This window comes from Erpetoichthys calabaricus, chromosome 4, assembly GCF_900747795.2.
Source record: "Erpetoichthys calabaricus chromosome 4, fErpCal1.3, whole genome shotgun sequence".
Taxonomy (NCBI): domain Eukaryota; kingdom Metazoa; phylum Chordata; class Cladistia; order Polypteriformes; family Polypteridae; genus Erpetoichthys; species Erpetoichthys calabaricus.
The window spans coordinates 83,335,906-83,407,994 of record NC_041397.2 but is presented as its reverse complement, the minus strand read 5'-3'; the positions used below and the strand labels follow the sequence as shown (position 1 = coordinate 83,407,994).

Here is a 72,089-nt window from a genome sequence, read left to right as displayed (position 1 = left end):
CAAGAAAACCTGAACTTAGCCTATGTGACCGAATGCAGCAAAAGACCTTTTAAAATCAGCAACCAACAGGTAACTCACAAATGTGTTATCTATTCACGGCTAGTTCTGTTACCCGTTACGGATCTAAATAACAAAATTTCTTTCTGGGACTTTCATGTGGATGGTTCTTTTGGGAACCAAAAATGGTTCTCCTGTTGCAGCGTTATTTTTAACAGGGTACAATAGACCAGAAACTAGATGGGTAAATTGATTCATTTTGTCTGGATTTAGTTACACGAGTTTGAGCTTCAGGTTTTGTGGTCGCTAAGGTTATCAAAAAGGCGAGGAAGGCGGGCGAATAAATTGAAGTCTTAAACAGTAACCGGCCCCTCAAAACCTGCCTGTGTGTAGTTTTTATCTTATCCTCTTGTACGCATGACTTTTTCTCGAGACACCCTGGTACTCCTCTCATATAACCAAATACATTTTTGACATCAGCTTTACCAGGCATGTAGAAGTGTGTGTGTTAGTAAATGTGATCTGCGATTGGCTGCGTCCTGTTTGCTCTCGATAGATGACGTCGGCGCCGCAAAGCCGAACTGAATTATAATGGATGGATAAGTGAACGAGTTTATTTACATATTAATGAGGCGGCATGTCTTGAATTTACACAGACTACGGAACGTATTATGCTTATTTGTCTTTTCCCAAATTAAAGTGGGCTAATTTTGAATAGATAGATAGATAGATAGATAGATAGATAGATAGATAGATAGATAGATAGATAGATAGATAGATAGATAGATAGATAGATAGTGACCTAATACAAAGTCAGTCCAGCGTATAAATGATAATCAAATTTCAAATAATTTCAAACGGAAACGCGCATTAAGAATGTATGCGTAAGCATGGAACACCCGAGATAAAAAGGCTCTGCTGACGTCTAGCGCTAGTGGGCGGAGCTGTCCGGTGTAGTTCCGCGCTTAGGGGGCCGTCACTACCCGATCTGCCATCGTCAGCTTTGGTCTTCTTATAATCTCTTGCAGGTTCTATAATATCATTGCAAACCGTTATCTGAAGAATCAGCGTTAGCTCCTGTTTATAACAGAAAGAGTGAATGAGAGAAAGAGAGAGATAGAGAAACAAGTCAAATGTTCACCCCTATTATTTTTCAGTCGCTTTGCGATGATTTAAAATGGAAAAGTACATCGAATTTACTTATTCTTGCTAAGGTCTGCGCTGGTTATGCCGATTTATACTGTGCCTATGTTATTTCCATTATTTTACGTCTAAAGCAGGCAAGTTGCTCAGCAAGAAAGATCAAAGTATATACAATATCGGCAAATAATTAAAAGCGGTACAATTCATTTTGAAGGAAGTGTGTGGTGAATTCTACTTTAACAACGGTAAAGGCATTCTCACACTTTGTTGCTGCTCTGCCACGCTTAAGTTTCCTTCTCCCTGTCCAAAAGAAGACTGCACTTTCTCTTTAGTATATTACTGCAGACATTGACTTAAAAGAAAAAGCAATAAATCGATTAGTGAAACAAAAAATACATGCCCTCTGGCTATGTATTAAAGTGATAATGATGGACAAATGCGTTCAATAGGAGGTCAATAGTGCATGACCACTTTCTGCATTTCATATGTTCCTTAGGTACTGTCAGATAGATAGATAGATAGATAGATAGATAGATAGATAGATAGATAGATAGATAGATAGATAGATAGATAGATAGATAGATAGATAGATACCTCGCATGTCCGTTAAAATGGCAACACAAATGTATCTTTTAATTTGGATCCTAAAGAAATCATTTACACTCGATGCACATGTTTGTTGACCACGGATTCACAAATACACACACACACACGTTTCTTTACACCTTTCTAACGCTCCCAGTCGAGCATCTAGACAAATTCTCGTTGTAATCCTCATTTAGATGTCACAGTCTCTTATTAATTTGTATTTTTATGTTTTCACGAACTGATCTAAACTACTACATTATTCAGTAAAATGTTCAGAAAAAAATTGAGTAATTTTAGATAAATGTAGTTACTTAATATGAAACTTTGAGCAAATATCACCCCTTTGAGCATCCCACTACCCAGATCTCCCAACACCTCCCAGCACACACACACACACACACACACACATAGACCCTTCAAGACACACACACACAGATTAGGCTATTTCTGTATAGCAAGTAAAGTATGTCTGTAGGTCTTCAGCCAGGCCCCCTTCATTTTGCATTTGTAAACCTCTCGGAATAAATGTGACATGTGGGTAACAAGAGGTCAAATACGACTGCTCAAATATTTTTCTTACTAAATGGCGGATTTATTAGACAAATACGTAGTCCTGCCGATTCTGAACCCCTAGTGATTGAATTTTGCCGTTAAGTCAACAAAAACTCAAAGTACATCAGTGGCCCAAGATTTAGTGGTGATGGTTAAGATTACTGAACAAATACGTGTTAGAAATGAATACAGATTTCAGGGATCTGCCCCGTTAACCTCCGTCTGACATTTCTATTCAAGGGATAGCAGCCGCACTCATTGGGAAAACCAATTCTTTATCATGTGGAGTAGCCCCTTTATTAAAAAAAATATATAGCAAGCTGGCGGGTGGAGGCACACAGTCCACTGTAATTTCGCCTATCTACATGAGCATTATAGCTCAAACAGCGTTAAGAGGTAATGGCATGATAATGGGAGACTCGAAGTCACAGGGCAATACCTTCATAAGTACTGAAAGGTCATCCCTACGACCATTTAGGTCCCTGATTGTATTCTGTAAATGAAATAGCTCATAGCGCCTTTCATAAAGACATAGTGAATTTAATGAAATATTATTACCTCATCGTAAATATTAGGTTAGTTGTCTTGTAAATTAATAGTGATGGAAGATATTATAAATGACTGTAACAGAGTTTGCAAGTAAATTCCGAGCAATTGACGTTACCTGCGCAAAACGTTTGTAATTGTAATGTAGAAAAGACTAATTTTCCCTCTATGAGAAATCCGTGCTCCCTTCAATGTAAAACAAAAACATTTTCTTATTAAATGACAGTATACGTGTATAAACGCAGCCAATGATTCTTTTAAAAGATTAACTACTGGTATTCCTTTTCTTTAATTAGCTAACACACTTTACTAGTAGTGCAACTCTGAAGTACAGAGGCTGTGTATGTGCTGCCCGGTATGGGCAAGCCTCAGTATTACTTATTATAAGGGGCAATGGCTGGTGGTCCTGCTCGGGTTCATGCGAAAGAAATCATTTCTTCTTTGTGAAGTTACTGCAATAGTTTTAGCTACATTATTTTTTATAGTTATATGGTACTGCGATTTCTTTTCCTGTTGTTGAGAAGCAACTTTATAAATGGAATTTAAAAAAATGATAAAGGAGAGAAGTGTAAAATTTAGAATTAATACACATTTTAAGGGAACAAATAACAGATAAAACGATCTCTCTTGAAATGACAGGACTAAAGTTACTGGTGTTGATCAAAACTTACACAGACAGACAGACAGACAGACAGACAGACAGACAGACAGACAGACAGACAGACAGACAGACAGACAGACAGACAGACAGACAGACAGATAGATAGATAGATAGATAGATAGATAGATAGATAGATAGATAGATAGATATTTAAAAGAATACAATTAGATGCTTCCATTCTCATTTATAGCTTTTGTATAAGATGATATTAAATCTTAACATCGATCCTGAAGATAATACAAAACATCTGTTAAAATGTCACTTTTGTAGACGTCCGGAAAATACTGAGTAAAAGTCATAAAATGAAAAATTGTCCCAAAACCCCCACACATCGTGAACATCGTTGCATAATGAAATCTGTGATGAAGTTATTTCTCTCTCCCTCTCTCTCCCTGTGTTCAGCGAGGTCGTACAGCTAATAAATCCAGCTATTGCTCCTTATACAGCCCAGCGCAGAAATAATTATTGTCCTACCCTGCCCGTGCCAGAGGCCTCTTCATCTCATCTGTCATGAAACCAATTTCACTTTATTTACATCCATTTGCTAGTTTAATTACTGTCCCGATGAATAGCCTAGAGGAATTAAGTTACGAGTCCTTGGATACCAAAAGCGACAGATATATGGGTTATATTTTACTAGAAGGTAGAAAATTATATTTTGTTGGTTTGCAGATAATTTTTTTCTGTATAAAAGTGTCTTATTAAATATCGTCTTCTCTATTGTTACATATACCTGATTTTGCATATGATTTGGCATCTCTAATCAAGAAATACAGAAAAGTTCCTTTGACATGTTTATAACTGCAATACATGATTTTTTTTTTACTTATTTATAAATGCGAAGGAAAACGTAATGCATCTGTTATTATTATTATTACTATTATTATTATCACTAGCAGTAGTAGTAGTAGTACAATTAAGGATAACAGCCCTTTTACCAGGCTAATACAGAGTAATACTTGTTTACAGTGTGTAAGCTGCCTGACTCGTCAATTCGCTTTTTTTTTTTTTTTTTTTTTGCTCCTTAGTTAAAACTTGTGATATTGTTTAAAGGAAGCAAAGTTAGATGAAATATGGCTACCTTTTTATTTTTTTATGATTCTCACTTTTTTCAAACTTAAATCGCTTTGGGGTCTTTACCATCAGATTGACAATTAAGGTGCACAGCATTGAAACACTGCATTATTATTATAGTTTTAATGGTTCGTGTAAGTTTGATTTTATATAGCAATCCTGCTTTTAACTCCTCCACTAAAGATCTGCAGATCTGTTTAAGTTTAGATATAACCCGTCTTGCAATCTAAAGCAATAATCAACACATGAAGTTGACTATTTATTATTATTATTATTAATATTGTTGTTGTTGTTGTTAAGGAAATAACCTTCAACTGAAATATCGACGGCTAACTTTGAGGGTGGGATAGTGTGAAGTTCTGGTGATGATTCCTTTCTTGATTAATAGATCCATGTGGCAAACAGCCTGACATATGGTGTGCGAAGCAGCTGGAGATGCTACCTTAGGCATCCCCTACGGCCATTAACATATTAGAAGCTTTTGTGCAGTCAGACAGTCGGACTTCATCTAGAGCCCCTCTCGGAAAGACAGCACCCCAGAGCTGTTTGATATAGCCTTTCAATAATGCATTACTCTTCAATTTCCAAGGGAGCTGTTCTTGGTGCTGAAATATTACTGTAGTGTGGAGCCCCCTTGAAGTTCATAAGAAAAGGTCTTGCAGCAAGTTCGACAGGAATCTAAAGGAAATATTAAACTAAAAACCTTAATACTTTAGAATATTCAACAACTTTTTCAAACACATACACACACATACTTATATATATATATATATATATATATATATATATATATATATATATATATATATATATATATATATATATATATATATATACACAGTTTATATTTATGTATGTATGTATCTGTGTGTGTGTGTGTGTGTGTTCTAACAGTAAAAGAAAGAAATCAATTGTATATTAATGTTTTGCTACTGTATTGCAACAGCTTATTGCCGATGTCGTTTTCTTCAACTAAAAGCAAAGTGATAATAATTTGGTCTGGCTGCAGTGTATACAAGTCCGTTTACTGTAAATGATACTCTGTAAAACATCAGAGAAAGTAGAATTGTTATATAAATTCATTTAATATCAATTGAAAATTTTAATTCTGCCCCTTTCAACAGTAAATGCAATAACATACATTAAAAAACATTTAGTTATAATATAAAAATATATCGATCATGTTATAGACTATAACTTATTACGTTTCAATATATACATGCATGTGTCATTCGAGTGTTTAAGTTTGAAATTGTCGCGTATATATACACATATACTTACATATACATATATGTATATTTACATATACACATATGTATAGGTACAAATATATAAATATGTATATATAAAAAAGAAAATGGGTCATTCAGTCCTCTTTTAAAGTGTGAATTGAATCCGTTTCAAGCTTTAAAAATTACTCATTTCCGATCTTCTACGGAGCAACATTCTATTAAATTAATTCCATGAGTACCTTAAAATAAAAAATAAACTAAATAAATGAGTACAGATACTTAACTAACCAAACCTGTGTCAAATCATAACTTGAAAGAAGTTCGTGATTATATTAATAAAGACATTACCAAATTAAAGTTTAAAACTGCTGTGAAAAAGCGGTTGTTAAAAAAATGACGTATATATATATATATATATATATATATATATATATATATATATATATATATATATATATATATATATATATATATATATATATATAATTTTTCCCTCAAGTTATAGTACTGTGGTGAACAGTGATAACTTTTATTCAGCTGAGTGATAATACACTGATCAGGTGCAATAATACTGAGTGGCTAACTTTACCATTCAACAAGTTATGAATTTTCCTGCAACGTGTGTGTATACTATATATTATTATAGTAGTGTGTGTGTATATATATATATATATATATATATATATATATATATATATATATATATATATATATATATATATATATATACACACACACACACACACATATCCAAGAAATAATAATGACAATAATAATGATAATATGCAGAAATGTTCTTACCTAATTAACAATCTTCTGTTCTTTGTAGCCAAAAGCTACACAAAGCAATAAATATTTCGCTCTGTGCAGATACAGCTGTGACCAGTTTTCATCTGCTCTTCGTCTGAAAATCCCCGTTAGCTGTCTGAAAATATTGCATTTTATATCACCAAAGACCGATTAATATTGCATTACCTGTATTTAACATTTCATTTTAAGCTCTGGATGTCTGCATAGTGGAGAGTGCGCTATTAAACTCAAAGAAATCTTTTGGATTACGGGTTCATTGGTCAGTTTAAATAAAGGAATGTCTACATGGAGGTATGTATGTCCTCTTTAATGCAAAAATTGCGTTATGTTATCGTCTGAAGTTATTCGGATAATGTTTGGAGACAGGCAGGTCTCAGCCTTCATTAAATGTTTATTGTCAACGAATAAAGCATCCTGTATATGTCAAATTCCCAAACTAAACCCTTTTAACGCCAGCTTCTCCAGTAATATGGCATACATAAAAGCCATTATAAGTTATGCTTTATTATGTAAATAACACGCTCGGTAAATTCTACGTATTGTTAGGCTTCATAAGAGATTTTTTTATATATATAAAAACGGATTAAATGTTAGTTGTATAAACCAAAACGCTGATTATTGGCCATGGTGATTGAAATGTGCGTAATATACTGTACATATAGACGCGCGCGTGTGTGAAATATTAATCGCCTTTTCCAAAATTCGGTTTAATTGTACTGCCTATTCATACTCACTTTATTAAAGCTTACCTACTGTTTTGATCAAATAATTTAATATAGCAAAAAACTCCAGTAACTTGTGTTAGGTTTATTTAAATCTTTTTAAGAGCTTAAATCTGAACGCATTGAAAATAAATGTATTTCTGTTACTGTGTATGCTTTATTTGTTTGAGCTTAAATATCTTTTAAATCGCGTCAACAATTCATTCAGGATCTTTTTTACGGATTAAAACCTTTACAACTGCAAGTGGAAAACGACTTTTTATTTAAAAAAAAAAAGTAATTTAAATAAATAAATGAATAAAATGTAAAGGCAAATTTTATAATCTGATATCATGTTCGTAAAATGACTCTCTCGAATAACAACAACAATAATAACAACAACAGTAATAATAATATGTGCTTTTCAATGAATAGTTTTAGAATCACATTGCATAAGATGGCGATGACAGCGCTAATCATCACCGTAATCACATTAATAGATAATTGATTCTGTGGTGAGGTAGAAATCGCTCCCGCTTCTTCGGTGCACGTAGCGAAGCTTTTTCTTGTTCATGCACTACAGAATTAGTCTTAATATCACAGGAGAGTGAAAAATCAATACTATCATGGCAGTGGGTGTCTATTATTCATTTATGATGGTCTAATCTAAGTTGAAAGCAATTGGTGAACAAGTGTTACACCGAAATTGCATAACTTCTCAGTCGTGCGCGTTTCGGGATTTCCAGCATGGCCAACTGCAGATACGATTTCCTACTTTTTCATTCCAAATGTTGTACGCACGGGAGCAACGCGAGGTACATTGAGCCTGCGTGGTATGATAAGGTAAATTATTATCATAAATAGGATGCGCTCGGCTAGTTTAACGGAAATACACAATTCCAAAACAGCGCACTTTTTTTGCAATGTTTCCTTCAAGTTTTGGTTAGGGCTCCTCTGTCTATGTGGTGAGAAAGTTTTGCATGTTAAATACTTTTATATTTATTTCTGCTTGATTTAAACACAGAGGGATATGAAGAATGAAAAGTAGCACGTTAAGTAACACAAGCCTGCTGCCCTGTAGTGCCCACAAAGTACCCGTTTTCCGCAAGAACATAAATCACGAAATTGTACAACTTTCATTTTTTAGAAATCACGAATACGACAGATGTTTGTTGCCTGCTTATAAGAATCTATTCGTATTCATATTAGCATTAGTCTGTTTATTTTGTGCGTCGGAGTGTGTTTGTAATTCCACAAACAAAAAAGTGATAACTATAATAATTGTTATATGATAGTGAAGTTCAATGAATGAAACTGGGACTTTTGTTTCTCTCTTTTTTAAACATTTGCATCAGTAGGTGGCATCCTACCCGTTTCTAATGATTGTTATTCCGACAAAATTGCGCATGAAGCCCCCCGCTGTCGTGTTTACATCAACACCTAAAAGGACTTGTTTGTGAAAGTTGACGTTTCCATAATATTTCTTAGAGTTTGTAACATCAGGCTTCACTGGACATGTCCTGTTTTTGAGCTGCACCTTTAAAAAATCACCACTCATAGAGTACACAATTAACCACACACAGACTGTACAGAAGGTGTGACTTTAAATAAGTAAAACTCCTTCTAACAAGAAACAAAAAATCACTTTACTCCGAAACAGAATGGCTTTATGATTTTTATTTTGAGTGCTGGGACACATCTCCCTGTTGTTATATTTGGCTTACAGAAATTACTTTATATAAATAAAAAATCAAAATAAAAAAAAAAATCAATCAATAAATAAAATAACACAACAAAGGAGAAAGCTCAGCAAACGTGGACAGGTAGATGAGACAGTGACAGTCCATGATGCACGTGTGATCGCAGTTTGTAAACATACTTGTGCACAAAGGAAAGTGTTACAACCAACAACTTTAAAAAAACAATCAACACGACAAATAATGGGTCTTTCTTTTTTTTCTGTGAAAACAGGCAGTAAAGAGTGAGATTACACCATCCACAAAGGTCTACTAGTAGATACCAATTTAGTGCTTAATTAGTCATTTTAATGCATAGAACGTTTGCACCGCAAACCATTATACACAAAATACTGATTTTATTCCGTACCTTTTTCTTTTCGTTTGTTTATTTATTTATTTCGCTCAATCTGAGTTCATGGTAAATCTCCTTCCAGTCATGCGAGATTTGTAGGTAACAGCTATGCCTACTTTAAACCATCGGAACAAAAGGCAATAACTTAAAAACATGAAAGCTGGTAGAGGATGGGGGTTTCATTATTGGAGTGTACACATATGTCGAACATAATTAAAAATAAAAACGTTGTAGTGCAAAGTCTAAAAAGGAATTGAAAACAACAAACACAAACAAAATGGGTTAATTAGAAGAGTGCAGACAAATAACGTTAATAACACACCATTAAGTAATAGTTTTCTCTCTGTAGTCATGCAGACCTTTGGAACGAATGCATTCCTCGTTTAATTTTTATGATTATTTTCATTTGTTATGCTGACCCTTCAGCTCTCTCAGCTCCCCTGGAATATAAACCTCGATCATTTTGATCAACCCTCCCGTTTAATATTTTATCAGTGGCATACGACTTACAGGGAAAAAAACAGTTACTCACAATTTATGTAACACTGAAGAAGCTCGGGGTCACATTTGAGAGATCTCTAAATCTGTAGCGCAGTGTTTCCCTATAATGTTACCATTATGAAACATAATATTCGAGCCAGTCTGCGAATAGCAACAGCTAATGAGGTAACCCTTTAAATGGCTGTCTTTTTTTTATTTCTTTTTTTACTTGAAACAAATGTGACTTTTTAAATTCTAAAATGATGCAATTAAACATCAATCAACTCTCATTTTACAATGAATTCAAAAAAAGGCAATACTCAGATCGGCTGATACAGTCTGTTTGTAATATTTTTCTTTCTTTTGTTTTCGCTCTCTAACAGTCTCCATCCAAGACAGACGTCGATCTGAATTACCTGCGGTTTGCATACTTCACATTCACCAATAACGTGAAAAATAATTCAGAAATTATAAAGCCTCATAAAACAAGTGACTTAATAAATCACCACCCCCGTGTTCATGTTTTAAAGCCTCCGTTAGGAAAACAAGCAGAAGACTAAAACAGTGAAGGTTTATAGGTTCCTTGGTCCCCAGAATAATGTCTTTGGACCCCCTTGCAAGACTAGTGGGTCGCTGAAAATTTCAGTCGCTTCTGTTTCTGTCTTTGATTGCAAAACCATACTCGCACCACGTTTTTTTTAAGGTCTAGTTTTTCCGCGATTGCCGCGATCTTCTCTGATGAGGGACGGGGCTGAACTGCAAAGTACGCTTCCAGAGATCGCTTTTCTGGAGCAGCGATCGAGGTCCTCTTGCGTTTCTTTTCTCCTCCGTTAAAAATATCAGGTTTGCTCATTTTCTCCCTCTGGGCCCCCTCGGCCTCTTCCAGCCACGCTTGCAGGATTGGCTTGAGTGCTATCATATTATTGTGCGACAGAGTCAAAGACTCAAACCTGCAGATGGTACTTTGACTAAGTGACCCCACACCTGGGATTTTGAGATTTGCGAGGGCCGAGCCAACGTCCGCTTGGGTGACCCCCAGCTTAATTCTCCTCTGTTTGAAACGCTCCGCAAAAGCCTCCAACTCCCTTGGATCTGTGTCCGAATCGTTAATTGAGGGCAGTCCATTGTTGGTGAGCCCTGGCGTAGCCTGAGCTCCTCCGTGGTGACCCGGCAGAAGCCCGTGGTGACTGAGCGGAGAGTTCATATTCATAGCCGCCTGGTGGGACAGGTGGCTCAAGCCGTGCATGTGCGAGTGCGGATGGGCAGAGGTGGAAATCAAACTGCCGCCACCTCCTCCTCCGCCACCCCCGACTCCATCGTGTCCGCCGGTCATCAGGGTTAGCGAAGGTGAACTGATGTGGTCCAACAGATCTCCGGGCTCCAGGTTCTGGTGATGGTGGTGGTGGTGGTGATGGTGGTGATGGGCAAGGGGCACAGTAGAGGTAGATGTGCATGGCACGCTGTTCATGGTGTGGTACGTCGCGTCCGGTTTGAAGGGATGCGTCTTGCCCTGAGATACGGCGATATCCACGGCTGCCAGTGCTTCCGCGCGGGCCAGAAGAGTTTCATCCAAACTAGCGAAGATATTGCTCTGTAGCTGAAATACACAGAAAGAAAAGGGGAAAGGCAAAGAAAAGAGAAAAGAAAGGAATCGGTAGGTTATTATCAGCCGAGGGAATCCTGTCATCTCGTTACACCAGGAAAATCGCTTTAGAAGCTTGTCATAAAAATTAATACAAAAAATGAAGTCGGAACCTTGTATGAATATGCTTTCAAAAAAGATCACAGGCTTGCAGATGATTGCCGAGGCATACATGAAAAAAACATTAAGCACAGCTTGTCAAAATGTGCCTTGCAGCGATCTTATTATTACACACACACGCGCATATGCATGCAACCCTGACATAGAACGGGACGCCAAGATAAGTTGAGTTCATTTACCTGTGGTGTCTGTAGACAGGCTCTCCTTATTGCCTCCGAGCTGGAGTGCAGAGAGGAGTACTTATGTTCAGGTAAAGTCGGATGCATGGCAAAATGTGGTTGCTTGCTGTTCATTGACATCATTTTTGCCAAATCTCGAATAAACAAAAAACTCCACTGCTGAAGAAAACAAAAGACATAAAAAATACTAATACAAGGTCCCGATCCTCGCGGTATCTGATGATGCTGAACGCCGCTTGAAGCTGTACAATCACGCAGTGTTGCCTCCAGTCTCAGTCTCACTTATCTGTCTGCTGCATCCTTGCGCGAGGATGAGATGAGCTCCTACACCTGAGCCCTCCACATCTCGTTTGGCGAGCCCCGCTGTTCTCGCGAGACCTCGAACTGCACTCTCTCCATCCACAGTGGACTTTTCTTAAGCCAACCTGCATCTCCAACTCAGCAGCAGATCCATAGGTCGCTGCGCTGCCAGAGCAAGAGCTTCTTATAGTGGACCGAGAGAAACGACCAAGAGTAGGTTCTACACCTGTGGATTCTGGGCATGCGCGGTGGTGCTTGTGTAGCTACAAAACTTGCAGCTTTTAGGATAAGATGCCTTCGAACTCGGCTAGCATTCTTTTATGACTCTTCGACAGGTTTTAAGCTATTAAGACATGCATATTGGACTTATTTTCTCAGCTTATTTAAGTGCTGCCTCATAGGATATACGTATTCAACCCAGTTGAAACAACATAACAGTAAATTCATAACAATCACTGTAAAGCATCCAGTGCGTTTATGTGAATAAATAATATCCATTTTAATTCCTTGATGTCGCGTGATTAAACAAACACACACGCAAACATAGCTATTTCACAATTACTATACATTCGAGAATTTACAAAATAACACCAATTGAGATGCGATCGATTGTTTGAAAATTACATTCAGTAGTATCACTTTCAGAACAGAGACAAGCATTTATTTATTTATTGCAGGATCGGAGGAGACACCATTAGGCGAGGGATGGCACTCTTGTTTTGGTGTCAAATTTTTTGCAGGACAAAATCACGCAGTTGAGTTTCGCGTCTTGTTCAGCACGTAAATGACCCCTTACCTTTCTAAAATAATAAGATAAGCAAATTCACTTTTATTTGAGGTCATAATGCTGGTCATTACATCATTTGTACATCGGGACATCTAGACGATGAATTCCTGCGTGTACAGGGGTTGGCCAAAATTGTGATTTTTCTCTTATATGAGCCGGTTGGAAAATTAATGGATGGATAGAAAGATGATAGGATGAATATCAGTAACTTATTTAGAGGCAAAAAAGTCATTCTTTAGAAAAACAATAGAGATATGGCTCAAGCATCTGTCTTTAGTATACACTCATTTTGTATCCGTTTGTCTTGGATTTTGGGGTTGCTTGCTAGGAATCACCGCTGACATATTTTTTTTTTCTTCCAATGTATACTCAAATGTCCAGATAACATCTGCTGTGTCGAAATTGCAACTTTACTATTAAGTTTGTGATGGACTGACACAATGTTTCTTACTTCGAGTCCTGCGGCATAGACGATCTGTGCGTGTGACTTGGAATAACTGGGTTCGGAAAATTAAGAAATAACGAATAAATCAAAAAATGTTTAGTGTATATAAAACCAGCAAGTTCATTTATTATGTGCACCAGTTTTTAAACTTTCTTTTGGCAGTAGAATCCAAAATCAGATTAACATGAAATTAAGGGATTATCAAAAATGAACGTTAGTTGTTTAAAGTCAATGATACCCGTGCAACAATTTTTTCATCAAATGAGTTTTTGTTCAGGTGTAATTATAATCATGATAATATTAATTCATAGTATGTTTCATTGTTATAAAAAATCCGTTATTTAATTGAAACCTTTTAATATTCTTGATTGTACAAATCTGTTTATATGCCTGCTAAAGCACGGTGTCTAGAAAGTAACATTTTGAACGGGCCAGCTAGGCTATCGAATTCTCTTACGCCAAACACTCCATCAACAGCTTCTGACAAAGATGCCTTCAGATGAGAAGTGGACGGCGTCTTTCTTATGGTCATATAATCACAGCTGGGATGACAGGTAACGAAGTCGGCAGAAAGCACATCCTTGTGAAACGTTAGCAGTTTGAATTGGCTCTATTAAGGCATACTGGAGCGCCATCCAATAACGCATTGGCATGGACACATAAACAAATATTTCGAAGCGCACACTGCTTCAAAACTTCTGGTTACAGACGCAAATATATTATTCATTCATGCAGAATCTCACTGACTGTTTGTAGCTAGGGCGCGGGCGGAATACGAGCAGAGGGAACGGCTCTTCTTAAGTAAATTCACGATTTAAATGTAGTAACAATTTCTCCTGAATTTACAAACATTATATTCTGTATTTAATCAGGAAAACATTTAATCAACGTAAGCAAAGCAAATATGTCATGTTACATCTGTAGGCATTTGAATCTTTTTCATCACTGAAGAATGAATTCGAAATAAACGTTATCACTGGCCATGGCCTGACACGTACTGAAATCCGGATGCTCATATTCTCTCATTTTTTCACCTTCGATGTTTGTGTGTTTTAACCCTTCAACGCGACATGAAGCGTAACTTTTAATTTTTGAAGTCAATAAACAGAACTGCACATGATTTAAAAATCTAGTTTTTATTGCCCACTCATAATAACGCTGCATCAGCAGCAATGTTAATTATCCGTGTATAGTTGCTGTTACCGAGCACCGACCCAAAGAGTAGACTGTTGTATTATTAAATATTAAGCATTTGTGGTCCCAGGGAACAACTGTTGTAGAACTTGAGATGGTGTGTGCGCTAGCCCATTAGTATATACTGTACTCAGAAAACGGACAAAAATGTTTACAGACAATTTGCAGTTTCAAAAATAACGCGGACAAAACCTGAGAAGTAGTAGAACATTGTAAAAGTAGGATCCAACGCGTATAAATGCAAAGCAAAGGTGACGTGCACGTTACTTAGTACTAACGAAAACATTCAGGGGACAACGATTTCTGTGGGCATTTTGGGAACAAACGGCGAAAGGACATTTTATAAAAAGAAAGCAGTGACCAAAGTGAGTCACTCGGGCAGTTGTGCAAAAGCCAAGCCTTCCCAAAATCGAGGAAGCACTCTGCGGTCTCTAGAGGGGTACGGGGATCTCTGCCTTGTTGACATGTAGCACGATGCCCTGATTTATTATAAAATTTTAACGAAATCATGCATATTTTACAAGCCTTTAATCACTGCATGAAATTTTAATTCATGAACTGCGGCGCGTTTAAACAAATGAAGTGTTAATTCATTAGGATTAATTAATTTGCTAAAAGACCGCGCAAGGTTAAAGTGTAGGATGTGGCTGGCTGTTTTCACAGGTTCAGGGTGCCGATGTTATGGACTTGTTCGGAAAAGTTTGGTGGTGCACAACGAAATAAACCTAACAACAATAAGCCAGTCACACCGCACCTCAGTTTTAATATGGAACTTACAGCGATTGCTCGTGTCAAGTAATATAACACAGATATGTAATGAGTTGATTATTTTACATAAGCAACAAATATAAATTAACACTACGGCGATAGGATTTTTATATCAATGTATAGCTGCATGGAACAAATGTCATTGTTCATGAGAGAGGCCCAAAATCTACATATGAGGACTGTTATACCTTACGCTAACTGATGAATTGTGAAATATCGTAACGTTGTAATATTTTTTTATTTGCAACCTGATCTTTAATCGGAAATTGGACGTTGGAGGATTCTTTTATGGAACGTTGGAATGAACAAGTAATAACAAATTGACACCTGACTGTCCATTTTAAACTATGGGACAGTGGAAAGAACAGAAGAAAGCTTATACAATTAAAAAATCGGTTATTCATGAACGTAACGCAGTCTCCCTAACTGTAAACGTAATTGATGAAATATTCGTTCATTCGGTTTGTGAGTTCTTTCATTCCAATGTGCTGATAATTTAGTCTTCCCTTGTTGGATTTACCTACTATAGCGCACCTTAACGGTTATGCCTGTCAGTCTGTGTCCACCCTATCGAATAATCCTGCCGTAAAGAGCTCTGACACTTCAGTAGTTGAATATGATGAAGGTTCTCTGTATCCGATTGGAAAAGTCTTGCAAAACAACGTTTCCGTTTTCATTCATTAGCCAGTTATCTCAAAAAGCAGCACATACACACAGACATGTTTCTCTTATCAGGGAATGCGGTCAATTAAATTTTAATAAAAATCAAACTTTCAATGTATTCATAAACATCAACTGCGGAATATTTTGAGAGTCGAAAATACCCTCACAAATTTCCGCCCGCAATGTTTTAAAGCAGTTGTCAAATCCTGACACCTTATAGACTACCAATTAATTGTTAACATATTTTAACACGCTAAAATAACTCCTGACAAATGCCACTCTTAGGTCAAAAATGAAAGCAGCATATATTTTATGAGCACGGCACTAAACACCAGAAAACAACGTAATTGTGAAGTGCGCATGCTCAGTAATTCTTGGCGAATCCCCTCATAAAGGAAGGACAAACGGTCCGAATATCAGCAGTGCAAGGCACAAAGCAGGGGATGAGACTGAATGGGTAGCCAGTCTTGAATACTGAAGGACATGTGGAGTAAGTGTTGTATAGTGATAATCATCATCATAAACGTTAGCCTGTTAATCCATTTTTTAAAACTGTTTTATCTCAATTTAATGTTGTGGGAACCTCTTCAATAGTCAGTTAGTTGGTATCATACAAGCTTCCTTGTACATCACTCATATGGTAGAATAATATAAACGTGGTTAAATTAAGCAGACAAAACACATGTATTATGTCTTAGAAACTGGGCAGTGGTCATTGTTTCAGTTTGGTTGAGAGTATTGCTCAGATTGGCAGGTGTTAATCCAAACTAACTCAAAAGGAAAGAATCACAAAATACAAAACTAGTACAATATTTAAAGCAAAAATGCACAAAAATACATTTCATCACCCCTCATCTTTTAATTCTTCTATAATGTCCAATTTTAAAGGCAATACCCTGGTATGGCAAAATCACATAAGGATGAAGAACCCTCTCATTCTATTGGGTTATAAAAACAGAAAGATGCCAAAGATCTTGTTATGGAGCAAGAATGAAAAAATGTGGTTCAGAAAAAAAAAGATGGATTGAGGGATGCTGCAGAATAGAGAGATGCAGGTAAAATAAATTACTTATAGAATACTGGTTACCTTTGGTAAAACAGGCTTTATTTCGGCACGAGTTTACCAACAAAACAGAGTATATAATTAAAAATAATCTCATTATCTAGCATAGATGATGGGCTTACAGTATGAGTGACTTTGGTGCTTGAAAGAAGTGCCTTAAGATGTGGCCAATGTGTCCAGGGTTGATCTCACCATTGACCACAATGTCAGCAACATAAATCTCCCAAGGCCCAAAGGATTTTAAGAAAACGAAGGGTGATGACTCCACAGGACCTTGCTATTCAGAAGATGAAGGAAAAAAGTAAGGTTTCCTCATAGGATGGATATGACTTTGAAGACTCTTAGCTAGAAGTTCTTTATCACATCCATGACCTTCACTTTCCAAGAACAACTTTTAAGTAAGTTAGTAGTTTTTAACACTTATCATTTTTTTTGTATTTACAAATTAATAATAAAAAAAATTTTTTATTGAACTGCAGTTAGTTTTTTACCTTTTATTACACAGCATTTTACAACCAAGTATCAAGAGCACTATGTGGGTTAAAGGTACTTTGTGGAGATTTAGAGAAATGTATGTTGGAAAAAAAAAAACAACTTATAATGCAGTATGCACATCGGGTTTTGTGTTGGTTTTAGACTAAAATATTATGACTCTTAAATGATCTTGATGTTCCTATTTTCCTTTTGTTTGTTCTGGTGAGGCTTATGACAATGACAGCCTCAGATGGTCACAGCAGACGTTTGTACCATTAAAACAGAACCCCCTGTCCATCCATCCATTTTCCAACCCGCTGAATCCGAACACAGGGTCACGGGGGTCTGCTGGAGCCAATCCCAGCCAACACAGGGCACAAGGCAGGGAACCAATCCCGGGCAGGGTGCCAACCCACCGCAGGACACACACAAACACACCCACACACCAAGCACACACTAGGGCCAATTTAGAATCGCCAATCCACCTAACCTGCATGTCTTTGGACTGTGGGAGGAAACCCACGCAGACACGGGGAGAACATGCAAACTCCACGCAGGGTGGACCCGGGAAGCGAACCCGGGTCTCCGAACTGCGAGGCAGCAGCGCTACCACTGCGCCACCGTGCCGCCCAGAACCCCCTGTTCCTAGGCAAACTTTACTGATTTTTATGGGTGATGTTTAAATTATGTGATTCAATATATATATATATATATATATATATATATATATATATATATATATATATATACACACACACATACATACATACACACACACACACCTGACCTTCACATTATTGACATTTACAGCACTAGCAAACAGATGCCATAAAGACACTGAGCTGATGCACAACAATAGTATAGTTTAAAGAAGCAATCTAACACATAAACACAATTTCCATCTACCCACTACATCTATAGCCCAATATTCAGATATAGCCGATGGAGTTAATGTTAAGTTCATCATGATATGACAACCAACCCAGGACATACGAACATTAGAAGAGGTTAACCTGAAATCCTGCATGTGTTGCTGCAATCTGTTGCAGAGACCAAGAATGTCCGATTTTCTCTCAGCAGGCTTTAAGAGTCACAGCAAGAAAAACAGGTCAGGCTAAATGGAAATGATCTCATAGTGCTATCAGTATCAAGAGGCAGGGGACACAGAATGAATGGAAATGCATCTCACCTTAGAGCTTGAGTATTATAAAAACGTGATGTCACATTTTCAAGATGTAACACAGTATCAAAACACATGAATCTTTATACATTAACAGCATTGAAGAGGGGGGAAAAAAGATGTAACAAAACAGCAGAAACGGCACATTGTATTTTAGACTTTAGGTATGCTCTGCAGTGTATGCTTTATTATTTCTTTAGTTCACCACTGATTTCACTTTACCTTCTTAAAGATATACAGTATTGTAGTAGCGTAATGCTTTATTAGCTAGACTCCCATTTGCAGTCCCCAGCATGTACAGATTTCTTCATAAGGTCTTCCCTTGTAAACCTCCGCTCTGCTTGCATGTGTAAGCAGTTTCAGAAATGCAGCAAATCCGTAGTTCCTTAATTCAGTGGTACACAGTACTCTTAGATAAAAGTAATTCAAATAATTAAGTTCAGAAAAGACAACCAAATATAAAAATGTGCAAACTGGAACATCTGTCAGATAAATCTGGTTGTCTAAAAATAAAAGAGAGCCAACTTTAAACATGAGAGCCAATCCCCCTTTTGAAGCCTTACATTAATTTATAGTGCCAGTTTTCTACAGGACACAGCCTGGATAACAAAGTCTACAACAGCCAATGAAAAACTGCAGAATAATAACTAGCCCAGTCTACCAGCCCCTTGAACATCATGATAAATCACAACAAAATATAGGAAACCATTAGCAAATTTAGGCTAAAGATTAGTCAATAATATTAGAAAGATCTGATACTTGCATTTCATACAAAAATGATTTCAGTACTTTCATGTGGACTGGAATTCTATACGATGAATTAACACATCAATATAACTTCCCTGACTCAGAGCCATTAAAACAGAAATGACCTCGTTAGGCTGGATTAGCTCTTCATATTTAAATATCGTTGAAAGCACTCTGGCCTTTCCAGCTAACTATGCAAAATTATAATTATGAACCAAAACAGGTTTGCTATAATTAAATGTTAAGCTCTTGTTAAAGTATCTCTCTAAATTTCTTTATAAATTAAATCTGTGAATGCTCTTTGGAATATTTAAATGACTAAATATGTAGAGGATTTCTCTTACAAATCTTTTTATTTTATTTACTTATCTCCCCTGATTCAGAGAAACAAACAGTGAATGCATTTAAGTGCTGCTATTCAAATTAGTTGTATTTGTTGGTAGAGACTAAATTAAACAGAAGGTATTTTTTAAATTCATAACAATCTCAAACTGACCAAATCCAATACAATTCTTAGCATACAGCAATTGAATTAATACTGTGCAATTTAATCAATAGAGTTAAAACACACATACACACACAAAATAGTATGCACAAAACACCAGACACAAAAACACTATGTTATAATGTATGTTTCCACAGAAATAATACACCAATTTATATTGACTCGTATGTTTCTTTTTTTCTAATTTAGGTTCTTAATGCACTAAAATATTAACAAAAATAAATGACAGAAGTACAACTATATTTAACTTTGAGCAAATAAGAATGGGGAACTGAAAAACAAAAATGTCATTACAGATAATTTCTGCCCTTGGCACACCAACATTATACAGGGGAACCAGACACCTCTTATTTTGGCAAAAGTTGGAAATAGAAAGGTTTAATTCTAGATCAATTATTGGTGATGACACATTCACTTTAAAACCTCATTGTAGTGCCGGGGGTATAACCTAACCAAAATGGCAGTGATGCCTCAACAGGACATTATTATTATTCATTATTCATAAGCAGTTCTACCAAGAGTATGCAATGCTAAAACAGTGAGCTTGTAGCCTTGATTTAAATCTCAGAATCATCTGCCTGACTAATATTTGTAGAGTGATTATTCCATAGCTGTGACCCCAATAATAACAACTCGTCACCTACTTCAGATGTATTTTGGCCATTTTAAGTCGCCTTTCATCTTGAGACTGCTATGCATGCTCTGAAGTACAGGCATTAAGTTATGTAAACTTGAATGACAGAAAAGCAATTCAAGACTAGCTCACAGTTCTGCTAGACACAATTTCATATGCTAGCTGATTAAGATTCTGTATATTCAGAAATAGCCATACATTTGCAGTACTCCCAAACTGGACAAACAGGTCTTTGATAGTGTAGAAATGAGGCAAATAAAATTAGGACACTATAATGTAGTGTGGATGAAGCCAAACGGCTCCAGTCTGAGGGCAAATAACTCACACTTATCCAGTACTTCAGCACCTGTGAAACACTCTAGTTGGGTGATCAAATTTATTTAATATGAGGTTGGTGGTGAAATCTTTAATTTTGTTAACTAGAATTTAAACAGAGGCATATTTCTGACTTGAAAGTTTGTTGGTAATACACTAATCCGTTTCAGTAAAAAAAAAAAATATATATTTAAAGAGATATTTTATAGCCCAATTTATACAGGGAAAGATGCTCGGAGATTCTACAATCAGCTTTTTGGAGATTAATATTGGCTTTCTGCAAAGAATCTATCATTTTAAAATACACTTATTGTGTGTCACCATTCACAGGATCACAAAGCAGAGGACATTAAAAGCTCTGACAGAATAAAAAAATACTATAACCAAATAATCTTAGCAATAAGATAAATTTGAAAACACAGATAAGCTGACAAATAAAAAAGAAGTGACTACATCTATTTATTAACATAGTATGTGTAAAATCAACGTAATTACTTAGGAACACTTCCTGGCATAGTACAAGTTTAATTTTTCAAGAAAAGTATAAAGCAACATAATAACAAAGACAAACATTTTAATGAATCTCCAATGTGAACAATTTTTTATACACACACACACACACACACATATATATATATATATATATATATATACATACACTGTATATTTTTATAAACCTGCTGAATTTCAATCATTGTACGGACCCCAAAGGACATTTTGACTTATGTTGCACTTTCTTATATGTCACACTACTCTAAACGTAACAAAGATCAACATTGCCGATTCACAAATGTCCATTTGTAATCTTGATGTTACAGGGTGATGAACCAAATGGTGTGTTAGGAGACAATCGATTTTGACTGTTTTTAAAACTCCACCTGTATTTTATATTTTATGGAGACCTTTGATGAAATTGACATCAATAAACTTTCTTGTTGACCAAATGTGAAGCTATTAACATAATTTCACTACAATGGTGCAAATTAGCCAGATTGCAAGAATTTATCAGATTTTCCTTAAATTAAAATGCATGCACACATACACACAACAAAAGCAACAGCACTTGATGAACTATGCTTCTTTCAATGTAGGTTGAATGAAATTTAAACATATATTCAGTGCTTGGATATGCAGACTGCCACAAGCCAATTATTTTCAACATTTACCCAATAACACGTCTCTTTTTGAACTAAATGCTTTGGACATTTGTATTAACACTTTTGAGGATCTTTATAATAAATATAATAAACCCTTCCCATTTTCTAAGTATGTTTGTATGCATGAGAAAGCAGATTAATGAAGTGCCTCTGGGTTTATTAGCTGAGAATTGACACACACACACACACATTAATGGCAGTCTGTTCATAAAACTACACCATATTTAAGAACTCAGAACCATAGTTCCTTAATTTTAGACAATATCAAAGACAGTGAACAATCTTACCCTTTAAAAAATAAACTTATAAACAAGAGAAAATAAACTGCTAGAATTACTCAGCAACAGAAGCAAGTTAATTTGCAAAGTAAATCAGTGTTCTTAGACATGACTTCACACTCACACACGCATGCACACACACACACACACACACACACACACACACACACACACACACACACAGAGAGACAGAGACAGAAAAAAAAACTAGTAAAAATATGGAAAACGAACACATTTAGATAAAACAAAAACTGAAAAAAAAAATAGTATGACAAATGTAAGTTTTTGATTTTATTCCTACGTCAGCTAGGATCCAAAATCAAAACAGATTGTAAATATTGAACATACCGGTTTATCACGGCGCAGGACAGCAGTACCATGTTGAAAGTTGGTTGGACCTGCAACTAAGAATTTCATTGTATTCTGTACAAATGACAATACTTCTTCTACTACCATGTTTGAACCAAAACTGTGTTACAGTCTGTTACATAATGATTGGTGACATTGCAATTATGGCAGGAGTTTCATACGCCAGGTAGTGTGAAAGAAATATATGGTACTTTATTTCTGTAGCTGCAAAAAATGCATTGTTTTATATAAACAGTATATATACAGTATGTGTAAAAACAATGCTATTATTTAGAAAAACTTGATTGAATGGAGCAGCACAAGTGTATTTAGTCAAGAAACTGGAGTCTGAAATATAAACTTTTGTTTTTTTATTTTGGAATTTACGTAACTGGAATCAATACTCACACTTCAAAAGTAACATCGTCTCATACTGCATTTTTCCATGTGACACAGTACTACAAAGGCAAGAATAACATTTGTATTTTCATGTGACACTGCCTCACTTGCTTGTACTATGAACTATGAAATGGTGTGTTATATGACAACGGATTTAGACTTTTTTCAAAACTCCAACTGTATCTGAACTGCTGACTCTCTAGAAATTGAAGACCTATCTGATCTGTGAATATCTGTTGAATTAGAGGAGAGAGATAGAGAGAAAAAAAATTGCTCTGAGATATTTTATATTGTCAGTTAATTTGTTAACTTCAATTGCAGTATTGATTGTAATCTATAATAGTAAATTATTAGTTATTACAACTCTTCATTTGTTACAAACAACTTTTGCTACCTGTCCTATTACACTTTCTGAACAAACAGGCCCTGGCCTGCTTCTATCACGGGTTCTTTTTCGACCAACCGACCGACAGACACTTTATTAATCCCAAGGGGAAATTCACATACTCCAGCAGCAGCATACGGATACAAAAAACAATATTAAAGAGTAATAAAAATGCAGGTAAAAACAGACATTATTATTATATTCTTATATTATATTCTTATATTATATTATATATATATATATATATATATATATATATATATATATATATATATATATATATATATATGTATATTCTTGAATAGAAGTGCACTTGTTCTGTTATATTTGTACCTTTTGTGAAAGTGTTTATTTGATATTTGTAATTCAGGCATAACACATTATACACTTCATGTCTACATTTTGTCAATTATTACTAAAAAATGAAAAACGTTTGTTTTAATGATGTGTTTACTGTACATAGATTGTTGTAGACACGAAACACACATGAAATGCATGTGTTCAAAATAACGATATAATATTTGTAAAAGGTGTCATTTTGCTTGACTTCTCTCTAAGCAACTGACACGCAGGTAAACAGACTTGAGCTGAGAAAACTGTGCGGCGGTGGGGGATGTGATAGCAGGCTGCTTGCTGCATATTGACACATTTACAGGACAAGAGACGCTGATCAAGAGGTGTGAAGCAATTTAAGGTGGGACAGATCTACGAGTTTTTTCCGTAGGCTCTGGTAATTCTAGTGTTAAACACTCTGGCCTGAATTAGTGTGGGTACCCTGTTCAGATTAGCTTCTGTCTTGCAATGGCTACGAGGATGGGTAGTGACTCTTCTTGACCCTCAAATTGAAAGACTAGGAAATGAATGGATAGACTATTTTATCAGTTCTTCACTCTTGCTTTTAAAAAAGTCACAAGAAGGAGGCCCGTTAGCTACAGAAATGACAAACTTGTTACATCACATTCATGTGGCACTGGAACCCATAAAAGCCATCAGCCAGATACCAAATGATCAGTGGTGTAACAAATATGTAAATATGTATGCATTCTTTAGATACATCTTTCATAACACATGAAGGTAAATATAGATATCTTATGGATATCCCAATTCAAATATTTTATTCTAAGGAATTTACTGTAAAAGTGAAAACCATGTGTAGCATCCATAAAAAAAACAAAAACAAACTGAAGTTCTATTGTAAAAAGGAAATGGATACAATTAAAAAAGAATAGATGATATATAAAATAGAAATCTGGTAAGACAAATAGTCTCACAAATCTTTGTAACATTTAATACTTTTTGTCTCAAGCTTTTGTTCTGAAAGACAAAAAAGACTCCATTTGGTGACTGAAATTAAAACATTTTTAGCAAAATCAAGGTAAAATATGACTTACCCATAAATTATGGCTTTAATGGTATACTTCTGGGCATGCTTTTAAATCACTCCTGCTCAAATTGATTTCCTTTGCACCTTGCTGGAGTAATCTTTACAGAGACATATTGTACACCGATTATGTACAAATGTTTATAGAAATGCAGTTGAAAAATGCAGATCAATGTGAATACAGAGGACACAATGTGGGTTAATAAGAACAAGGAACACTACTAAAACACTTTATTTAAAAAACATATGGTGCACAATATGCACGTTGTATGTTATGTTTTAGACACAATATTGTTTCATTCTTGTTACTTTAACAGAAAAGAAAATTTACACTCCATGCACCCCATGAAAGTTGAGACAGCAATACTGAAATATATATAAAAAAAGTAAACTAACATGGTTTATGAAATCAGAAATAATAAACAACATTGTTTCATTTGTATTATTTATACATCAAATTTAAAACATTACTTCCTACTCTAATAATGTTGTTTAAATATTTTGTGAGTGTAAACTGAAGGAGCCTTTTAAAATGTTTGAAAGAACAAGAATGAACATTCAAGCATAATCAAAATGCTACTATTAAATTACAGACAAGATGCAATCTTTTTACCTGATAAAAAAAAGAATTATACATGGTATACCAATACAAAAAAACATTACATTCATATTTTATTCTAAAATTATTTAAAGTAATTTAGTGGTTTTGGAAGGACTTTCTATGTCCAAACCACCTCCAGTTTTTCTTTTGATAGTCTGCACAATGCTTGTTTTTGATCTTTCTCTTTGCTTTTTTACAGAGGTGCGACGGATCTTAGAAGGCTCTGCTTCATCAAAGTTACTTTCAGATGGACTGGAGGAATCCAAAGATCCTGGTTTTAGTTTTTCAGGAAATTCCTGAGAGTCTGTGAATAATAAGTCAAAAGAAAGTTCATCCGAGTCTTGTTTTACTTGAAGACTGCCAATCTGTGACTCCTGACTTTCAAACAAACAAAACTCTGTCTTTAAATTTGAAGTGCTGGAATTGCTGTCAGAAGCTGTGGCAGGTTTACCCTCTTCACCGCTACCTTGAGAACACAGAGCAGCATGCTGCTTTGCTCTCACCTCTGTCTCAAGTCTTGTATCAACTTCATTCACAAGTTCACTGCAACCTGCCGCATCTGGTATCAAAGTGGAATCGACACTGAATGACCGTGTTGACATTAAAGAGTAATGAGAGCTCCTGCTGTTTTCAGACTCAGATATCATGGTGTCCAGTTCAGAGATTTTATCAAGATAGGCAGCATCCATGGAAGCCTCACTTGAGGTCCTTAAGCGAATCACTTCAGACTCCAAAGTGAGTTGAAAAGTGGTATTAGAGCTGTGAATATTTTTATATTCTGTACCTGTCAATTGCTCTGGTAATGCCGACTGATCAGAATTTGCAGTTCTGATACCAACATCATAAGAGTTCCAGAAGACTTGCTTATCTAAACCGCTGTCTTCCGTCTGTTCTCTGGAAGCATAGCTGTCCAGATTACATTTATCCACTGCTTGCTTTCTTTCTTCAGTTATTTGACCACAACCAGAACTGTCAAAATTGAGCTTTCGTAGGTAGGACAATGGCTTTCGTCTAATTTCTTCACTTGGGCTGCTTAAACGAAGACAGCTAAAAGACAAAGAAGGAGTGAGATTCACAAGGTGTTCAAAATTTGTACTATTATGTTTTTTCCCAGGCGTACTTTCTCCTCTGATGCATTTATTGCTGTGCTCCATTTCAATATTACCACCTTTAGTTGTGGTGGTTAAAAGCAGTCCTTCGGGCTCCAATAACTCATTGTCTAGATCCAAATCACTGCTGAATATGCTTGGTCTGTCAAGACTGCTAACTGAAGGTTGCTCCATTTCACTAAGACTCTTCCTCATTGTTAAAATTCTACTTTGCTCTCCTTCATTTTGGCTACTCCAAGATAAAAAGCACTCAGCACTGTCTTCTGCTTTTTTTGCTTTACAATCATTTCGACTATTCACCTCTGCAGAGCTGTCTGTATCATTTACTTTCTTCCCAGTCAGAGAGATCTGATTCTCCAGCTCCTCTATGTATTTGTCACTTCTTTCAAGGGCTTTCCTTAGGCGGTTGGCATCTCTTTCGTACTGGTCAATTTTTGCTTCTAATGCAGCAACAGTAAACCTGCCAAATCTAAAGAAGTAAATTATGTATTATAGAATTGTAAACACACATACAACTATTTTCAAAATGATACATTGCTTGAAAATGTTAATGCTGCACATAACTTTAAAAATAATCACCACTTAATAGATTTTGCACACATTCATGAAATGTACATGCATGTCCAAAAAATACATATATTTTAATACAGAATATTAGTTCATGTAGTTAGAGTAATGTAAAATTCAGCGCATAGTCTCTTCATGCTGCTTTACACAGGTTGCCACGGGCTTCAACAATTTATTTAAATGTATCTAATTTTGTTACAATATCAATGATGTTGTGAGAAAACAATTTTATATTATACACAGTGTATATAATATATATGTATATAAAAAAACACTAATTATATGATATTAAAAGGCTGACCTTAAAGTAAAATTCCTAGCTAGAAATTTGTAGTGTATACTTGAGGCCATAAAGCATGAATAATTTAAGTAAAGGAAAAATATTTACAATAGGTTTGTGTCATTGCTTTTGAGCTGGAAAATCTGTTACAACAATCAACTTTTTTTAAACGGAAAAAGTCAAAACCCTTTTTAAAATTTAAAAATACAAAAGTAACATAGTGTCTGATGTGCCAATACAGAACAAAAACAATTCTTTCTTAAAGAAGAAAAATACCTCTAATGCAGATGAAAATAATCAGGGTCAAGGTAATGTGTAATGTAACAAAGATGCTTCTGAAGAGGTCTCTAATATTATGTGCTTAACAGAAGACAAAAGAGTGGAAGTTAACTACCACCAAATTACTTACTTAGACCATTCAGGGGAAAAAAGATACATGCACAGAACAGAATGAATATGTCATATCAGGTTTGCTTTCCTTGTTAACAGAATTCAGCTAACTACAGTATAATTGTACATCTTAAAAATTAGAAGCAAATTTTCCTTCCTCGTAACTACTTCAATTAAGATGTTAGGTATGTTTTTGTTTTAGTGATGATATTATGTATTTCCTAATTTTCTGTAACTAGGAAAGTTAATTCAAGGTTAAGAGAACAACATTTGATGATAAATATAAAGTGAATTATATGGTTCCCTTGTTAGTGGAAGAATACTTACAAAAACCTTTATTGCCAGTGCAGGAAGTGTTTGAAATTATGACATTTTTTTTATTACAAGGCAAGACAGTATTTCTTATAGAACACTGCTTTGCAAGCTAATATAACTTAATGCAATATGAATTTTGTCAAGATTACCATTTAAAAAAAAAAAAAAACCCACAGGAACACACCAGAAGTATAAGGGGGAAAAACACAATGGGGGTTGAAATAAATGCACAATGATATTAATAATTTTGACACAGTTTGTTAAGAATGAGTCCATATATTTCAAAAAGGAATAAATGCAGTGAACCAGAGTAGTGAATTGTAATTGGATTTCTTATCTAGTTATGGATTGTTCATAACAACACAAGAGGTAAGATGAGAAGGCTATTTTTGAACCTATCATGGCAGCAACCCTAGTGTGTCAGTGGTAAGGCTCAAATTAAAGAGGCCTTTCTTCCAATGTTGGCTTAAGTTTTCCCTGACCAAAAAGCAGCAGCTACCACAATTCTATATAGAGTTTGCCAAGGCCTTAGAAAATGATTTTTAGACAGCCTCAAAGAGATCCAGGTCTCAGGAAGGGTGGGAAGGATGTCGTTCAAGTTGTTCTCGGCAAGTGTGTTTGAAAGGATGAGCTAAACATAAGGATATCATTTAGGTGGAAGGAACACTTTCAAGAACTTCTAACCTTGGTAGATATACATTGAAGGAGACATTTCCATACACAAGCATTGGGCTTGAGTCCAACTCTTTGGACAAGTTCTTTGGGATTGTTAAAAAGCTTGGTAGTTGCAATGCTGCACAAGTGGATAAGGTATGATGTGAAATGTTGAAAACACTTTCTGGCTAACACACCTATCGATTATCTGTGGAAAGAGAAGCAATCTCTAGAGAGTGGCAGACTGGTATGGTGGTTTCTTATTTAACAAATGAAGACCAGGATAAGTGTTACAATTACCAACAAATCACTCTCTACAGTTTCCCTGATAAAGCCTACACTGGGGTACAGGAATGGACACTCCATGATAGTAGAAACTCAGACCCAGAAGGCACAATACACATTCCATCATAACTGTGGAATAGTAGTCCAGCTCATGATAATTCCACGGATATTCCAGAAATTGCTAATCCCATCTATAAATTCTATGTGGAGTTTTAAAAATCTTATGAGCAACCATGGACCCTGTAGTATTTTGGGAAAGAGTAAAGTGTTCTGGTACTGCTGCTGTGTGCAATTTAGTTCCTATACTTACAGATCAAGAGTTGTGTTTGCATTATGTCAATTCATTGAATGATGGTGCTAGACTCCACCAAGGATGTGCCTTATGTCTTCTCATGTCCATGATTTTCCATGGCCAGCATACCAAGGCACAGCCACGTACTAGAAAGTATCCAGTCTAGGAACCCAAGGGTTGAACATTTCTGCTGTTTTTAGAGGACATTAGGCTCTTGGTTCATTAGACTGTGATCTTTGGAGGGCATTGGAAGAGCTCACATCCAACTATTCAACTGGGTTGAGACTTAGCACACCTAAATTTAAATGGTCTTGTCCTAGAAAGGATTAGCATGGTCTCTCCAGATAACTGCAAGTACCTTCCCTAAGTGAAAGAGTTGAAGTACTTTGGTGTCTTGTTCACAAGTAAGGGGAGTGGTGATTGCGACACTGACCAACAAATAGCTGCAACAGTAATGCAGACCTTGTACTGGACCATGGTTGTGTAGTAGTAACTATGTCCTTACACTTTCAACTTAAATATCCTTCCAAATCTATCATGGAAAAAGCTTCTACTCTTCTACATTATGCTATTCTTTTCTGGAAAAAAATGAATATAAGTAACATTTACAGTCATAAGAAAAAGTTAGGGAACCCCTCTTAATTCTTTGGATTTTTGTTTATCATTGGCTGAGCTTTCAAAGTAGCAACTTCCTTTTAATATATGACATGCCTTATGGAAACAGTAGTTTTTCAGCAGTGACATTATGTTTATTGGATTAACAGAAAATATGCAATATGCATCATAACAAAAATAGACTGGAGCATAAATGTGGGCACCCCAACAGAGATATTACATCAATACTTAGTTGAGGCTCCTTTTGCAAATATAACCGCCTCTAGATGCCTCCTATAGCCTTTAATGAGTGTCTGGATTCTGGATGGAGGTATTCTTGACCATTCTTCCATACAAAAGCTCTCCAGTTCAGTTAAATTTGATGGCTGCCGAGCATGGACAGCCTGCTTCAAAACATCACATAGATTTTCGATGATGTTCAAGTCAGGGGACTGTGGCGGCCATTCCAGAAAATTGTATTTCTCCCTCTGCATGAATGCCTTTGTAGATTTCGAACTGTGTTTTGGGTCATTGTCTTGATGGAATATCCAGCCCCTGCATAACTTCAACTTTGTGACTGATGCTTGAACATTATCCTGAAGAATTTGTTGATATTGGGTTGAATTCGTCTGACCCTCGACTTTAACAAGGGCCCCCGTCCCTGAACTAGCCACTCAGCATGATGGAACTTCCACCAAATTTGACAGTAGGTAGCAGGTGTTTTTCTTGGTATGCAGTGTTCGTCTTCTGCCATACAAAGCGCTTTTTGTTATGACCAAATAACTAAATTTTGTCTCATCAGTCCAAAGCTCTTTTTTCCAAAATGAATCTGGTTTGTCTAAATGAGCATTTGCATACAACAAGCGATTCTGTTTATGGCGTGAGTACAGAAAGGGCTTCTTTCTCATCACCCTGCCATACAGATATTCTTTGTGCAAATTGTGCTGAATTGTAGAACGATGTACAGATACACCATCTGCAGCAAGATGTTCTTGCACGTCTTTGCAGGTGATCTGTGGGTTATCTGTTACCATTCTCACAATCCTGCTCATATGTCGCTCCTGTATTTTTCTTGGCCTGCCAGACATGGGTTTAACAGCAACTGTGCCTGTGGCCTTCCATTTCCTGATTACATTCCTTACAGTTGAAACTGACAGTTTAAACCTCTGAGATAACTTTTTGTAGCCTTCCCCTAAACCATGATACTGAACAATCTTTGTTTTCAGATCTTTTGAGAGTTGCTTTGAGGATTCCATGCTGTCACTCTTCAGAGGAGAGTCAAAGGGAAGCACAACTTGCAATTGACCACCTTAAATACCTTTTCTTATGATTGGACACACCTGTCTATGAAGTTCAAGGCTTAACAAGCTAATCCAACCAATTTGGTGTTGCAAGTAATCAGTATTGAGCAGTTACATGCATTCAAATCAGTAAAATTACAAGGGGATCCACATTTTTGCACAGCCAGTTTTTCACATTTGATTTAATTTCATACAACTAAATACTGTTTCACTAAAAATCTTTGTTCGGAAAACACCCCAGTACTCAGATGTTCCTAGGAAATGAAAGACATACCACTGTTATCTTTTTTGTTGAAAGTAAATAATTATGCAGGCTGAGAGGGGTTCCCAAACTTTTTCATATGACTGTATACAAAAAGTGGTTTACAAATCAAGTACTGTATATTCAGGAACATCAAAAGAAAGATTAAAAAGATGAGGGGATAAAGGACAGGCAAATTCTAAAGGGCCAGAAGAAGCCAAAATTAGTAAATACAACTGTTGAGGAGGGTGCATAAAGGTTTTTGACCATGTTAATAAAGTTCCACCCTGAAACCTATCAAAACATATTAGAAAAAGATCAATTTATATGGTAAAATGGCTTTTTGGTGTCTAGTGAGAGAAGGTCAGCTGGAGATGGTAAAGTTAAGAACTATTAACTATATGAGCTTAAATGTAAAACACAATTGGTACAACATGAAGTGAAAATGCATAAAATTGTAACTAGCAATCAGACCATGGCATTTTCAACAAATTTTGGAGTTGCTCTGTACCATTCCTAGAAATTTTTCTCCTTCTTTAACATTCAATTGAATTGAAATTGAGAGATCAATGTAGTAGTATATAAATAAAAATTACAACAGATTTATTGTTAAACTATATTCTTTTTCCATACAGATGTTACATTTAACAATGCATGAATTTCCTCCCAAAACGATCTTAGACCTCATCCACACATACCCGGGTATTTTATAAAATGGGAGTTTTCCTCCTTTTTAAAAAAATTCTCCATCCACATTAAAGCACAAACATTTGCTGTCAAAAGCATGAAAGAGACATAGATAACAAAGGGAATGTCATTCACATTAATGTACATTGCTTTATTTTTTTCCCCAAATGTTTGTACAGCATGAAATTTGCTAAAATATGGGTGTCATGAATACTACCCAGCCATTTCACTACGACATCAATAAATGAATACTTGTAATCACAGGTGGCAAATCATCCATGGATCTTGTGAAGAGCTGCTTTATTTTTACATGAGACCCGGGGAAACCCTGTTACAAATTCCTCTATTTTAGACTCAGTGACAGGTAATTGTATATACACAGGACCCAAGAGTACTGTAACTGCTTCACACACTTTCCTTACTATTTTGCGTAATCTCCCCATGTCAGCTAAATAGAGTGTGCAGGCAACTTTTTTGACAACACTGACAGGCGATCTCATTACAGTTGTCTTTCCTTCGATGTGCAGGCAAAGCAGCTCACTCAAGGACAAGAGCAATGTTCTTGACAAAAACAAATTTTTTCTCACCACTCTTCAAGAACAATCACTTCATTGTCAAAGTTGTCCCACCAACTAGAACTCCAACCGGGTCTCGTCCAAAACCTGTGACACTGGTGGCTGGGTCTGTGTTTTCGTAGTGTTCAATGCAGCAGTGACTTCCATAGCATAATCTGATGCCTTTGTTACTCAATATAGTGATAAAGTAATTGTATGTTTAAATGTAAACATGTAAAAACTTCTGTTAACAAGGTTAACACCAGCACTACTTTAGTTACTACTGCAACTACACAAAATTGCATCATGTAAACAAAACCGATAATGGTGCACACACTGATGTCAATCAAATAAGACACACACTCGGATGTTACAAGCCAAAAATTTTGTTTTCCCCGTCTACTCGTAAACAGGGAAGACAGAGTTTCAAAACATCTTCACCCTGGAAAGAGTTTTTCCAAAAGGTCTGTTTTCAGGAACTAAAAAGCAGTTTGCTTTTTAGCAAATTTAGGGTCCAATCCCTGATGTATTTTGGATAACTTTAATACTGAAAGATATGTGCAACATACAACTTAAGGCTGAATTACACTGACTTTTGGACAAATTGACAAGGAGTACATGTTATGAATGACAGAGTTACAATTAGTGTCTGAGATACTAATTGAGAGGTCCTTTTTCTAACATTGCTTAACATCATCTAGGTGGGGAAAACAGTAAAACTGATTGACAGGAGTTTAGAATTTCCTCCATGCTAATATATAAAATTGTAGATACTGATAAAAGACTAGGCTAGTTGGGCATGTTCCTTTTGATAACTTCCAAATTTACATAAAAATAAAAAATCTGTTGTAGGTGTTCAGTATTTGAGACTTAACTGATCTAAGGAATGCATACAACTAATCAACAAAGGGGCCTTTAAAAGGTCAGAACTGCTAATGACTACTATGATTTAAATGCACTGTAGGTTAAGCAGTGCTGGAATACATAATTAACCCCTTTAATGGGGGCCCTTTTTTCAGTAGTCACTCCCCTGGTGGTTTTTTTTTTTTTTTTTAATCCGTCGATAGAAATGGTTGAATTTTGCTAGAATATTATCTAATTGACAAGCAAATTAAATTGTTGGAAGAAAAAAAAAATTAAACTACAAACAAATTTATTTAAACAATTTTTGTTAGCAACAATAAGCTAATTTCATGCTAGTTTTTTATGTAGATTTATTTATACTATGTACAAATTTTCTATTTTTCATTAAGTACTCCAGTTGCGTGTGGTACGCGCAGAAGTACAGAGCAGCACAGAGTGCAACATTGCAGTCTTTGTAGTTGTATATTGTTTTCCTCCTCTGCTTGTGTGACAAACACACTACACACCTCTTATGAGAGGTCTCCTCAGCATGCAAACATCTCTCTTAGCCTTCCAATTCAAAGCCATCAACTTATTTCTGAATGCAGCTGCAACTTCTCCCGATTCCAATTTTTTTGTCATCACAGATTTTGGAAGGTCCTTTCTGTTTTATCTTACTGCTCCTACTGCATCAATTTCCACTGAATTCAAAAATTCATACAGCTCGGGACTGCTGTAGTAATTGATTAGTCCTATCAGATAACCTTGATTCAGTAGCTTCTCCGCAAGTGTTAGCACAATCCGCAACAGTTTTGTAAAATTACGCACATCAACCCCTCCTACATCGTTTACAAGTTCTGTATCTTTTCCCCATGTACATCATCATATTCCACACATATCCATTTTTTGCCACAAAAAGCTTATAAAGGATTCCAACCCAAAATGTGATCTTTTTTCAGAACGTACAGGTATGCCTTCCACCCTAGATGGCCTTTCCATAGCAGTAAACTTTCATTGATTGAAAGATCTCCTTTTTGGAATGTAACTTCCAGAAAATTTAAGATTGCAGTGGTCAAAGAAAGGCTTGATTTTATACATCTTTGGAGAAACTGGTCCGGCGTCACTATATGCTTCATTATCAAATAATGGATAACACACATCTAACTGCTACACAGAAGGAACAAATCTCAAAAAAGAAACTTATAAGGCACCAAAACACGGGCAAAACTACTAACTGAATTACCACTCGCAAAATAAGAGCGGTAATCAAAGAAATTTCAAATGTTCAAAACACACTTGTAACTTTACACACGATAAAGACTGTGAAGGTACACTGCTGAAAGAAAGATAAAAAATAAATACCAAAACTAAATCCTTTTCCCTTAGAAAAGTGACGGAGGGCAAGTGAAAGAAAAAGTACCATTACGGGTTTTTTGGTCTCAAAACTACCATAAAACTTTCACCCAAGTAAAGGATGTCTGTACCTCTGCCACTATGAGTTTAAAAAAAAAAAAAAAAAATCACCCTAGACCCATGCAGAGAACAGATCTGAAGGATCGCATTTCCTGAAGAGGGAAAAATCTTTTTATTAAGCATGTCTATAGACGCTCTCCCCAATTCAGTGTTGTCTTCGGCTTCTCATTAAAAGACACACACTTGAGCTGCAAAGAAAGTATTTCTACCATAAATTACCTTCTACATTGGTTCAATACTTTAAATCTGTAATGTACAACCAGATACAGTAGGTGTATATTAAGGAGTTTGAGAAGGACTCCAACTCCCAACCACCAGTCTCAAAAGTATGAATATTCATAAAGTGAAAGTTAAGTGAGACCATGCCAGTTTTGGGTTAATATATTTGCAATGTCGTTCTTTCTGTATATGGCCATATTTTATATGGCAAAGAATTGGTTCACTGTCCAAAACCAGTACTGAAGCTGCACTGCTTCTCCTGAATCTGAAGTTGAACTACGAGACAGAGTTTCTGTTTAGTACCCTAGCATATCCTTTCTTAGCCAAAACACCACCACAACACCAAGTCCTTTCAGTATTTCTAGGCTGATTTCTTCCACCACTATGACACTGCCAATACGGTGCTTTTGATTAGCAACCTTTGGCACAAGAGGCAGACGCAATCCCAAACACTGCTTTTGGCTTTGTCTCATTCTGATGATTTTGAATGCAATATACATCTTCCCAAATTAAGACTGGATGACATCCCACCTACCTTTCCTAAGTTGTCAAATGGTTTGCCAGAAAGTTGTACAGGGACTGAAAAGTCAGTCTCCATGGCCACACCAGCTTATCCACACAGACACTCTATAGAGCTTTGCTTTAGTCACTGCAGCAGATGCCTGCCCAGGACCTCTTGGAAAAATCTGGAGACCTTCCTGTTAATGTAATACTGAAGGCATCTTCCTTAGTACTGGTGTCTACCAAATGGACTTTGTAGTAGACATGACAAATGGCATAAACGGTCTTTTGATCTTTCAGTCAAAGCTCCAAGCAGTTGACTCCACTACTGAGGTCTTAAATGCCTATCTATGACCTGTTTCAAAATACAGAAGCGCTTTTACAAGAAAGGAGGGAAGTATCTAATCAATTTTACCATTTTCTATAGTTTATAAAGCTGATCTACATGACATGCAGAATATGCAAACATGCAGTTGAATAAAAAAACAAACTACAAATTAAAATATTGTGCAGTGCAAAGGCACAGTGGTTAACACTACTTATTCATACTTCTAGGACAGTTGGTTCAAATTCCATCACTGTCACCATCTTTGTAGAACTTGAACATCCCCTACATCCATACAGGCTTTCTCTGGTCACTCTATTTTAATGTCACATTCAAGACATGAAGGGTAGATTAATTGGTGAGTCTAAATTAGATGTGATTTAGATGTTCAATAGGAGTGTACTCTGTAATTTGACTAGACCATACCATGCAAAACAATGCCATGTACATCTGTGATGCCCACAGAGTTAAAGGCATATCACAGAACACCCCTAGGATATGATGTAATTGTTAAATCTGATTGGAATTACTTGATAAGTATTTAGCGCACATCATCATGGACTGAAAACATGGTCCCTTCCTAGAAAGAGGAGGTTATCAAATAATAAGATAAAATTAAACCGAATCATAAAGTTTATATTTCATCTAAAACAAAGAAGATAAGTTGGTTTTCACAATATTTAATGCATTAAAAAAAATCATTTTTCATTAAAAAGAAATAGAACTATTTTTTAAATATGAAAAATATATTTAAAAAAAAAAAAAACACATACTTTTGTGGAGATCTGTTCTCAACTTCTGCTTTCAAGCGTAGATTCTCTCTTACCAGATCAATGTTCTGTGCTCTCAGATTCTTATTAGCCTAAAGAAAAAATGTCTGCACTGACTGCTGCAATTCAACTTTCACATGTATATAAACATAAACACAAAATACTTTATATTAGAAAATTTTTAAAAAATTTGAGAAAAAGTACAGACTGAAAAACTGCTTAAAGCATCAACTATTACACAAAAAAAGTGAATGTCTTCATTGCGTAGAAGTTTTAATATCTATGTACAATTTGAAGATGCTGTCTAAGTCATTCATGCACTGTGCAAACTTATTCTTTCTATCATTCCAACTCCAGCAAATAGAAGAAGGTTCATGGGGATTTGAGGCCTATCCCAGGAACACCGAGTACAGGGCTAGAACCAACTCAGAAAGGACACCAGTTTTAACTGCATGGTTCACATAGTTATGCCCACATAACTTACAGTATATAAGACCTACTTAGAGTTTCCAGGTAAGAATAATAAATGGAGTGGAGTTTGTATCACTAAAATAACCCGCATATGTCACATATAATATATAGCATATACATACACACACACACAAACATAAATACATGTGCATATGTATATCATTTGACTTGCATGCATCATTTCCAGCACTGGACATGGATCAACTTGCATCTCAACAATTAAAGTCATTTCTTAAAAAGAACTATAAATTATTCATCTGTATCTTGTTACTCTTTTCCCTTAAAGTGTTGCATCAAGACTCCAATTAGTTCAATCAAGTTATTTGCACAGGCTGTTTCTTAACCATGTGTTGGAGATCAAACAAACTGTTTTTATAACCATTTGAATGCTAATATTTTGCTTAATAAAAATACTTCAATAAGATTGTTTTAAGTTGTAATAATCTTCTTATATAATATTATACCATGGCTGTCGGTTTGTCTGTCCAGGATTTTAAATCACCTGTAGCTCGCAAACCATTTGAACTATTGACCTGAAATTTGGTACACATATACTACGTGACGTCTACTATCCTCTGCCGCGGTGATAATTGACCTCCAAGGTTATTCCTCTTTTTGTGGCGGTGCATGTGTATGGGCGCCTTTCTCATTCCCTACCACCTTTGTCGTCACTTCCCCTACCTCTTCATATCTTAAATCATTCTTGAGGCAGATTAAAGACTTAAGTGCCAGCTTAAGTGAAAAATTAAGGAAAGCATACTAAGTAATTGCAACACAAACAATGACTTAATCAGTTTTAACCCAAAAAGATGCTGACGAAAGAAGGAGAAGAAGCAAGCCGCTAGGGAGGAGAAAATAAGAGATGCTCAGGAAGCAGCAAGCGCATCAACCTCTGAGCAAACAAATGATAAATGTACAGAGAAAGAGTATGCAAACTATGAATGCTCAAGTCAAGTGTATTCACTGCATGTTATCATGCAGTGCGCCGCTACTGGTACTGAAAATAATGCAAAAATACACACAAAAATACAGCGTTTTACCTGCTACTCTATAACCTATAATTTTATAATAATCTGTTTTACTTTATTATTAGTAACATTACACTGCTAAAGAAATCCATTGGGATCCTGGGCAAGACAGATGATTTGTCTTCCTTAATAGTGGCAATTTTGGCAGTATCAGTAAAACAACAAATCATTTTTAAATTTCTATGAATATTAGTACTGTTCTGGGTGACTGGCAGTATATCCATTTGTCTGCCTTTTTTCTAAAGCAATGCCATCTAAGCCTTTTACTTTTGTCTTGAGTAACACTTCTTCATGAGATAAAAATCAAAATTCAGAGTTAGAAATGCTTTTTTGGAGTATGTGTTGGAATCACAGCTTCTATTGTATTGCTTAGTTGCTTTGTGGGATCTTTATCACCTCTCTCTTTCTCTGTAATCCAGATAGTGCTTACAGCTAAATTATGCAAGTGAAAATTTCACTGCACTCTGTACACATGCCAAATTTGAACTTCAATCTGGTAGAATTCAAAACAGTCACTTGTTCCAACTGTTGTGGACCTTACACTATATACAGAATGCTCCAATTAAGTTGTAAAAAGACAGAAGGCCTACAATCAAAGCAACACATACAAATCACATAAATGGAGTATTTGCGGTCAAGTGTATTTAAGACTGAGGGGGAAATAGGTCATCCACTAGGGCCAGGTATTAGCGCTGGTGTCCCAATTCAACTCAGTTTCGATTCGATTTAGTACCAGTTGTATCTTGATTGAATTTGCGTGTACTGAAATATTTCCAGTGCTGACTTTCTTTTTTTATAGATTACTTAACCATGCATTGAAAACATTAATATCACTGCTTTAAAAAAAATTCACAGCACTGCCCTTATTCAAATTTCATCATAATTTAACAAACACATATTGCCATATCAGAGTCCACATATATTTGGGGAAGGGGAAGGGGTCTCCTTGTTTTAATACAATGCAAAGGCATCTATTTTATAAAACAGATACAATGTTTTGTGAACAATATCAAAAAAATAACCAAATATTGCTTCTTAAATAATACATTTTTACTCGGGAACCCATTCATGTGTTATGAATTTCCATGTAGAAACTAAACTGTTAGCCAAATTTATTCCCCAATTGGACATTTAAAACAATCTTGAATTAGTCAAAATTAAAGATACAGGAAGACTTGCGTCTTTCTATAATTCTACAAATTACACATATCTTAAGTTGCGTTAATCAGTCTCAAAGATGTGTCCTCACAGTTCCTCCTCAGATAAAAAGGAACCCTTTTAAAACAAGGATCTACAGCCGATGCTTGTTGATAGAAGCATTGGATGAATGAAACATAAAAGACAGAACCAGCCATCGTGACAGACAATGTTGCTAATATGACCTGTGCAGTACAGCTTATGGAGCTACTTCATGTTGGATGCTTTGCTGACCTGCTCACTTTGGAATTGCAGTCTGTATTTTAAATTCAAACAAATGCCCTCTTGTTCAGCTGGGTGAGGCATGTTGCAGTCTTTTTCCACCGTAGAACAGCTAGCCATGTGCTTAAAGAGAAACGTTTATTGGACTTGCCAACACACACCCTTGCGAGTAATGCCGTCATGCGATAGAACAGCACATTGGAAATAATAGAAAGGTTTTTGGAACAACAGCCAGCCATCTCAGCAACTCTGCATATAGACACTGAGGTTGCTCTCGGTGTGACTAACATTCAGAACTCATGTCTGCAACACATTCGCCATAGGTGCTCAGCCATTTTTTATGTAGTGACACGTGACTGTCACATAGGAATCTGCTATCATGCATGTCCAGCTGACCCAAGTTAGGCGCACACTCTCCGCTGACTTGAGAAACGTGGTGATGCTTTGCTTAAGATCTTCATAAAGCCAAGGTACAATAACTTAACTCATTTGCTTTCTGGTTGGTATAGCATACAGTAGTTACAAAACCCATATCATTTGTGAAAAGCCCTCGCTTTCAACAACGTTGTAGGGTCTCATACCTAAAGAAATACATAAAGAAAACTGCTATAGATTCTGTTATTTCTTGAGCATGAGGCAAATTAAATGGAAGCCTGAAGCCAAAAGCCATCTTCAGTGTAGATTGTTTAGGCTCTACTCGTTTAGATGTAGTTTTTATTATGTTTTTATGTGCCATCAGGATAAATAATTTTCCAAATTTGCTGTGTTACAAGAATATTTAACTTCTGAGTTGCACAGCTTACATATGGTTTTGCTTTTATCCAGTTCTTTACCGATGCACTATTTCAATCTGTAGCAAATCCACATATCTGGATTTAAATGTTGAAGGAGCAGATTTTAGATGAGGTGGACACACCTTTTTTGTGAGGTAGTAAAGTGTTATTTCTGTAGAAAGCATTAATAGGTGCATTAGCAACAGCAAATGGATCAGATGCCAAAGACAAAGATCAGCAAAAATGTACCTATAGTAATAGAGCAGTATAGAGATTCACAATATCAATCTTGAGACTAAGAATCGCTATTTAATTGGTTAAATGAAAAGTAACGGCTATTCAGAAAAGTCTGTATTTTTACGCAGGCCTTTTATCCACTACATTCTTTTTCTTACTATACTACCAGCAAAAGTGCAATTTTTTTCCAGAATAAATCTGATACATTAAATGCAAATACTCATACTGATCACAACTACAGAAATCCCTGCATCATAGCTTTTACAGATGCAAACACTGTTTTATTAGACAATCAGTGACGCCAATCAATCCTTAGGCAAACCCTATGAGAATGAAGGTAGTAGGTGTGCAACAGGTAAATATGACAGCCCTTGATCCTATCTTTACTGCAATGCATGGTGGTATATGGCTGTGCTAATATAAAACTGCTACCTGCATACATCATCAGACCATTTTATTTGCTTGCCGATTTTTCCAGAAATATGTTACAAATTGTGTACATTTATTCCAAGGAAAACAATACTAATACAATGGAGATATTATTGAAATAACAGGCTTCATTGTACACCAAACTTCACTGATGTGGACTTAAATAATTTCATGCTAAACAAATAAACTCTGAACATCATGTGTCAATATGTAAACTACCCAAAAAAAATCAATTACCTTTCTGACTTATGCTACAAATCAATAAATTCATAGGTAAATCATCCAAAAACTGTACTGATCACAGCTTCTTCCTCCTTATTTACAACAAACAAACACAAAAGAACACTGACAGTAAGTGAACTGACAAACATAAACAGACTGGTATATGCTTAAAGAAGTAACCACTGATGTCAACTAACTTGTCTTTAGTAGCTGAATCACGTTTTGTAAATATATGCTTATTTCAAAAAACAAAAAAGAAATTCCTTATAAAGCAGCCCTGGATCAAAATGTGAACAATATTAAACAAAAATAACTCTCTTTAACAACAAACACATGCAATGTGACAATCATTTGAACCGTTAATTATTTACAATGTTGTGCTAGTTGAGGGTAAATGCAGTTTTCTACTCTGTGTTGTTGTGTACTGGGCTGGTAACATTACTTCAAGAAAAGTCCACTGAATTAACAAGCAATTAAAAGGGCAGGCTCAGTTATGGGACACATCCAGTACACTCTTATATTATATACATCATATATATATATATATATATATATATATATTATATATATATATATATATATATAGCTTCTGTAAAAAGCCTAATTTCTCCCTGGGGACTTGTTTATCTATCGATCTATGTATGTATCAGGGATGGTTCTTTTATGCATTTGTTGTTTCATTATTCCATTGTTTATTTTTCTAATAGAACTTTGCTCAGGAAAAGAAAAATCTCAGTCATTAATTAAAGATTCAAAATGTTTCTTATAATAAACTCTTACAACGTTACAATGTTCTGGAGTTACATATACATTTAATGATTTAGTTGCAACTACCAAAACAACTCTAACACAATTAAAAGATTAAAGAGTTAACCGGTGACCATATCTTTCAGATAAAAGGGGTTCTTGATAGCAAACTAAATTTGTCAAAGAAAAGACAGTCCTTTCACAACAGAAGGAAGGCTGTCAGTTTTATTGATAACAAAAAGACTAATAGCGTACAGTGGACATTATTGTTGCTTTGCTTCAAATTTTGTGTAATCAACTGAAAGGTATTAAAACCCAGGTGTCAAATGTTGTGTAAACTAAACTGCAGTACTATTTAACACCTTTCTTTTTCTTATGGTGACTTCAAGATTTTAAATTAGATTTTTAACTTTGCAGGATAGCTGACCAATTAATGCAAAGGACTCCGTGGCTGAGTCAGTCTAGTCCTTATTAACTAGGCCTCTCATATGTGTATTCTTTCTCCTCTTTTATACATCCTATATTCAAAAGCACCCTGTAGATTGTAACAGATTACACAATTTTCAGATTATGTTTTTCTTAATTTTAAGGTTACAAAATAAAAATGAAATATGTCACACTCCACTGGTTGTAAGTAAAACAGATGTAACAGCCCAAATCAGTTTAACAAGTGTGTGGTGCTGAAAATTGCGTGTACCCTTTTTAAACAGAATGTATCCAATACACTCTGAATTTAAGCTTGTACAGTATATAATCCAGTCATTCTAACCTAAGTTAATTTTCTTAAATTTTTCTTTAATAGAGAGTTTCAGCTTTAATTTAGAATTCTTAAAGGTATCATATTCATGGCAATCAGTGGTTGAGGGCTTATGGTAAATTAACTTTAATCTTCTTCACATTAGTTTGATATATCAGAAATATCCTTGTACAGTGCTGTATATCATTATAATAACAATATGTCTGTTTTATTTAGCCTCTTATATTTAGGTGATACTGTGGTCAGTTTATAAAAATCTCTACTAAAAATTAAATTTTCCTCTAGGAAAAATAAAATTTGAAACAAGTTTAGTTAAGCAGAAAGAAAACTAAATTTAAGTGTTCTCCTCCTGGAAGTCTTCTCTAATTCTATGATAATCTCATTTGATTGTATAAATATTCTACAGATAAATACATGGTAGTTTTAAAAACACAGTATTTAATTAACAAGCTGCTAAAGAACCCCTAACTGTGCTGAACAAAACAGTATTCGAAAGCCTTTAAATCTAGAGATACATACGGCTTATTATTACCTCTTTCAGCTTTTCCATATCAGTTTTCACTTTCTCATAAAGATCACTAGCAGCTTTGAGTTTACTTGTCCACTCCTCCAAAAATCCGGGATCAACAGTTTTATCCTCTCTCTTTTGCTCAGCATTCTCACTTTTACTTGATAATGACTGGTTTGCAGGGTAAAGGACAGGTTTCAATTGTAACTCCAAGTTTAAGTTTTTGTTTCTCAGCTCTTCATTTTCATTTTGAAGAGTCTCTATTTCATCCTATAATAACAAAGAAAAACATTTTGACTTCACAAGTAGTCTTTCTTCAAAAACTATGGTTGTTTATACCTTTCATTAGCCCCACAATATGAGCAAATCCCAGAAAAAACATGCAACTTAAAAGTAGTACTTTTTGCTCGTTTTTATGTGCACACAGATCTGCAAGACAACCCAAAGTTACCATTTTAATCTCCACATCTAGTGGAGCACCTTGCACAATATCTTAACTACATGTTGAAACCAACAGAAATAACTTGTTTAAAACACAAAAGTAATGATAACTTCAAAAATCATCCTAACCCTTAATAATTTTGAGGTAAGTGCCCAAATTCACTACAAATAGGAAAAAAGAGCTAAAGATATGAAAACTGTTCTGAACCTTATTATCAAAGTCATAGTAATAAAATAAGAGTATGTAAATCTTTTACCCAGATTTTATAACTGGTAGTAAGTATCATTTTTATCAGCAAGGACTATAACCAAATTTTGCTGTATCAGCTGATTAATTGCACACATTGACTTAAAAGATTTAAATAATATCCAAAGCCATTAAGCCTCCACCACCACTCTTCACATTTGTAATAATGTACATTTTAAAAATAACTGGTGATGGTCTAAGTAATCAGCTGCTGATCTAAATCAGCCAGTTTCAACTCCAAATGACTCAATCACTGATCAGTAAATTTTATCATCTCAAAAAACGATCTGCTTTTTCTAAGTTTGCATGAAGAAGCACTGCACATTTATTATGGTAAAGAACTCTGTTACTTAAGGAATTGCACATGTCGTTTTATTTCCAGAACATCTTCCAGTAAACAGAGAGCGAGAAGACCCAATTATTGGTCTTTACATTAAAGAAAGAAAGTGGAATAATACACTGAGAATTTACCTGGGCAGTTTCCCTGTGTATAGAAAGAAACCCCAAATGTGTATATTATCCAGTGGAACGTAGAGTTGAAGAAATGGGGTTCCACTGACAAAGAGGCACATCTTACCCAGAAATCTAAAGAGACTGTTTTTAATGGCTTTAGACCTGGTATTTTTCCCTTTAATTTAACCAAACACTTCCTGTCTTAAGTGATGACAGCAAGTGAGCTTGTTTTTAATACAGAAGCTGAGATTGTCCTAATTCAAAATTTCAAAACAAAAAGAAAAAGAATTTGCCCTCTCTGCTTAGTAAGAAATATGCTTGCTAAAAACTTGACAAACTTGCTTATATTATTCATAATCTGTAGGGCATATTAGCCTTGCATTTTCTTGATATGAACATTTTATTAGAATTGTAGCTTGTAAATATGACAAGGACTATTTTCCTTTATACCACATATATTTTGGATAAATGTTTTGTGTACATGTTTTAGGGCTTAAAATGTGTGTATTTTCAAGGATTTTATTAATTTTTGTATTTATTTATGTTTAAACAATGTCTTATTTTGTTACAAAAAATGAACAGGTAGCAACTGTCTGCACTTGACTGTAAAAATTAAAAAATATAATGCCTTAAAATAGAACATAAGGCTTCTACACGGCAGGTTCTGCAAGACAGTGGAATAAATAACCAAACATGATTAAGAAAAAAATAACTTATAATGTCCTGTCTCACCAATCTCGACTCCATATACCTCACGCTTTCATTTTTTTACATCAGCCAATAAGAATAAAATTAATAAAATACAGTCTACTGAATAATTAATAACATAAAAATACTTAATATTTTGAACTGTTGCTTTATCACATACTTGCTTATGAGTAGTGGTAAATCTGACAAAGGCCAAATAATAGAACATAAGCACTTCCCTAATTAAGCAGAGTGTAAATAATTATGCTAAACATCCTTTACACCTCATGTATAATACACCAAAGAAATAAGAATATATAAATGTCAAGTACAAGTGTCTATTACCAAATATTAGTCTGTTTTGGTCCATCCAACTTGTTACAGATCTAGATGTGCTACAGATAGCTTACCATTTCCCTTGCAGGTAATGAGATCACTGCTATGGCTTGTACTACATCAGTAATAAAGCATTATTTGAAATAAAGGAAGTATTTCATCACAATTACCTCAAATTCTTTGTGAAGCAATTCAAGTCGTGTCTTTCGAAGATGCTTTCGAACAGATCGGCTATCACTTGTCTCGCATTCATTTGAAGCACCTATAAAAGCATCAAAATCAACTTATTTATTGAAAACAGACATAAAATGTCTCTATACAAGTTAAATAGTAATACATCTATATGCATCATTGACTAGACAAGAACCAGCCACTTAGGTATACTTAAAAATCCCTTTATGCCAATCAACCCAACATGTTTTTTCCCAGATTTAAAAAAACAAAATGGACAAACTCAATGCAGATACTGACTAGGCAATAATTTAAAACAATTTTCGTGAAGCAAAGAGGCAACAACCCCCTCAACCCCAGTGACTACCAAAAATGAACAAAAAGGATTTCAACATATTTGAAAAATACAGTTCTATATACTCATTTACTTTTGGTACTTCACAAAATATTAAGCCAAAGTACAAAAGGCCTAGTTTGGAAAATTACTGTTATATCACATTTTTTTTCCTCTGTTGTTTCGATTTCTAGACACTACATGATGCCAGACATTACCACCTTTTCCCTTTCTCTAGAAACGTTTTTCTTGATTGGATTTTGTTACTAAAAACAACTGTCACCAAAAAGATTTTTTTTGACCAAGATTGTGCTTGCAATATAAGAGCAAATTAACACTTCAATTTAGAGTCTTGCATCAGGAAAGGTACCCATTGGTCACCCTTAAAAACATAATTAGTGACTTTTAAGACTTCATTTTTTTCAGCTTCAGGTCCAAATGTAAACAGTGAAGATCAGAGCCAGGAAAATACATTTATAAAATAGGTTATGATCTTTTCTGTAAGAGTTGTGCTCATTCCTTACTCTTGTATTATAGCACAATACAGTTACTACTGTGTTCATGAGCAATGGAGGTTTTCAGACTTCTCATTTTTAACATTTCACATTCCCACTTTTGAGAGAAACACACAGTCCCCACTGAACTGCAATCTTGATCCTCATAAAAAGCAATTAAAGAAAAGCTATAATTTCTTTCTGAAAATTAACAGCAAACTCAAATTATTTAATGTGTATAGTGTCGTTTCAAATACAATTCAACCACAAAAATGGCATTTTTAGCTAAGTTTTTTTTTTCCTTTATGTTATTGAAGGAGTCACAAGTCAGGAACACCCATTCAGCTATACCACAACAATTCAAAAAACTTGTCCATTTAGCTATATTTATATAAAAAAAAAAAAAAGGCTGTTAAATAGAGTCTTTTTTATTCATAGTTAAACTTTAACCATCTTGTTTGGTTAAAACAGTAAAACTGAGTTTATTAAAATCGATACTCTGCTTACATTTAGGTGTTATATTTAGAAAACATTTATTACTGTTGTCCGGTTGAGTGTTCCTAGTGATAAAACTTCCTGGGTCAATTCTTAGTGCTGCTAAAAGTCTCTGGTTTACTATATTCTTTGATTCTGATGACCACTAATTTTAAACAAAAGAAATGTGGTAAAACAAGAAGTTCCTAATTTTGTCTAATTCTAACACTACAGTTCTTGGTTGCCCTAAAAGAAATTGACAAATGTATGAAAACCTTCTTGTAAATGGAAAAAAATAATAAAAACAAACAATTGCTAAGCAATCCACGGCTGCCGTCAGATTATTTGCAAGTAAATAGAAAGTTCATAAAAGCTCTGTATATGCTTTCTATAAAAACTGCTGCAGGAGGTTCAGCAACTACAACAGGAAGCAGCTATACTACATGTATTCCTTTATGCAGTGCAAGATCAGTTCACTTAATGATATTACAGTAACATAATATTTTCAACTCCACTTAATCCAACTCAGGGATCAAAAAATCAAAATCAACACGAAAATAAAAAAAAAGCAAATATTTTTCTTTTTCTCATTGTGCTATCGTAACTGGAAAAATAAAAATCAGTAAATACCAAGATTATTAAATATATTTTCATTTACACAAATAATGTAAAGCTTTTTTGCAACAATGCACTTTTCAAGTCACTTTTGTAGTCTCAACTTTCCAAATACTTTTGTAAGAAAAGAAAAAAAAAAGTTTTCAAGATGACTCATACACATGATCAGACTTTGTTACAGCTTATGCCTATATAACTAATTAAAATTAGCACACTAACTAGACTTTCCTTAAAAGTAGCAACTGCTTGTAACTAGAAACTGCATCCCATTCACTCTTGCACCTGACAAGTAGGTGTTATATGTTGTATTTTAGCTGCTTTATTAAAGAATATTACTTTGGCTTTAAAATCCAGAACAAGCATTTAGGGTTTTCCTATTCATTTTCAACAATGAAGTGTGATATTTTAGCTGTATTTATTAACTCTGTGACTGTGCAATTATATGCCATCAATTGAAATGTTTTATGTTGTTGGAAAGATCTGCCCAGTGCTTCAAAACTATGACAGCTAACCGACAAGAATGTCTGGCAAATATAGACATTCTGAAACACTAAGTAAAAATATTTATATAAGAAAAAACTCATTGAACAGTGTATTTAGTAATTTCTGTATACTAGACATGGATATATGTGAAGTTTCCTGGGGATTATATTCTGTTTTTCTCCCACACCCCAAAGATATGCAAGATAGATTACACAACAACTCTAAATTAGCTCCATAAGAATAAGTATAGTATGCAAGCTTGGGACCCCATCCAAGACAGTGTCCTATTTTGCATCCAGGGGAGCCAAGATAAGCATCTCCTTCTCAAAACCATGAACTGGACAAGCCAGGTAGAAAACTGACGAATGGAAAAAGACAACCATGTTCATTACTATCTGAATATCAATGCGAAGCCTCCATACTTTTATTTAAGCTTTGTATGGCGTGGTATTAAAAAGTGATTAATCGCGCTATTACTTCAACTCCCTCATTCATATGCGTGATACCACAATTTAAAACAACTACATAACAGTAACGCAGACCTTACAAAGAAGCTACTTGTCTCTTAGGCGGTAGTGTCAGGACAACAATCTCTACCACAGAGTTCCCTTCTTGAGGCATACAGAGGCTGTGGCACAAAGGGGAAGCGTGGGACTGGCTCGTGCCATTGTTTGACCCAGCTCCAGGTGCAGCTAGAACATCTGCTTTGGTTACTATTTGTCTATGCAGAAACTTTTATCAATAAGAAACAAATGCCTTGTAAATAGCAATAAATCTTTATTATTATTATTATTTGATAGTGTGCCCTATGTTCTCTGATGAAGGGATGGGAAGGGCTGCTTTAAGGCTTGTTTTGGGATCTAGCTGGGTACATGGCTAACTTGCATGTTATGCTTCCAGCCACAGGGATCAGTGTTATACATTTGGTGGCAATACTGGCAATATTCTCATTATGGTCAGTCAATGTACTCATTAAATGAAAATACTGTAGTCTTTATTTATTTATTTATTTATTTTTAAACTGATAGAAATTAGGGGGGGGTTGGAGTGAAACAACCGGGAGTGGAAGAGCAAGGTTTCCCCTTAGTAAAATAAGTGTGGTTAGAGACAGAAAAAATATTAGACAGTACTGTTGCGTGCAATGGGATTTTCTTTCCTCTCCTGTGTGCTTGCAACCCAGTGATGGGCATGTCAGCAGTTTACTATCTTACAGTAAGCACGTATGAAATTTCTACTCATGAATTTCCAGGAAAATATCTCGCCAAACTAGATCACTGGCTAACACAGTACATTTGCTACAAAAAACACTTTAGAGAATTTCACTGATCAACACCAGTAGTCACAAACTGTAATTTCAGCAAATAATTAAATCCTGTAAGAGATCATTTAAATATTTTGCTTTACTAAAAAGAAAATTTAACAAAAGTAATTTTCAAAAACAGTGTCATTCAGAATCTGTCCATGGGGAGAAGAAGATAGTACAAAACAAAACACAAAATAAAGTCTGACTGACAAAGTTAAATTATAGGTCATTCAAAAAAAATTCCTGTAATTATTGTCTGAGATTTTGAAAATTGTATATTGATCTTAATGTACAGCTTATTAAAGGTGTCCAGAATAACAGACAATCTGTGGGCAGACCGCAGTTTGTAAGACTCAACAACTGAGTTTCTGATACAGACGTAAATAAAACTAGAGCACCAACAGAAAAAATTCCCATCTCCTTTTCTCTTCATTCTGTACACCAGATCATGTCACTTGCAACAATTTTCAGATGATTCTGCACAAAAGGTGTGCAATGTTAATGGCAGTGAGAGAAATTTTAGAAGACAGGTGGAGAACAATGCTTTTTGGTGCAGAAAGTACGGCCTGCAACTTAACAGCACCAAAAAAAAAAAAAAAAAAAAAAAAAAAAAAAAGGAACTAGTTATTGACTTTGATTGTTCCAAAGAGCCTCTAACATCCGATCACTAAACAGGGGGTAGATGTAGAGGCAGTGCACTCCTACAAGTACTTGGGGGTCCACATCAATAGCATTTTGGACTGGTCTTGTAACCCAGAAAAACTATACAAGAATGGGAATAAGAAAGCTGAAAAAACCTTTTTGAAAAATTCATTTCCAAGTAAACGTACATATTTTCTTTATAAAGATGATAATATTAAGTGATGCAGAGAAAAATTATTTTTACAGCCTTGCTTGCTTTCATTATAATCAATAGCAACAGTATGTTTTTATTTCACTGTAGATATGTCTGAGCAACTTTTTATGAATGTAGTATTAAATAAAAGATGAAAATAGAAAAAGCAAAAGAACTAGCAATCACTAGTAAAGACTTCATGAACTTAAAAAAAAAAAAAAAAAACCATACAACTGACCTATTATTTCTCTGCAAGGGTTTTCTGAGGTGATGGGTATCCTGCAGGTAGGACACTGGCTATTTCTCTTCAGCCACTCTTCAATACAAGTAGAGCAAAACACATGATTATTGGAGCAGATAACTGGGCGACGCACCTTTGGGAGAAAAAAAAAATGGACTTCAAAGAATGTCACTCTTTAATGTACAGGGTGATTCAAAAAAGATTCATCCGAATTCAAAGTGCCACATTTTTACAACCGTGAGGTGCCTAGGAACCAATCACATACCAATTGAAAGAGGGGGTCATAGAGTTTCTGACTGTCACTGGAAGATGGCTCCCTTCTGTCTGCGCATTTTTCAACAATGAGCTTCCTCATCGTTGGATTGGCCGTAAAGGAGCCCATGATTTGGTACTCCACTTCTGGCCCCCAAGATCACCAGATCTCACGCTGTGCAAGTTTTTTTGTGACAGTACAATGTTTATGTGCCACCACTCCCAACAATGATGGATGATCTCCGAAATCGCATTGAAAGAGCCGACAGTACAGTAACACCCAACATGCTCAATTGAGTATGGGATGAATTTGACTATCGCATTGATGTTGTCCGTACAGCTGGAAGAGATCATACTGAGCTCTTGTAAAATTACATAAAAAACTTTATGCTCACCTAAACCATTTACAATTTACTACATTGTTCTGCAATGATTTGCAAGAGAAATAAATCATTTTGAAATTGGATGAATTTTTTTGAATCACCCTGTATATGAAAAGATGGCTAAAATCCCTAAGAATTATTCTTTACTGTATGTACAAAACAAAAAGACAATCAGTCACAAAAACACTGCAATAAAATTCACAAAGAATTAAAAAGGCTCCCCAAAAGCTTTAAAATTTTATAAAAATAGATGAAAATAAATACATATTGTATAGTACAATAAATAAAAACAAAAACAAAAGTGCTGCAATATCCATATTCTTACAATATTATCCTGGGAATTAGATTTGAATATTTATTCTAAACAGCTTGCATGCTTTGTACTAAATATTATCTATAGTATGCACTTGCATAAAAACATATACATTTTAAATATAGCATGAAAACGAAATATAATTTGTAAGAAACTAGTTAGACAACAGGTTTTCACCACTAAACACCAGCTTATCAAACACTTCTGGGTTTAGTCTCGGACTATGGCAGGACACAGTGTCCAATTTTATCAAGACATACCATCTTGTATTACTTTCTCACCATTCATTTCCTGGATGCCTCACAGTTGCACAAAGTGAATTAGCTTGCAAGTATGGGTTCTGTGGCTAGCTAGTTATCTAGCAAAATGTGTACAACATATTAGCTCTCCAAATGTTTGACTCTGAGCTAGCCAAGACAAGGTTTTCACAGTGCTTACATGATAATGAATGCTGTCAGGTACCTCTAAATGTATTACCATGTGGACTGCTGTAGAAGCGTTCATTACCGTGGCATCTAACTTAATTCTATTTGGTGCTGTATGTACATATAGTGTTGCAGAAGGGAGTGGTTAGTTAAGAAATATGAGCAGAACTGAAATAATTAGCATTTTTAAAAATATATATTTTCTTTGAGAAAGAACAAAGTAATTTACAATGCAGCAGATTTTTAGAATGTTGTTTCATACTAGTGTGTAACCATGAAAGCATTGATCTGAGATGGAGAATGTAGCCCAAACCAATACTCAAGTAATAGTACTCAATCAAAAGTTTACTTGATTAAAATATAAAATGTCAGGTCAAAAAACTACTCAGAACACTTTGATGCTGCTTTTACGTTTTGAAAACATAACCTTTTGCATTTCAGATTAAATTAACTCTGAAGTGCCGTCTTTAACATACAGACACTCCCAAATCTAAACTTAAATGATTGCTACCTGTTGCACTCTCATCTACACACTAAGAAATGTTTTTTTATCTATCAGTCCACCTGATTCAAAGCTAGATAACACAACTTCTATAAATAATAGTAATGATTGATTATTTTAGAACATCTAAATCAGATGACATTAACTAGAAAACCTTACATATTCAGATTCTAGAACAACTAGCATGGTTTTCTAGCACAGCTAGCGAGTTACATATGTTCCATGGTTAACACTAACACTTAACTGCTTAGAAAACAAACAGTTTGATATAAATTATCTACCAAATTAGTTTACAAGCTAGCTATACAAATGAAAGAAAAAAAACCACACTGGCTTGTGCTTTTTAAAAATTGTAGAAGTTCATGAATGCTGAAATTTCTGCCTCTGGTGTACAAAGAGGAGAATTTTTTTTTTTTTAATTTTCAGTATAGACACGAATGACTGAATTTGAGGCAAGGGCTACTTAAGTTACTGTTCACTCAAGCTACCTGACAAATTCTCTATGGTTCTAATTATTTTAACTACTAACTAGGAGCAACAGAGTAAAGGCAACATGTTACTCTCAAACACTAGCAATGGTTCGTTTTATTGGAAGAATTTCTTCTTCCTGACTGACTACAGATAGATAGATTGATAGATACTACTGTCACATACTATATCTTAAGTGCATCATCTTCATGTGTGTCTTAAAGTCTAACATCTTTTATAATGGGAAACAACTTAACAGAAAATGTTCATTGAATACATCAGATACAGTAGCTTTACTTAATTTTATGTACAATTTCTGAAAACACTAATTCCAATAATGACACTAGAGACTGACACCATAGCATTGGGTGAGGAACTGCCTTCGTCAGGGTCCATCAATCCAGATACATGGCCATATAGACAAATACGGTTGCCAATCAATCTAAAATATTCATTTTAAAACATTTATAGTATTTTGTTCCCCCATAATAAACTTGGAAAAACATACAACAGGAAAAAAATACAACACTATGTTTCACACTCAACGATCATACAAGAGACAGAAAACAACCAGCTACTTTCAACTTAACAAAAATTTCACAGTAAACACAAAAGCATGTTACACTCCTGTTAGGAAGTATTTATAATAATACAACATTAAATCTATTTTATTTTGAAACAAGTTTAAGTTTTGATGTTAGAAGACATCCTTGGTTTCCTTTTGTTATTCAACAGATGTATATTTTTTTTAAAATCTGCTTAGGCACTGAACCAAGTTTATTTTAATAAATTAATAAACTAAATGTATTAATAAATGGATGTATTAATAAATCAACAAACACATTATTTTAATATTACAACAGGTCTCATTATATCTTAACCTAACAAGGCACAAACTCTTACAGTAATAATTATACTTTTCCTCGTATACTGTACTGCAAATTAGGGTTGACTTTTCATTTAAGAAATGCTTAGTTTTTAATATAATCAATGCCAAACAGAGTATATAAAAACAGAAACTTGCCTATATTACCTGCAATTTCTCTTATCACCTTTTATCTTTATTGTACTCTAATCAGGGCTTTTGTATTCTAAAATGCGACACTGTAAGAACATGGGAACTTTTCTGTGATAGACTAAAAGCAGCATGGCCTAGTGGCTAAAGGCACTTCAATGGAAAACAAAAGACTGTCAGCTGAGTTTCCGCTTCTAACTCACTGCTGCAAGCACAGGCAAATCAGTTCGCTTTTGTTGTATGCTCAACTTGGAAAAGGAATTGGTGAAAGTTGTAGCATTTCAGCTCTGCATTTGCAAAGCGCAAGGGACAAAGGAGCGGTGTAAAATATAAACAAAAAAAATACGCAAAGCTTCATTTCACGTTAAAAAACAAAGTTTATAGACAAAGTGTGACTTTACCCGTGGAGAAAACTTTCTCTTTTTACTTATGCGTCGTTTTATTTTCGCGTGGAGTTTTGCAGATGCATGCTGACCTCTACAAAATACTTCTCGTTGTAATGCAAGATTGTGGTACTGTTAGCTGTGATGTGAGCCACCTTACTGCTTTTTTTTAAATGAGGCCATCTTTTCTATTTACCAATATTGCACTAACATGTAAAAAGCTGAATGAATACTCATTTCAGACAGTGTAATTTTGAAATCCAAGACATAATACAGTTAATAAGATCAATGTGACTGACCACCCCTCCACCTCTTGCCTTCTAAGAAATACACGTGAAGTAGCCCGTCCACGCTGAACGAACACGATATGTTTAAATGTGTTTGGTAAAAGGCCCGTCTACATTGAACACAATATGACACGTTAAATATATTAATAACACAGGTAATGCATTTAAATGAAGGCAAGCAAGCTCAATTCTTTCCACATTTCTTACACCAATGAGCTACTGATCCGCAACCAAACTCACTTAAGCAATCGTACAGGATGCAATAATAAGGCATGCATTCAGTACATCTTTCTCCTACCTTTCCAAGGCAAACCAAACACGATATAGGCAACGTTAGGGAGAGAGTCACGTTTTGGATGCTCTGAGCCATCATTGCATTAAATTCCCGCCGTTGTCACAAGCACACAGAATTCCTTCTGCGTCGGACAAACTCCGCCCAAACTCTGAGAACGAAATGCTCCAGCCATTACGGAAAGTTCCGAAGTACAAACTGTACGAGAGAACGCTCGACACTTGTTTCAATTGACAAATCGCGATACGTTTCAGCATCAGAACCAATGTCACGCGCCTTTGAAGAGCCTTCAATAAAAATAAGCTATATTTATTTATGACCTCATAATTTTTTATATACTAATTTCGATGTTTCAGAATCACTACTGTTAAAATGAACAACGAAACTATTATTAAAAATACTAAAAAATTCCAAATTATTTTCAAACTTTAGGGTTACTTGCCTAACTAAACCGAGACCACGACTCCTTCCACATGAATTTCTTTAAACTGAAGAATAACGTTTAGCCTGTATAACGCTTAAATATGCGCTCTGAAATGGCGGCTACGTATGATCTTGTCTACTGTATAGATTTAAAAAGTTTGATGACAGGAATTGGGTGACTGTACTGTATATGCCATATCCTTAAGTCTTTTATTGTTGTGGGAAGTACAGTATACAGTGCATCCAGAAAGTATTCACAGCGCATCACTTTTTCCACCTTTTGTTATGTTACAGCCTTATTCCAAAATGGATTAAATTCATTTTTTTCCTCAGAATTCTGCACACAACACCCCATAATGACAACGTGAAAAAAGTTTACTTGAGGTTTTTGCAAATTTATTAAAAATAAAAAAACTGAGAAATCAAATGTACATAAGTATTCACAGCCTTTGCTCAATACTTTGTCGATGCACCTTTGGCAGCAATTACAGCCTCAAGTCTTTTTGAATATGATGCCACAAGCTTGACACACCTATCCTTGGCCAGTTTCGCCCATTCCTCTTTGCAGCACCTCTCAAGCTCCATCAGGTTGGATGGGAAGCGTCGGTGCACAGCCATTTTAAGATCTCTCCATAGATGTTCAATCGGATTCAAGTCTGGGCTCTGGCTGGGCCACTCAAGGACATTCACAGAGTTGTCCTGAAGCCACTCCTTTGATATCTTGGCTGTGTGCTTAGGGTCGTTGTCCTGCTGAAAGATGAACTGTCGCCCCAGTCTGAGGTCAAGAGCACTCTGGAGCAGGTTTTCATCCAGGATGTCTCTGTACATTGCTGCAGTCATCTTTCCCTTTATCCTGACTAGTCTCCCACTTCCTGCCACTGAAAAACATCCCCACAGCATGATGCTGCCACCAACATGCTTCACTGTAGGGATGGTGCCAGGTTTCCTCCAAACATGGTGCCTGGCATTCACACCAAAGAGTTCAATCTTTGTCTCATCAGACCAGAGAATTTTCTTTCTCATGGTCTGAGAGTCCTTCAGGTGTCTTTTGGCAAACTCCAGGCGGGCTGCCATTTGCCTTTTACTAAGGAGTGGCTTCCGTCTGGCCACTCTACCATACAGGCCTGATTGGTGGATTGCTGCAGAGATGGTTGTCCTTCTGGAAGGTTCTCCTCTCTCCACAGAGGACCTCTGGGTTCTTGGTCACCTCCCTGACTAAGGCCCTTCTCCCCCGATCGCTCAGTTTAGATGGCCGGCCAGCTCTAGGAAGAGTCCTGGTGGTTTGAACTTCTTCCACTTAACGGATGATGGAGACCACTGTGCTCATTGGGACCTTCAAAGAAGCAGAAATTTTTCTGTAACCTTCCCCAGATATGTACCTCAAGACAATCCTGTCTCGGATGTCTACAGACAATTCCTTTGACTTTATGCTTGGTTTGTGTTCTGACATGAACTGTCAACTGTGGGACCTTATATAGACAGGTGTGTGCCTTTCCAAATCATGTCCAGTCAACTGAATTTACCACAGGTGGACTCCAATTAAGCTGCAGAAACATCTCAAGGATGATCAGGAGAAACAGGATGCACCTGAGCTCAGTTTCGAGCTTCACGACAAAGGCTGTGAATACTTATGTACATGTGTTTTCTCAATTTTTTAATCTATACTAATAAAAGGCAAAGCCCTCACTGACTCACTCCCTGACTGACTGACTGACTGACTGACTGACTGACTGACTGACTGACTCACTCATTACTAATTGTCCAATTTCCCGTGTAGGTGGAAGGCTGAAATTTGGCAGGCTCATTCCTTACAGCTTACTTACAAAAGTTAGGCAGGTTTCATTTCGAAATTCTACGCGTAATGGTCATAACTGGAACCTCTTTTTTGTCCATATACTGTAATGGAAGAGGCAGAGTCACGTGAACTGAAAACAAGGAAGAGATTTACAGCACGACTCAAACACGGGAACGAAGGTAAATGACGTTAATTGTTGAGTGTCTTTTAATACTATGTAAGCATACATATTAACACATGTGCAATTAAATGTGTGCATTTACGGGGTGATTTCTCAGGCTTAAAAGCTCGCCTTTTATTAAAAAGGTAAATGCAAACTGTTTTCATTCTGAAGGGCACAAACCACGCTAGATTTCAGCCGTTAAACGCAAAAATGTCGGTATACCAGATAAATAAGCGCAACATATTATCAGTTGTATTGTATGCTTACAATACATATAGAAATGTGTTAATCGTTAACTAATAGTATGGGATGGAGTTTTTCGACTCGCGCCTTGATTTAAATGATTGCATGTCTTGGTGGGTTTGTGTAGCTTATTGTCAATATCTTTACACCTGTTTTTAAGACTTATTGACTGAAACGGGCTTTCACGAAAAAAGTTAGGGCTTTGCTACAGGATACACCCTCCACAAGTTAACGAAGTAAAAATAAAGGTATATATTTCTGTTTTATTTAAACCTTTTAAGTTCGTATGCATAGCCCCATTTGGCTGTTTTAGTTTTTTTTTTCTTTCTTCAGTAATATTTAATCTCCTTAAAGAAAAACAACATATGCATTTTACTTTTTTTGTATCTACACAATGTTGAAAAATTAATAAGAAAGCTACATATTTTGTCAGCTGCTGCTTTAATTTTCAATGAAATGAAAAAAGCTCTCCAAGAGAAAACCTCAATGAAGAAGAAACAGTTTGCACTATCTAAAAAGGAGAAACCCTCATTTATAAAGGTTTGCTGCAGATGACTTAACTGAAAATAAATGAATAGTTCCTATGTGTATAATACATATTTATCTATTTGACTTATGCCTTTATTCCAGCAACATGCAACATCTGAGGTACAATTTGTTACATTACTTTTGTTTTTTGCAGCACAGGCAGGTGAAGTGACTTCCTCAGGGTCACACAGTGGTGTCAGTACCAGGATTTGAACTGACAAGCTCCGGGTTTGCTGAAATATTACTGAAGAAAGAAAAAAAACGAAAACGGGCAAATGGAGCTATGCATACAAATGTCCATCCATCCATTATCCAACCCGCTATATCCTAAATACAGGAGCCAATCCCTGCCAGCACAGGGCACAAGGCAGGAAACAAACCCCGGGCAAGGTGCCAGCCCACCGCAGGGCGCACACACCCACACACACCCACACACCACAGACAATTTAGAATCGCCAATGCACCTAACCTGCATGTCTTTGGACTGTGGGAGGAAACCGGAGTACCTGGAGGAAACCCAGAAAGACACGGGGAGAACATTCAAACTCCACGCAGGGAAGCGAACCCGGGTATCCTAACTGGCACCTTTCACTGTGCCACCATACTGCCCGCATACAAACTTAAAAGGTTTAAATAAAACAGAAATATATACCTTTATTTTTACTTCCTTAACTTGTGGAGGGTGTATCCTGTAGCAAAGCCCTAACTTTTTTCATGAAAGCCCCTTTCAGTCAATAAGCCTTAAAAACAGGTGTAAAGCTAAACTTGCAGCACCGCTATTCAATTACACTTGCCTAACGCCTCTCCTAAGGGGAGATACTGTGGTATCTGGGCATATGTCAAAGCACCAAACACAGGCCCGATTAGAAAGCGGGAAGCTGTGATTTGTCGTCTCCCTCCCATGTAACAATCACAGCCCATGTTACAACGCACTATGTATGTATGTGTATATGTATATATGTGTATGTGTGTGTGTATGTATGTGTGTATATGTATGTGTATATATATGTTGATATGTGTGTGTATGTATATATATATATATATATATATATATATATATATATATATATATATATATATATATGTGTGTGGATGTGTATATGTATATATATATGTATATATGTATATATATGTATATGTAGATATGTGTATATGTAGATATGTATATATATGTATATATGTATATGTATATATATGTTTACATAACCTCTTTAATACACTACTTCTCCGCTGCGAAGCGCGGGTATTTTGCTAGTTTTTAATAAATTTGCAAAAACCTCAAGTAAACTTTTTTCATGTTGTCATTATGGGGTGTTTTGTTTAGAATTCTGAGGAAAAAAAATGAATTTAATCCATTTTGGAATAAGGCTGTAACATAACAAAATGTGCAAAAAGTGATGTGCTGTGAATACTTTCCGGATGCACTGTATGTGTGAGCTGTGTAAAATGGAGAAGGGTGCAGCATCTATCTTAGATTGGAAGTCATTAAGTTATGAGTATGTTCCCAGAGACTTCTAAAATTCTGTTGTTATCTCATGAAGCAGTTTACATCATGAATAGGTTTCAAAATATTGTATGTAACCCAGACCAGAAAGCATTGCATTGACAAGGTAGACGATTAAATCCAGTATTTGTAAAGGTAATAAATAAATATGTAACATCAATTTATTGTGGAAATACATCCATCTACCCATCCATCCATTTTTCTAACCTGCTTTATCCTGAGCAGGGTCACAGGGAAGCAGGGTCCCTGATATTCCCTAACCGAATAACAACTGAAAAGCCTTTCAATCCAAGTCTGTAATATGATTCAATCATTCATTCAATTTCTAACCAGTTTAGTTCTGAATAGGGCCACGAGGTCTGCTGAAGCTTATCCAAGTTAGCATAGGGCACAAGGCAGGAACAAACCCTGACCGGGTGCCAGTCCATCAAAGTCTATAATATCAAATTCTAAATAAACACAAATTTCAATCTATTCCTCCAAATCTGTACTTGATAGGTTGTAGAATTGTAATTATTACTTTTTTACTAATCTGTACAATCCCAGGGGTGGCGCGGTGGCGCAGTGGGTAGCGCTGCTGCCTCGCAGTTGGGAGATCTGGGGACCTGGGTTCGCTTCCTGGGTCCTCCCTGCGTGGAGTTTGCATGTTCTCCCCGTGTCTGCGTGGGTTTCCTCTGGGCGCTCCGGTTTCCTCCCACAGTCCAAAGACATGCAGGTTAGGTGGACTGGCGATTCTAAATTGGCCCTAGTGTGTGCTTGCTGTGTGGGTGTGTTTGTGTGTGTCCTGTGGTGAGTTGGCACCCTGCCCGGGATTGGTTCCTGCCTTGTGCCCTGGGATTGGCTCCAGCAGACCCCCGTGACCCTGTGTTCGGATTCAGAGGGTTGAATAATGGATGGATGGATGTACAATCCCAATTCAGCATTCCTTTATCACTAACTTAATGTAAAATATCAAAACATTGTCAAACCTGATCAATCCAGTTTAGGGTCACGGATGTCTAGAATTGGATTAATTAAATAAGAGAATGTTATCAGCATTTTAATGAGGATTGTTATACATGAGTCAAAATGTTATATAGTAGTCCCTGGTTATTTGTCCTTGGAAAAATAAGCTATAAAAAAGGTGTTTTAAAAAAAGGTCAATTTTGGAGGTAATCCATCTAGCTGAAACTAAACAGATGTACACTGAAAGTTGTTGAAAAAAACTGCTACTTGCTCAAGCACAAAATAGCAAGATACACATGCAGAGTTTGGATAAAACAATAAAATAGCCAACATATGCTCAATCACACATTTTAGAACAGTCAGGTAGGTTACAAATCACTGCATGTTCCTCACTAGCCAAGACCCTCCATTTTTTAACCCACTTAGGTAGTTCAACATCACAGTGTGCCCATACAGGACGTAATGGGTTGAAGGTTGGGAGCAACCCTGGAAAGTCTCATAGAAGAGTACATTCTCACATATTGGGCTATGTTAGACTTGCAATGTGGAAGGTCAATAGATTTATATGGTCATTATGATCACATGTACAGAGTACTGTGAAATTCTTACTTCCATGTGCTAATCAATATGCAACAATTACGCATGATTACTGATTATCATAATTTATCAAAATTATCAAAATATTCACTCAAGGCAGTATTCTATTCAGAAACTACATAAGAAATTATTACAAACATGAAGCCCAAACCTATCATGAATCTAGAAAGTCTGTAACAGAGAAGACAGCTTTTTGATCTTAAAAAATATTAAAGTTTAATGCTGAATTGTATGAGTTTTAAGAATTTTCTTACTTTGCTATTCATTGGAATTGCGGAGTACTTCAAGTCAATGGACATTAGAAGCCTAACATTTATAAAAACACATTATATGAGGATTTCAAAGTGTGAGTCACATAATCAACAGCTCCTAATGTACAGAGGGATGAGGTTTGCAGAATATATTGGTAGCATAAAAGTCAATATTTGCAAAAGTGTAAAATAAAATATCATGTTCTATTGTCTTACAATCTACAGTTTCTGAAATGGCAAGTTCATCTTCTAAGTCATAGGAAAATGTTTACTCAGAACTTGGGAAAAACTTTGTGACTTTGCTTACACTAACAGAAGCTTCTGAGATATTATAATTTGTTTTTAATATAGCCCCAATCATTAAAAGTGACTGTGGTGACAAATTAGTACTAGGCAACAAAACATCATGGGTAGCCACAGGCATGATAATAAGTTTATAAGAATTCAGAAAAGACAACACCCAGGGCTGGTGCCACTATTAAGGCAAATTAGGCATTCACCTAGAGTGCAGATCATAAGGCTGTGGAACAACCCAAGCTCAGTAATAAGCTTGGCTTAGGCCTTAGGTCTGTGATGAGCCAAAGAGTTAGTAATACGTTTTAGTAAAGATTCATGAAAAAAGATGTCACTCACCTGAAACAATATAAGAGCAACTGATAAGTCATAGGGCTGGCAAGGTGAAGAATGCATAGGTCCCAATGTAACTCAGTGGGATGCTTTTTCAAAGGTAAAAAGAAGCATAAATGTTTAGTATGATCTTGTGTTCAAGATTACAGTTGTTATTATATTCAGGGCAACTTACAACATTTGAGATAGAATTGGTTGCATTTATTTTGCTTTTGCGATAGGATCACAGGCAGGTGAAGGCACTTGCTCATGGTCTCACAGTATCAATAACAGGATTTGGAACCACAACCTCAGGGTTGGAAGTCCAAAGCCTTAACCACTACACCACACTGCCTGCCTGCCTGCCTGTCAGTTGACCTGAAAATATCTCCACTAGACAGAAACAATTTTCCTATCTAATAATGACAAACAGAATTAGGTGTACCAGAGCCTTTAAAATTCCACAGGTTCTGGATGTGATTATCATCATGCACAACACAGAAGATATATAGTAGTACAAGATTAAACAGAAATGATAGATAGGATAACATAATAAATTGAAGTGATTGTTAAAATCCACATAGAGGGAATATTGGAAGCATTTCTTGAAACTTTACTTGAAAGTTACTAATGAGCAAGGCTGATCATGAGATGAACATACATGACAACAAAGGAACATCGCACATCCCAATTCACCTATATCATTTCTCTATCAGATTGTTGGTTAACGCTTGAAGGTAGACTGACAGTGATGCCAATTCTGGAATAACAGCATTTAAAATGACAGACAGACATAATTTCAATCAGAGACAGTATACAATACAATACAATACAGTTTATTTTTGTATAGCCCAAAATCACACAGGAAGTGCCGCAATGGGCTTTAACAGGCCCTGCCTCTTGACAGCCCCCCAGCCTTGACTCTCTATGAAGACAAGGAAAAACTCCCAAAAAAAACCTTGTAGGGAAAAAATGGAAGAAACCTTGGGAAAGGCAGTTCAAAGACAGACCCCTTTCCAGGTAGGTTGGGCGTGCAGTGGGTGTCAAAAGAAGGGGGTCAATACAATACAATGCAGTTCACAGAACAGAGCAATTCCTCAATATAGTAAGAAATAAAAAATATAAATTTTAGAAGTACAGAGCAGAATTTAACAGTAGATGATATATCCCATGATAAGATTTGGATTTGTGTAGAGTCCTGGAGACCTCATCCTTCAAGCTGCCTCCCCCATTTGGCCATTCCACGGCTGAAACAGTGCTGGGCCAGCCAATCCGATGAAAGGACCCCTCTTTCCCACGATTCCTGCGATCCTCCATCTGGGATGACTTTTCCTTAGGCAGGCAAAACAACTTGGCAGGTGGGCCATGGCACCAAGTGCCACATTTGAGTACCGAGAAGAAAAACAGAATAAGTGAGGGTTAGTATACAATTATAACTGTCATGTTACTTATGTTTAAGTGCTAATGACTAACAACAGAGATGCAGTCTGTACAGTAATCAGCAGCTCTAGTCAGGATATGCTAAACTGAAGTAGTGAGTCTTCAGCCGGGATTTAAAAGCTGAGACTGAAGGTGCATCTCTTATAGTAGCAGGCAGACCATTCCACAGTTTAGGGGCCCTGTAACTAAAAGCTCGACCTCCCACTGTTATTTTATTAATCCTTGGGATCATAAGCAGACCGGCATCTTGAGATCTTAATGTGCGCTCAGGTTTGTAAGTCATGATAAGTTCAGACAAGTAAGCCGGACCTCGACCATTTAATGCTTTATATGTTAAAAGAAGGATTTTGAAATTTGCCCTAAACTTAACCGGGAGCCAGTGTAAGGATTTAAGAACTGGAGTTATGTGTTCGTATTTTCTTGTTCTTGTAATAATTCTCGCAGCCACATTTTGGATTAACTGGAGGCTGTATAAAGAACAGTTTGAACATTCAGTGAACACCGCATTGCAGTAGTCAATCCTACTAGAGATAAATGCATGAATTAGTTTCTCAGAATCCTGTTTATTTAAAAAGCGCCTTAATTTCCTAACATTTTTAAGATGGAAGAAACATGTTTTGGACAACTTTGTAATATGCGCTTTAAATGACATGCTAGAGTCAAAGATAACTCCTAGATTGCGGGCTGATTCAGTAAAATTGACTGGGATTCCCACTGAGTTAAATGATGACAAAATATTGTTGTGATCAGCATCATTCCCTCCAACATGCATGAATTAGTTTCTCAGAATCCTGTTTATTTAAAAAGCGCCTTAATTTCCTAACATTTTTAAGATGGAAGAAACATGTTTTGGACAACTTTGTAATATGCGCTTTAAATGACATGCTAGAGTCAAAGATAACTCCTAGATTGCGGGCTGATTCAGTAAAATTGACTGGGATTCCCACTGAGTTAAATGATGACAAAATATTGTTGTGATCAGCATCATTCCCTCCAACAATTAACATCTCTGTTTTATCTGTATTTAAAGACAAGTAGTTCTTATTCATCCACTCCTTTAATTCACTAACACAACTAATTAAAGACAGCATTGGAGAAACTTCATCTGATTTAAATGAAAGGTATAACTGGGTGTCATCTGCATACGAGTGAAAATTAACATTATGTTTCCTAATGAGAGATCCCAGTGGAAGCATGTAAAGTGAAAACAGTAAAGGTCCCAGTACTGAGCCCTGCGGGACACCATATTGAACTTCTGTGTATAATGATGGAGTACTGTCAGCACATTTCTGTACATATTGGAATCGATTTGATAAGTAAGAACTAAACCAAGCGAGCACGGTGCCTGTAAGCCCAACATCATTTTCTAGCCTGTGCAGTAAAATAGAATGGACGATGGTGTCAAATGCTGCACTTAATACACTTAGTATGTGTATGGAAAAATATAGGTGAGTCTAATTTTCCTTATAAATATCCTTCATTTCTGTAACAGATGAAAATTTGTGTATTAGATAATAGCGTACAAGTTTAAATAAAGCAGTCAAAAAAATATCAGTATTTTCAGCAGAAAACTAAAGGATGAAATAGGGGCAAGCATATTTATATTGTTCATTGTCACTGAGTGGCTCAGCAAGCCATTTACTTCAAGAAAATCTAACATGATAGTCAAAGGGGAATTCTCCAATAGCTATTTTTGGTCAGAAAAAGAAGTATATACAAATAATAATAATAATAATAATAATGCCAAACTAATGCAGCGTCCTTGGCTTGAATCTCATGGGCAGTCGTCATTTGTGTGGAGTTTTCCCCATGTCTATATAGGTTTCCCTGTAGGTATCATAGTTCTCCTCTCACATCTCCAAAGACTTCTATGTTAGGTTGACTGGCAATTCAATACTGTTCCTTACGTGAGTGTCAGTGTATCTGTGTGCATGAGTGAGACTTGCCAAGGACTGGCATTAAGTTCAGGGTTGCCCACTTGTTTCCAGAGATGCTAGGATATACACCATCTTTCCATGACCGTCAATTGAATTAAGTAGAGAATGGTATGATATGGTTTAATCATCATCATCATCATCATCTTCATCTTACTATTGTATTTATAAGACAGGGTGTGAACTTATTCTGAATAGATAACCATCTTGTCAGTATTTAAAAGAATGTTTTCTGTTATGAGAGAGGTCTCAGTACATTCTTCATTTTCACTTTGACTTTTGACACAGAAACAGAAACATCAGAATATCAGCAATTGTTAACCATAGTGTTGCAAAAATACAAAGTATCTTAAATATTTTGGGAAAGGAATGCTTATTACAGTTTTTAAAGTATTCGTACCAGTCATTGAGAATGGTGAATTATTTCAATATTTTCCACCCATATTAAACTTTCTTTGTTCATTGTTGATACAAGGAGATAAAATGCCAAAGGAAAAACCAAAAGAGCAGTTGTAAAATCCATGCGAGTCAGAGCCAAAAAGTCAAAATGATCTCACAAACAAAATTGAAAGCTGATCACAATTCAGGGCTCAGAAAACAGTAGCAAAAAATCATAATATTTTTTACCTAATTATATTAAGACTTTTACAAAGTCTCATTGAAAATTTTGGATTTGTCCAAAAGCTTGATTGCAAGACCAGATGCAACACTGCCTTAGATGTAACACATCGTATGACTTCCTCATCACATAACTAAAACAGGAGTCCTAAAATGGTGATGACCAAAAGTGAAAATGAAAACACAATGATACAGAGAAAGGGGGAAATTAAATAACATTAATAACAATCACTGCACAACAATTTTTTTGAAAAGTCTTGCTTCCTGAAAGGTTTTTGCTGACTATGACAGGTACCTACTGGGTATGGGCAAATATAGTTTTGGTTTTACTGCATCATGTAGGAACTCTGACAATACTAACAATAACGTATTTAGTCATGTTTATGTTTCACATAAGCTATTAAATTCAACAGAATTAAAAGTGTTTTGCTCCTGATTTTCTTTTGTATTCAATGTCTGGTGCATCACGTTGCAGTGCCAACAGTAGTCAGCAAGCATTGATGGATTCCAGTTGCCCTGGTATCATTTCTCCATTGTAGCAATGTCCTGGTGAAACCTTTCACCTTGTTTGTCACTGACAGCACCAAGATTTGCGGGGAAGAAGTCCAAGTGTGAGTGGAGGAAATGAATCTTGAGTGACATGTTGCACTTCATTGTCTTGTATGCTTTGAGAAGTTTGTCTACCATTTGAATGTAGTTTGGGGCCCTGTAATTGCCCAGAAAATTGTCTTTGAAGGCTTTCCAGGCAATTTTTTCTGACCCAAGTAACAGATCTTCAATCTGCTTGTCACTCATAACATGTCTGATCTGGGGGCCAACAAAAATGCCCTCTTTGATCTTGGTGTCAGTTATTTTTGGGAACATCTGTCTTAAAAAATGAAAACCTTTGCCTTCCTTGTTCAGTGGTTTCATGAAATTCTTCATGAGTCCCAGTTTTATTTGAAGAGGAGGCAAAAATATCTTTGCCGGGTCAACAAGCGATTCATGTGCCACATTTTTCTGTCCTGGAACTAACTTTTTACAGATTGGCCAGTTCTGTCAAGAATAGTGTGACTCTTTGGCACGGCTGTCCCATTCACAGATGATACAACAGTACTTTGTATAGCCGAGCTGCAGTCCTAGTAACAGAGCAATGACGCTAAGATCTCCACAGATATTCCAGTTGTACCTGCTATACTGGACGTGCTTCAGCAACAGTTCCATATTCTCCACAGGTACTGAAGGATAAACGTTACCATTGTGTAGCAGAACAGCTTTCAGGCTTAATGTTGATGAATAAATGAAGAGACGCCACTCTTCCGGGTTGTGATCACAACCCAAGGCCAAGAAGAATCCTTCAATGTCACAACAGAAACAGAGACTGTCGACTTGTGCAAAAAATTTGGTTATACAGTATCATGATGTCGGCCTCGAAACACAGAAATTTTCATAACTAGTGACAGAAAACACCATTCCTGCAGTCTCAAACCCAGCAGCTCGGCTTTTGCTTTTGACAGACCCAAATGTCTGACTAAATTGTTCAATTCGGAATGTGTTATCAAATGTGGATCGCCTGATGAGCATGGTTCAAAATCTGGGTCAATGTCACTGTCAGTACCCTGCATTGCAGTTTCTTCATCTGGTTCGTCTAAGGTCCAATCCTCTGGTGGTTTTGGAATTGGAAGACTGTCGTCATGTGGCACGGGTCTCTTTGCTGAAAGTAGATTAGCATATTCAATTGACTTCTTGTTTTTGGCAGAGAAACCAGACACATTAGTCAAACAGAAGTAACAGTCCATCACATGGTCTTTCTGTTCTCGCCATATCATCAGAACAGCAAACGGCATCATCTTTCGAGTGCCTTTGAGCCAGGCTCTCAGACTGACAGCACATGTCGCACAGCAAATGTGAGGTGCCCATTCCTTGTCTTGATCACCAATTTTGCAGCCGAAATACAGATGATAAGCTTCCTTCACAACAGCAGTCATCCAGCATCTCTGAGGCACAAGTGTATATTAGCCACAGATATAGCAGAATGTATCACAGCTGTTACCACATTGATGAGACATATCGCCTGACACCAAAACGTCTATAGCATCAAGCTTACTTACTGTTATATTGCTACAGATACTATACTATACTGATATTATACATGCACACTGACTATCTATATTAACCAAATGAGCAGGATCGGTGAATGCAAGCCACCTTTATAGCATGCTGAGACAGCGTCAAGCTTGTTCAGACCTGCCCAGGTATGCCCAGGATGTCAACTTCCACAGAACAGCTTCCAACCTGGCCTGATTCCATGCCTGGACATGCCCAGGCTGCACAAACCATTGTTGATAAGTCACTTACGTGAGCGAAAATGTTTGGATACAAATATAAGAAAAAATCATGACAAAACTGAAACGGTACGTGATGGGTAAATTTTGATGTGATATTCGTGATCAGCACCCAAAAATCTATAAGAAACACCAAACAGTGTTCAAGAAACAAAAACTTTGTTGTGCAGTGTAATTTACTACATAACAATAATCGAAAATTTGAAAAAGCACAAAAATGGCAGTACAAAACTGGAATTTTGCAACAGAGTTTTATTCACACTATGAGCATCATGTTTTCAAGTAGGGAATCTACATTTGAATTATCATTTGACAACACTTTTAAAGAGCTAATATTGACCAGATATTGCTGTATGCAAAATGAATAAAGTTATAAGGGGCTTTTTTTTGTAAGAGAAAGAATTTTTTTCCTATTGCATTTGTTATTTTTTCCCCACAGAGGCATTCTTGTACATAATTTGTGCCTTTTTTCCTTTGAATTAGAGCTTAAACTCTCCTTCAGTCATTCTCTGGAGCTTCTACTCCAAGGTCTCATTCTGCAAAAGCATGCACCATATGATTACTTGAAAAGAAATATAACTTTAGTAAAAAATTATGGCCCTGCGGTGGGCTGGCGCCCTACCCAGAGTTTGTTTCCTGCCTTGCGCCCTGTGTTGGCTGGGATTGGCTCCAGCAGACCCCCGTGACCCTGTAGTTGGGATATAGCGGGTTGGATAATGGATGGATGGATGGATGGATGGATAGAAAATTATGAATGCATTTTGGTTCATGTGTGCGATTATTGTATAAAATTAAATGTAAATATTTTCAGTCAACAAGAAAACTTACACATCTTTACCATTATTTTCTTCCATCATATCTTTTTCATTTTGTTCACGAATAAGAAAAAAAACTTGCTTTTTGCTTGATTTTGATGAGATGCCATGCACATTCCATATTGTAAGACTGACTACGTTTCTTGTAAAACGGTATTGCCTTCTTAAAAATCTTTCAAATGAATGCAAGCCATCAATAAATTGTTTAACTAAGAAATCAGCAGACATGCAAGGGGTACTGTAGTGCTTCTTGATTGATGACATTTACAGTTGTCTGCTTCTAAAATACTTTTGAAAACTGTTTGAGGCTTTTAAAGGTGAAAGGTTCAAGAGAGTACAAAGAACAGAGAAAAACATTAAACATTTTGAGGATTATTTATGTCTAAAAATATTTTTTCAAAAATTAAACCAAAAATATGAATTTAATTGAGGCTAAAAAAGCAAGAGAAATATTTTTTACCAGTAACTGTGTACATAACATAAATATTAATGTGTGTACTCACACATGTGTTTACATACATTGTGGAAAGCATACCCCTGGACACAGACAGACAGACACTAGAATGTCCAAAACACACTTCTTTATTTCTTTTCGCACCGCAATGCCTTCCTCCACCAACTCTTTCTTTTCTTCTTTCTCTTTCTCACCGCCTCTCCCCTCCTCACAAGCTTTGTCTCCTTCCTCCCAACTCTGGCTCAGCTTCTGGAGGGAGGCGGTCCCTTATATACTGACCCGGATGAGCTCCAGGTGCTCCCCTTGACAATACTTGCTGGTGTGGCGGAAGTGTCAAGAGAGCCCCCGGAAGCACTCCGGGTGCCCCTGGGAATTCTTCCGGCAGCACTTCCTGGTTTGGCGGAAGTGCTGCCATCCAGGACTTCACGACTGTCTGGGCGCCCCCTGGTGGTGGCCACGTCCTCCGGTAGGGATGAGTGTCCCAGCTCCGGTCCAGTGGCCCATAAGCAGACCCGGGCGGCTGCCCCCTCGTGGCCCAGGGGAGGTATTTTCCATCACGGGGACCATCCAGGCATCCCGACTGTGTAGGGTCCCCATCCATCTGGGACAACATGCACATGGGAGACAGCTTAAGGGCTTGAATAACTGCGATACGCCAGCTGCACCTCGCCCTTCAGAAAGGGTGCCAGAATATTACCTCATTCCGATTTTGTCTAGTGGTTCCTCTCAGCCATCCTCTCGAAGATGAGAAAGTAAGTTTCCATGTCATCCTGGTCGGTGAGTGGGACGAGCACCTGTGACGGTATTTTAACTTGGTCTTGCTAGACAGCATGCCATGCCTCGATCCTTGCCTCAGATTCGGCCATCTGTTCCTGGGCTCTCTGGAGTTCAGTTGCAAGATCGGTCAAGATGGTGTTCAGGTCCTATTCCTCGGACATACTGGAATATGAATCCTGCCGACTACACCAACTGTTCCTTCTGGATGTCTGTGAAAGAGGGAGAAAAGGCATTAGTACCATTCATCAGCTGCTGACTCTGCGTCATACTCTCAATTAAGCCCTTAGACTGCCTCCCATGCATGCATGTGTGACAATATATACCTGTATAGTAATAACTAGTCAAAACAACGTCAGAGTGTTGGGGTACCTTACGGTATATCCCGTATAATTAAATGAATAATAAATTAAAAAAAATGCATGTTAAACGCAAAGCAAGTTGTCCTAAGACCAAAGTCCTCTTAGATGACTGACAAGATGGTGGCTCTTCCTCTTATGACATATGCAGGCAGGAAGATTCCTGTCCAGATGGTAGATCCCGGAAGTGAAGATGGAGGATGAGAGCTGTCAATCTTCTTTTCTGCAAAAGAAGGAAAAGAGAGGCCATTATCACACAGCACAAACCCCTAGACTGGGGAAGAGAAATTCCATCACCAAAGCCTTTAAACTGTCTCTGATGTGCACTTAAATTATTTCCCCTCCTGTGTCTTCAGATCCCACCCATTACATTTCCACTATTTAAGAAAAGAATCAACTGGAAGTCAACATTCATTAAGAAACCAGTCAGCAAAAGAGACACCCATGAAAGAAGTTACTTTGCGATGAAGATTTTGACTCTACAATCATTAATTTTACTTTACTTTGACTCTCAACTAGAAAGGGTTCTGTCACAGACCCCATCATTTTACTTGTGTGGACACATTTTTGTTTTACAATATTTATATGAATTTGTCACACATTAGTTAGGATTATCCATTTTGTTATTATAATTATAAACAAATATATTATTTTGTTTTAAAGGCCAATACCTTCCAAACAAGGTCCTTAAACGACAAATAAGAAAGTAAGAGAATAAAAACACAAACATTGCCTTTAAAAAATAAAGATTCATGAATGAATTTATTTCCATTTCCATTTATTTCCTTGGCAGCCACTTTTATCCAAAGCAACCAATATTATTTAAATATAAGGGAATACATAACCATTACTAAATAGTTATCAACATGTAAGTTCTTATATTTTAACTCAATCGGTCACTTTATTGTCCCAGAAGACTTTTGCTCTTATCTATAGTAGTGAATTATTTTCAAGTGTTGACAAAAAGAACATTTCAATGGTGCAGAAAAGGCTTCCAGAATACTTAAGTGCATTCTCTCTAAAGCTAATATTTCTTCAGTATATGTTTTAGACAGAGGCCTGTAATCATTCAGTCATTAATTGGTGACAGTCAATTAATCATGTCTGGTACCAACTGAAACGACTATTGATCTTGTGTGGGGCCTTATTTTTCATTCTTAAATGACACAAATCGCCGTTTTTAACTTGTATGCATAATGGCCAGATAAAACCAATGACTAGCTTGCCAGGCGGTAGTGGGTTTTTTTAATATATGAAATTGCACCTTACCATTTAGCCTGAAAAGGTTTAGATTGCCCTAAGAGCAAGGCCCGGAAAGATGGCTCATTTGGTGTTCACTCGACCTTTTATATTTAAAGCTTAATCACTGACAAATGGTTGCATTAATTAGCCACTCACATCTCCAGCCTCACAGTTTGTATGCCTTTAAGCAATGCTAAAGATGTTGTCCA

The 72,089-nt window shown here is 36.1% G+C and overlaps 2 protein-coding genes across 2 annotated transcripts; both read right to left on the bottom strand.

The window, feature by feature from the left end:
• Positions 1-8,966: 8,966 nt before the first annotated feature.
• pou4f1 (POU class 4 homeobox 1) lies at positions 8,967-12,297 on the bottom strand. Its single transcript, XM_028801262.2, has 2 exons — positions 11,817-12,297; positions 8,967-11,472 (listed from the first exon to the last, which is right to left on the bottom strand). Exons 1-2 carry the CDS (start codon positions 11,937-11,939, stop codon positions 10,498-10,500), a joined length of 1,098 nt encoding a protein of 365 aa, XP_028657095.2. The 5' UTR covers positions 11,940-12,297; the 3' UTR covers positions 8,967-10,497.
• A 12,593-nt stretch (positions 12,298-24,890) lies between these two features.
• Positions 24,891-55,076, bottom strand: obi1 (ORC ubiquitin ligase 1). Its single transcript, XM_028799579.2, has 6 exons — positions 54,872-55,076; positions 50,543-50,678; positions 45,766-45,857; positions 43,456-43,701; positions 36,844-36,932; positions 24,891-27,018 (listed from the first exon to the last, which is right to left on the bottom strand). Exons 1-6 carry the CDS (start codon positions 54,944-54,946, stop codon positions 25,527-25,529), a joined length of 2,130 nt encoding a protein of 709 aa, XP_028655412.2. The 5' UTR covers positions 54,947-55,076; the 3' UTR covers positions 24,891-25,526.
• Positions 55,077-72,089: the final 17,013 nt, after the last annotated feature.

Bases quoted from the DNA above. Each gene is read 5' to 3' on its own strand.
- pou4f1 (XM_028801262.2), bottom strand. From the start codon at position 11,939: ATGATGTCAATGAACAGCAAGCAACCACATTTTGCCATGCATCCGACT. The intron at 11,473-11,816 runs GTAAATGAACTC...TGTGTATTTCAG, and splicing joins CCTGTCTACAGACACCACAG to CTACAGAGCAATATCTTCGC.
- obi1 (XM_028799579.2), bottom strand. From the start codon at position 54,946: ATGATGGCTCAGAGCATCCAAAACGTGACTCTCTCCCTAACGTTGCCT. The intron at 50,679-54,871 runs GTAGGAGAAAGA...TTTCTCCCAAAG, and splicing joins GTTTGGTTTGCCTTGGAAAG to GTGCGTCGCCCAGTTATCTG. The intron at 45,858-50,542 runs GTCAGTTGTATG...ATGCTTTTATAG, and splicing joins CCCTTGCAGAGAAATAATAG to GTGCTTCAAATGAATGCGAG.